Raw genomic sequence first — 72089 nt, 5'->3', positions numbered from 1 at the left:
CGATCGGGATGAGTGAGGAGATCTGGAGGTGTCAACGGCGAGTCCCCATTTCCAGCACAATTTATGCAGTAAGACACTAAGACATGAGAGGGTGTGGGTGCGATTACATATAGCAATGTCCCCCTACATCTAACGACCCGTATTTATATATGTAGGAATCTATAGGAGCCATGTCACAACAGAGCCCCAATAATAACATGCTGCAATACATAGCACTCCCCCTGCTGATGCCTGGTTTCCAGGACTCCCTGATGCTGACTGTTTCCATATCCCTGTAAACTCATCCTGCCAGTAATACCATGTGGTTCCCCCAGATATTTAAATTCCCAGCATGCACTGGATTCCGCGCTGATTATTTCCGCTATACATGGATGGGTTTCTGGAATATGTGAACACGGCTTTATGGGATTGTTATTTGAGCAATCCCACAATATTAGATAACAGATCCGTGGCTTTGCGGGCCGTAAAATCACCGCTGAAGCTCAGGTGAGGCTACGCTCGCTTTAATGGCATTTCGCAAACATCCTCTTCACACAAAGCTCCGGAAAATCGTGCGATTTTTGGGGCACGCGGCGTGTTATTTTCCGCATGCAATAAAAAATATATATATTAAAATATACGTAAAAACCTAAAAGCTGTTCTAGGGTTAACACGACTGCAGTAGAGGCGCGTGGCTCCGGGGCGGCACAGGCGTCCACTAAATGCAGTGGCCGTGAATTGATTTCAATGGTCAGAAAAACCCACCAAGACGACCCCGTAATGGATTCAAGATGCAAATGGGATCGACTCTCATTTAGAAAAAAAACGTATAGGTGAAATCTAGTGACCCCGGACAAAGAAGAGGAATACGTTTAAAGGGACGGCGATCCGAGAGCAATATACACCCCATACATAAGAGCCATAAATGACGCCGATCCCATATAGGGTTATGCAGGGAGCGATGAATCTATAGGGTTGGACACATAGATGTACTTACAGTGTAGGTGAAGATCTGCCGGCATGGATAGGGTCCCCCCCCCCTGGCTGATCACTGTTCAGTGTTTTGGATGAGAGGGAAAGGTCAGAGGCAGCCAATGATCGGAGGGTCGGTGGTGGTGTGATGGGCCGGGCTGCTGGTCACTCCATGGGAGGGGGATGGGACAGATCTCCACAGCCCCTATGGCTTGTCAGGAGGTCGGAGGAGGAGGATGGGCACAATCTGATCAATGCAGGGACAGATGGGGGAGCCATAAATATTTACTGATCTAATATCACGAAGCACAAAATATCAAATATTACATACAATTCCTTTAATCTGGAATCGAGAATTTCTGATAATCCGGCAAAATCGCAAGATAATACGGAAACCAGAAAACATCTTCTATTAGGATCCTATATTGGGCCGCTTCTATCCATGCAAGAAGATTTCTGTACTTTTCTATGACCGTCCGATAGTCCAGAACATTTAATAATCCGGCACCTATCTGGTCCTATTAATACGGGATTAAAGGAATTGTACTGGATTATGGGATAATCTGCAGGTCTCTCAAAGTACAACTCCACCCACTAGGACTACTCTGCACAATCTCCTCCTGACCTCATATAGATCTGACAGCATGGAAGTGTGGGGGGGGGGGGGGCACTGCACCCCGATCGCTGCCTAAAACCTCCCGGGGGAGGGGGACACTGCATCCCCATCACTACATGAGACCTCCCGGGGTGAGGGAATATAGCACCCCAATCGCTGCTTGAAAACCAGGGGTGTGATGATCGGAGGTTTCCTATAATGACACTTTTTTTTTTCTTAAAGTGGTAAAGCCCTTTTAAAAAACACAAAGCAAAATTCCACACAGTTAGGAACGGGTTAATAAAGAAGTAATAGTAAAATCAGGCAACAAATTCCTTCACTCCGTGTTAGACGAGAGCCCCCAGACCCGTCCGCTGCCGGCTGCTCCAGTGCCAACATCTCTCTATTCCTTGTTAATACATTGGGGGGCAAGAAGTCTGGCGACCGGCGTTTCAGATCAAGGAGCGCCTGATTTATTAGGATATCCGCACTTCTTAATAAATTCTGTGCACCTCTTGCCGTCCGTGCGCCAGAAAGTCAAATCTATTTCAGTTCTGAGCTGGATAAGATTTGCGCTATAACGGACTCCAGTTTCGGGCTGGTATCAAGCTCTTCCCTTGCGCTCAGCCCCGTCCACTAGTAAGACGCTGTAGTCGGCGCAAATGACTTAAAGTTTGCAACTGTTTTGCGAAAATTGCGACTTTTGAGGCATTTGCGACTTTCCTGTGCCAGAAAACTGGCGTAGAAAGGACAATGAACTCCCCAACATCCCTAAAAATCCCCCGCACGTTATTTACCATCATGAACGTCCATGTCCGAAACGCGTCTCCTGCTCCTCGATGGCTTCTCCTCAGAAAAGCCTTATCAATAATGTATAGAGAGCTGGAACTCAAGACCGCAGATCCGGTGACTGCGGCCGTTACACTAAACCTGCTCCTCTGCGGGGAACCGGAGACCCCACATCCTGGTACCTGCTCACATTGTGCCAGCCGATGCCGGTTACTGGTACTAGACGTGGAGGACACTCGCTCAGATCAGGGTGGTCGTCAGGACCTCAGGCACATATGATGGATCCCGGCTATACAGATCCAGAACATGGCGCCGTAGTCCTCGGTACCTCGGATATTATCCGCAGGCATACAGAGGTTTTTCTCACAAATTCCTATGGAATCTGTGAGAAAAATAATTGTGGGACGTTCCGCTAAACGTCTTATTCCTGAGCCGTTTTGTCCTACAAGAATTGCGGGAATACATTAAGACGGCCGTGTCAAACGCCAGTTTAAACTAATTTACATTGGCGGTAAATGCGCCAAATATATTAAGAGGTGCACCGGCTATGAGCCGGATGTCGGAGAGTTACGAGGAAAGTAAAAAGTCGCAAATTTTAGCACAACTGTGGCGCGCACCAAAATTTGCAACATTTTTACGCCAGAAAACAGTCATAAGCCTTTTGCTATAATGCCCCTATTGTGTCTACAAGGGGGAAGGGTGCCTCGCGGAAGCCCCCCACGGCGGCACGCAGACCATCTCCAGCTCCATGTGCCGCCGTACCGGCTCTGGCTCATGGCTTCGCCCTTAAAAATGCAACTTTTGAAACGTCATATTGACATGTCAGAATTTTGATCGGTGGGGGTCCGAGCACTCAGACCCGGTGGGTTCGCTAAAACAAAGTTGCGGAAACGCTCAGGTGACCAATGAACTGCTTTGTTTCTGATCATCTTTCCTCTGAACCCGAGCGAGCGGTGTGCTGACTCATAGACTTTGTATTGAACCCGTACACCGCTCCGAGGAAAGCCGATCAGAAACAAAGCGGCACATCGAGCGCTACTGCCGCTTCGTTTCAGCAAATCGGTCTCAGTGCTCGGACCCCCATCGATCAGAACTTCTGACAAGTCACTATGAAATGTCCCCAGTATAGTTATCCCTTAAAGTTGTTGTCTGGTTCAGAAAGCCCATTTTCAAATACCGTATTAGTGAAATCTAAGTTATTAGGGTGTGTTCACACTGAGTTTTTTGGAGCCGTCTTTGACGCGGAATCCAAGGTCAAACGAACAGCCGAAACACCCCCTATTGATTTAAAAAAAAGGAAGCGTCATGCCCTTTCTTCAGGCGTATCCGTCTCTGACCACCGATTGACATCAATGGGAGGCAGAGAAAGCGGGGTTCCTTGTCCGCGGCCAAAAAACGCGGCAAGTTTTCTGGCGACAAGTCAAAATCTGCCTCAAAATTCCTGAAGAAATTTGGAGGCAAATTTTTCCGCCTGCAAAAGACTCAGTGTGAACTAGGACTTAGAGGGGAGTCCCCGGTTCAGAACCCTCATCTATTAGTCAGAGTGGAGAGTAACTATAAAGAGCGTCTCTCGCTCTGGAGGACCCGACACGTCGCTGCATGACACAGACAGCACATTGATTTAAAAGGGAACCTTGTAATACTTCATTTCCCCTGTGGTGGCGCTGGCATGGCATGACGTGATGTGAACAAAGCCCCAAAACTACGAGGTGTCCCATACACAAAACAGTATGGCCCGGCATGGCTTCCCCCATTTGCACTTTCCAGCTATTATGTATATATAGATTTTATATAAATGTAAAAAGCGACGTCTTCATCTCTATTCTGCATTGTAAGGATTTGTATTTCTATGTCGTGATTTCACAGCGTCCTCTCGCGTGCTACATAACAGAGCCGGCTGTCAGCAGCATCCCGATGTACTGGTAGACAATATATACATATGCACTACCACTCTACCGCTCTAGGGGGCGCTATAACGAAAATCTCTTATTAGATGTCCTCGACCAGATATTCCTGTTAAATTCTTGTTAATTATAAAGACATAATGAGATGTGATCATACGTACGGGTGTGGGTCTATATACAGTCACGTTGTATCTCCCCTATATATATAGTTCTGACATTACTGTGCACATACTGTATATACTGTGTGTCCATCACAGGACCCTGTAACGAGCCGTGCACCGGTGTGTCCATCACAGGACCCTGTAATGAGCCGTGCACCTGTGTGTCCATCACATGACCGTGTAACGAGCCGTGCACCTGTGTCCATCACATGACCCTGTAACGAACCGAGCACCTGTGTGTCCATCATATGACCCTGTAACGAGCCGTGCACCTGTGTGCCCATCACAGGACCCTGTAACGAGCCGAGCACCTGTGTGTCCATCACATGACCCTGTAACGAGCCGTGCACCGGTGTGTCCATCACAGGAACCTGTAATGAGCCGTGCACCTGTGTGTCCATCACATGACCGTGTAACGAGCCGTGCACCTGTGTCCATCATATGACCCTGTAACGAGCCGTGCACCTGTGTGCCCATCACGACCATGTAACGAGCCGTGCACCTGTGTGCCCATCACATGACCCTGTAACGAGCCGTGCACCTGTGTGCCCATCACATGACCCTGTAACAAGCCGTGCACCTGTGTGTCCATCACATGACCCTGTAACAAGCCGTGCACCTGTGTGTCCATCATATGACCCTGTAACGAGCCGTGCACCTGTGTGTCCATCACCTGACCCTGTAACGAGCCGTGCACCTGTGTGTCCATCACATGACCATGGAAAAAATTGTATTCACTGGCAGTTAAAAATGAACGTTTCTACTGAATAACAACAAGCAGAGATCTTGAAAACCGTGAGGAATTAATACAGAAAGTATATTGGGAAATTGTACAACTTTTAATTTTACAAAAAAATAAACCGGACATTTCCTTTAATCTTCTATCCATTATTCGCCCGCGCGCATTACTTTCCTGTGCCATAATAACATTTAGCTAAAAGGAGCAATTGCGTCCACCCAAAATTCTCATCGGGGGCTTGCCGCTTATGCCTCATCTTTTTGAGTCCCTCATCCAATCAGCATAACAGGGAGGGATCACATGACCTGCAGCCCTTCTAAAACAGAATTAGTCGGGGAGAACGTCCGGCTTCTACTGCCCCCGACATTCCCATTTTCTGGGTACAGCCGTGCCATCCAGTTTTGACAGAACAGGTGCCCTCCTCTATCCTAATGATAAATAGACAGGGCACGGGTCCGGTATCCCAGCAACACGATCCCATGACAAACCTTATCCTCCATATCCCGCAGAACAGTCAAAGTCCAAGGAGAAGCCTGACACTTCCCAGAAGGATATCTGGGCTGTTGTGAAACTAGAAGGTCCGGCCTTGTGGGAGTGCAGGACCCGACACGACCCCCGGAGAGGACCGGCGTCTGATCAGGGACTTACGTCTGGCCGCGGTGTACATGGCGCCGTTATTTCCCAGCTCTCCCGGACGATCTCCTGTCTAGTCTTGTTTCTAGATCTGAACAAGTCTCAGCCAAAACATCTGACGGCTGCCGCATACCTTCCCATAGCGGTCATACACGGAGGTGACCCGTCATCCGGTGTCTAGATCACATATCATATCCACGCGTCTATTCCGAAATACTGTGTGAACCTGAATACAGGCAGGATCGGAGGAAACTCCGACCTCAGCGGTTCAACCCCTTGATCGCCACGGTCCATGACTCCCCTTTATGATCGCATGACTGGAAACCCAGTAACGGGATCGGAGACTGGGGGAACGCTCTGTAGTCAGGACCCTAGGGCTGTCTGTTCAGTATGCCCGCTGTTAGCAAGCTGCGTCACAGTGTAATATATTCGTATAGAGTGTGCGAATACATAAGAAGTAATAAATACAAGTTGTAAATAAAGTTATTCCTTCATTGGGTTAAGAAAAATATCCCAAAAAATAAGTCATTATTTAGCATAAAATTTATTTTATTCCCCATAAATCACAAAGACAAAAAACCTACACGACCGTAATAAGCTGAAGAATTAATTCAACCGGTCAGGCTTCGTTCACATCTGGGTCGGGACTCTGTTCATGGGCTCCGTCGGACCTTTCCGTCAGGGGAACCCATGAACGGAATCCAAACTGAAACAAACGGAAACCACAGCTTTCCGTTTGCATCACCATTGATTTCAATGGTGACGGATCCAGTGCAAATGGTTTCCGTTTGTCACCGTAGTTTAAGGCTATGTTCACACGCCCCGTCGGAACAGAACGCCGTTTTTCCATTAAAATCAATGGGCAGATGTTTGGAGGCGTTCGGGCCGAAAATAAGCCGTGTGCATATACCCTCAGGGTTCCGTCGTTTTGACGGAATGAATAGCGCGGTCTACTACGATATTGATTCTGTCAAAATGACGGAACTCTTACACGACGGTGACAAACGGGAACCATTTTAACCAGATCCGTCACCATTGAAGTCAAAGGTGATGCAAACGGAAACCTATGGTTTCAGTTTGGGTTCCGTTCATGGGTTCCCCTGACGGAAAGGTCTGGCGGAACCCACGAACGGAGCCCCGACGCAGATGTGAACGGAGCCTAATTAAGCGTGAAATGTGAACGGTATAAAAAACGAAAAAAAAAAAAACGCTTTTTCTATCTTCACGCTGCAAAAATCAACTCTATAACTTACACCATATATATATGATACTATCTGTAAAGAAATCTTGCGGAGTAGATTTCAATTGACTACAAGCACTTATGAAATGTACCTAGTAAAGCCAGTGTGAATCCGCTCCAGTATGTCATCGCCATCTAGTGGACAAAATGCAAAACTGCACAAAATACAAAGCTGCCCGCATTCTCTACCAGATTTATAGTCTGATCCATACCCAATCCTGCTGACTGTCATCCCCCATCACAGACACACGGCAGCAAAGCCGACCCAGACACTAATCTGTTTATGTCCGACAACAGCCACGTAACAAAGCCCTAAATATTAAATATTTATTTGCGGTGGTCACTGTTGTGGAGGCACTATAGAATTCACGGTTATGGGATACTAGTCTAGAATTGTGGAGGCACTGTTGGGGAGGCACTGTGGTGTTCACTGTTATGGGATACTAGTGTAGAATTGTGGGGGCACTTGTGGTGGCCACTGTTGTGGAGGCACTGTGGTAGTCACTGTTATGGGATACTAGTCTAGAATTGTGGGGGCACTGTTGTGGTGGTCACTGTTATGGGATACTAGTGTAGAATTGTGGGGGCACTTGTGGTGGTCACTGTTGTGGAGGCACTGTGACGGTCACTGTTATGAGATACTAGTCTAGAATTGTAAGGGCACTGTTGTGGAGGCACTGTGGCGGTCACTATTATGGGATACTAGTATAGAATTGTGGGGGCACTGTGGCAGTCACTGTTATGGGATACTAGTGTAGAATTGTGGAGGCACTGTGGCGGTCACTGTTGTGGAGGCACTATAGCAGTCACTTATGGGATACTACTCTAGAATTGTGGGGGCACTGTTGTGGTGGTCACTGTTGTGGAGGCACTGTGGCGGTCACTGTTGTGGAGGCACTGTGGCGGTCACTGTTGTGGAGGCACTGTGGCGGTCACTGTTGTGGAGGCACTGTGGCGGTCACTGTTGTGGAGGCACTGTGGTGGTCACTGTTGTGGAGGCACTGTGGTGGTCACTTATGGGATACTACTCTAGAATTGTGGGGGCACTGTTGTGGTGGTCACTGTTGTGAAGGCACTGTGGTGGTCACTGTTGTGGAGGCACTATAGAATTCACGGTTATGGGATACTAGTCTAGAATTGTGGAAGCACTGTTGGGGAGGCACTGTGGTGGTCACTGTTATGGGATACTAGTGTAGAATTGTGGGGGCACTTGTGGTGGCCACTGTTGTGGAGGCACTGTGGTGGTCACTATTATGGGATACTAGTCTAGAATTGTGGGGGCACTGCTGTGGTGGTCACTGTTATGGGATACTAGTGTAGAATTGTGGGGGCACTTGTGGTGGTCACTGTTGTGGAGGCACTGTGGCGGTCACTGTTATGGGATACTAGTGTAGAATTGTGGGGGCACTTGTGGTGGTCACTGTTGTGGAGGCACTGTGGCGGTCACTGTTGTGGGATACTAGTGTAGAATTGTGGGGGCACGGTTGTGGAGGCACTGTGGCGGTCACTGTTATGGGATACTAGTGTAGAATTGTGGGGGCACTGTGGCAGTCACTGTTATGGGATACCAGTGTAGAATTGTGGGGGCACTGTGGCAGTCACTGTTATGGGATACTAGTGTGGCACTGTGGCGGTCACTGTTGTGGAGGCACTGTGGCGGTCACTGTTGTGGAGGCACTGTGGCGGTCACTGTTGTGGAGGCACTGTGGCGGTCACTGTTGTGGGATACTAGTGTAGAATTGTGGGGGCACTGTGGCAGTCACTGTTATGGGATACTAGTGTAGAATTGTGGGGGCACTGTGGCAGTCACTGTTATGGGATACTAGTGTAGAATTGTGGTGGTCACTGTTGTGGAGGCACTGTGGCGGTCACTGTTGTGGAGGCACTGTGGCGGTCACTGTTGTGGAGGCACTGTGGCGGTCACTGTTGTGGAGGCACTGTGGCGGTCACTGTTGTGGAGGCACTGTGGCGGTCACTGTTGTGGAGGCACTGTGGCGGTCACTGTTGTGGAGGCACTGTGGCGGTCACTGTTGTGGAGGCACTGTGGCGGTCACTGTTATGGGATACTAGTATAGAATTGTGGGGGCACTGTGGCGGTCACTGTTATGGGATACTAGTGTAGAATTGTCGGGAGCACTGTTGTGGAGGCACTGGGGCGGTCACGATTATGGGATACTAGTCTAGAATTGTGGGGGCACTTGTGGTGGTCACTGTTGTGGAGGCACTATGGTGGTCACTGTTATGAGATACTAGTCTAGAATTGTAAGGGCACTGTTGTGGAGGCACTGTGGCGGTCACTGTTATGGGATACTAGTGTAGAATTGTGGGGGCACTTATGGTGGTCACTGTTGTGGAGGCACTATGGTGGTCACTTATGAGATACTAGTCTAGAATTGTAAGGGCACTGTTGTGGAGGCACTGTGGCGGTCACTGTTATGGGATACTAGTATAGAATTGTGGGGGCACTGGCAGTCACTGATATGGGATACTAGTGTAGAATTGTGGGGGCACTGTTGTGGAGGCACTGTGGCGGTCACTGTTATGGGATACTAGTGTAGAATTGTCGGGAGCACTGTTGTGGAGGCACTGGGGCGGTCACGATTATGGGATACTAGTCTAGAATTGTGGGGGCACTTGTGGTGGTCACTGTTGTGGAGGCACTATGGTGGTCACTGTTATGAGATACTAGTCTAGAATTGTAAGGGCACTGTTGTGGAGGCACTGTGGCGGTCACTGTTATGGGATACTAGTGTAGAATTGTGGGGGCACTGTCACATCATTTGGGATGGGGTTTATTTATGAACTCGTCTCCCTGCAGTCAGGACCACTGTAATGTTATGTGGCTGCACAGGATGTGACAGGGTCAGGGACATCAGCAGGGACTATGTCAGGACTCGCAGCTGGATTATTCCACACACAGCAGCACAGAGGACACAGACCCCACTGCTCTACATAACACATGACAGCGCTCCACTGTACACACTGCCGGACTGCATGCCAGTAATTACACGGAGCGCACATTATACAAGCCGCTGCCTGTGAACATTACACACTACTCCCATTATACTCACTTGCATATCCGTTTCTCTCCGCTCCTTCCTCCTCCTCCCCGGCCAACGCCATCTTGCAGTGACGTCATCGAACCACTGACAGGACGACCACTCCCCGTTCCCAGGTCCCGCCTAGCGTCGGGGCGGTCACGTGAGGACAGGTGTCACGGAGCGTCCAGCTGTGTGCAGTGTCATATCTAGCTCGTGCGCGCTGCAGGTGGAGCAGGTTTAGTGAACAGACTCGAGACTATGACTGATAGTTTTGGGACTGTTCAGAACTGTTCCATAAAAATGTTGTCCTTGCTGCCTATTAACAACCAATAGAAGCTTAGCTTTCATTTTCACAGAGCAGTTTTGAAAATGAAAGCTGAAGTATGATTGGTTGCTATTGGCAACAAGCACAATGTTCCTGTTTTGATACTTAAAGGGGATGTCTCATTAAGTCAAGACCTTTCTAAAAATTAGTCGTAGCGTTACTTTATCCCTTGACCACAGGAATGTTTTCCTTTTATAAAAACTTGTTACCTGCTGGAAAAATTTAGATTTTTTTTTTTTATGCACCAATATGGGCTACGTATAATTTACGGGTTCATGTCCAGCACTGTTCAGCCATTTTTAACACGCGTTAGTTATACGGCTATAACGTCTTTATTTGTTGGGCTTGCGACGTGATTTTTGCAATGTTTTTCCCGAAGCAAATGCAGGTTTCTTTTTTTTAGCATTTTTACACACATGTTTTTTGTTTTTTTGTAGCATTTTTAGGGTATGTTCACACGGCGGGGGTCCGTAACGGCTGAAATTACGGCGATGTTTCAGCCTGAAAACATCCCCGTAATTTCAGCCGTACCGGCATGTGCAGGCGCTTGAACGCCGCGTCAATTACGGCCGTAATTAGCGCTGCTATTCATTGGAGTCAATGAATAGCGGCTCCAATTACGGCCAAAGAAGTGACAGGTCACTTCTTCTACGCGGGCGTCTATTTACGCGCCGTCATTTGACAGCGGCGCGTAAATATACGCCTCGTGTGAACAGACAAACGTCTGCCCATTGCTTTCAATGGGCAGATGTTTGTCAGCGCTATTGAGGCGCTATTTTCAGACGTAATCCGGGGCAAAAACGCCCGAATTACGTCCGTAAATAGGCCGTGTGAACATACCCTTAGGCTTAGGCTGGATTCACACGAGCATGTTACGTCCGTAAAGGACGGAACGTATTTCGGCCGCAAGTCCCGGACGGAACACAGTGCAGGGAGCCGGGCTCCTAGCATCATAGTTATGTTCGACGCTAGGAGTCCCTGCCTCGCTGCAGGACAACTGTCCCGTGCTGTAATCATGTTTAAAAAACGGCGTTCTGTTTCCGACAGGCCGTTTTTTTACAAGGCCGTTTAGAAAAACGCCTGCGTAAAAAAACGGCCGCCAAAAAAGAAGTGCAGGTCACTTCTTGGGACGTTTTTGGGGCCGTTTTTCATAGACTATAGAAAACCAGCTCCAAAAACGGCCGTAAAAAAACGCCACGAAAATCAGTGTGGACGGACCTCTGTGTATTTTCCGCACAGAAAATCTGCAGTATTTCCGACCCATGTGCCTCGGGGTGCACTCTCGGGGTTTTGACACTTCCAGTACTGAGAGTCGGAAGCCGAGCAGCTCCGCAACCCAACAATCCCATATCTTTAGCGACAGACAGGCCTTCCCTCAACGTCTGCCATCATGGGAAACAGGGATTGAACGGATTGATTTTCAACCCATCTGATCCCATTGTTTTCCTCAAGACAAGCGGCGCCCAATGTCTTTGGCAGCTGCTTATCCCCCCTCGTCATAAAAATAACAGATCAGGGGAGGCAGCTGTCAGCAGAACAACCGCTTAGCTTATGTGGGTGTAACATTGAGAATTTGTCCCCGACCCGTGTGATTTTCTGGCGGTACGTAGAATGATGAGTCAGGAGGTGAATAGCTGCGCAGGAAGCTGGACAATGATCTGCCTCCAGAGATAATACAGTTTACACATCGCTCATCTATGAAAGCACCGGCAGCCGCTCATTATCTTCACATTCCTCGAGGCGCGTATCAGTAATAAAGGAATCTCACGAGTCACGTAAGGGCACGGCGCACACACAGGTGTACCGGACTGCTTCATCGTCTCCACGTGTCATCAGGGCGCCTCTGTAACAATCAGAACGAATTAGGTCGGGTTCCCACGTAGCGTAAAAACACTTCGGAATTTCCGCAGCGGAATTATGTGCGAAAATTCCGCAGCGTTTACAGTAGCCACAAAGTGGGTGAGATCCAGAAAATCTCATGCCCTCGTTGCGGGAAAAAAAAACAGCGGCGCAAACGTTAATAAATTGAGCTGCGGTGCGGAAGGGGATGCAAAACCCGCAACACAAAGCCAAGTGTTGCGAGTTTTGCGTTGTATTACCAGCGATTACCCCGCAAAAATTACGGAAAATAAAATAAAAATTATACTTACCCAGAACGCCTTCCTCCTTCTTCCTGTAGTCCGGCCTCCTGGGATCCCGAGTGACCGCTGCAGCCAATCACATGCTTCCGCGATATCCAGGGAGGCCAGACCGGACCGCGGTAGAGGGATGCGTCGCCATAACAACGACCTATGTAAGTATGGGTGGTTTTTACCGCTGCTTTCCGCAGCGGATATTCCGTCCGTACAAACGCACCACCAATGTGGTGCGGTTTTTGGACAGGATGTACTGCAGGTTCCAGGTCGGATATGCTGCCTGGTTTTTACGCAGCGTACCACAGTGCCACACCTGTCTACAGGTTGTGTGTGGTATTGCAGCTCTTCCTCAATCACTTCAGTGGAGCTGAGCTGCAATACCAGACACAACCCATAGACAGGTGTGGCGCTGTTTCTTCAACGAAAGCAGCAATGTTTTTCTAATCCTGGACAAGTGCTTTAACGGTACCTTGAAATTCCCCATAGCCCCGCAGATTATTATTGGTAAGGGCGCAATGCTGATTATAACATTAGGTTATGGAATCTGTATTTCTGCTATACCAAACTATACCAGATCTGGCGTAGTGGCTGGTTATATTTTAGGCTCTGTTCACATCACGCTTGATTTACAATAGGCGTATACGCCCCCAAAAAATCTCCCGATATTTGCCAAACTTAAATCCCAACGTATGCAACTGTATATCATAGGCTCGCATGTTAAAGAGAGGGATATCGCGCGATATATACGCTACTCGCGGGATGCCTCTATGTTGAAAAGAGTAGTCGATTATGGTTTTCAATACAGCAGAAATGCCGGCGCGTATCTCCCGAATGTATGCTAAGCCACACGGGACGGAAATGCTGCGGAATTTCCGTGCGCCAATTCCGTAACGTATTACAGTAGCAGCAAAGTGGATGAGATTTGAAACCTCGTCCGCATGCTGCAGAAAAAAAAAATGCAGAAAACTAGCGTAAAAATAGACCTGCGGTGCGGATTCTCGATCTGTATCAGGTGAGCGCTCCGCACCTCCAGCTATGATCCTGTGATCGGCGCTCCTCATCAGTCTGAAGACGGTTCACGTACATGTTCTATGTAAACTGTCTTTAGCGCCGATCACAGCTGAAGATGCCGTGTGCTTGGCTGAGCGATTCTGCTCCTTCGCTTCAGCAACAGTAGGAGTCTCAGCACCTGGACCCACACCGATCCAAACTTTTGATATGCCTTTGATATGACATATCAAAAGTTTGATAAAATTGCAGTCACTCTTTACACTCATCCATGCAGACTATCTGGTCACATGACAATCAATTTTCTTTTTATCATATTGCTTTTAATATGATATTAATATAAATTTTATTTATTTGTGTTCTCATGTTCTACTTTTAACTTTTTTCTTACTTTTACTTCTCTATGGGGGCTGCCATTTTTTTTTCATCTCTGTATGTGTCCATTAACGACACATACAGAGATGGAATACGGCACATACATCCCCATAGAGAATGCGAACGGGAGCCGTTCCATTCTCTGCAGCGTACGCCGTCTGTGTGGGAACGGCGCATGCGCCGCTCCCACACAGACCAAAACGAAGCTCGTTCGCAGAGCGAAATCCGGCGCCATTTTCATGTGGACCGGAAGCCGCGGCCGGACAGTAAGATGACGACTTCCAGCCGCGGCTTCCGGCCATATGTTCAAGGAAGCGAAGGCGCAAGGAATAGGAGCGGAGGCAGCGGCGGCAGCAGGAGAAGGCAATTCATGTTCGTCTATGTTCGTGTATGTTCGTGTGATACTGTCTGCTGAGCACTGTATCTAATCCTCCTACACTGTGCAGTCGCTCAGAAAATGGCGGCACACAGTGTAGGAGGTTTGAAGATTCAACCCCCTCCTTTCTCCTGGCACTAGCCAGAATAAGGGGGGGGGGATTGTGTGAGGACACTAGAGCGAGTGTGTCCACCCCAAATTTGCAGCATAAATCAATGAGGTTGCTTTACCACATTGACCATGCTGCAATTTAGGGAACTGCTCCCTCTAGTGACCAGCACATGGAAATGTTATAAATTAGAATCTAATTTATAATATTTCCAGACTTGTGAAAAAATTAAAACAATGTGTAATCACTTATATAATAATTGTTTAACTAAAAAAAAAATAATAAATTCTAGCGACACATTCCCTTTAAGGACGCAGCCTTGTTTTGGCCTTAAGGCTCAGAGCCCATTTTTCAAATCTGACATGTTTCACTTTATGTGGTAATAACTTCGAAATGCTTAAACCTATCCAAGAGATTATGAGATTGTTTTCTCGTGACACATTGGGCTTTATGTTAGTGGTAAAATTTGGTCGACATATTCAGTGTTTATTTGTGTAAAAAATAAATAGAATTTTTCTGAATTTAAATGCATCTGCTTATAAGACAGAGGGTTATACCACCCAAAATAGTGACTAGTTCACATTTCCCATATGTCTACTATATGTTGGCATCATTTTTTGAACATTCTTTTACACGGCTTAGAACATAACCAGCAATTTCTCAAATTTTGAATAACATTTCAAAAGCCTCTTTTTTTTAGGTTCCAGTTCAGTTCTGAAGTGGCTTTGAGGGGCCTATGTATTAGAAACCCCCATAAAACACCCCATTTTAGAAACTGGACCCTCAAAGTATTCAAAACAGCATTTAGAAAGTTGATTAACCCTTTAGGTGTTTCACAAGAATTTAAAGTGAAGTAGAAGTGAAATTTACAAATTTAATTTTTTTGTCAGAAAATCCTTTTTATTCCATGTTTTTCTGTAAAACAGAAGGTTTCACCAGAGAAACGCAACTCAATATTTATTGCCCAAATTCTGCAGTTTTGAGAAATATCCCACATGTGGCTCTAGTGCGGTAATGGACTGAAGCACCGGCCTCTGAAGCAAAGGAGCCCCTAGAGGATTTTGAGGCCTCCTTTTTATTAGGCACCATGTCCGGTTTGAAGAGGTCTTGTGGTGCCAAAACAGTGGAAACCCTGCAAAAGTGACCCTATTTGGTAAACTACACCCCTCAAGGAACTTATAGTGGGCATTTAGATTCCACAGGTTTTTTTGCTGCATTTTGTGGAATTAGGCTGTGCAATTGAAAAAAAATTTTTTTCTGATTAAAGGTACAAATTTTTAATTTTGACAAGGAATAAAGGAGAAAAAACACCACAACATTTGTAAAGCAATTTATGCCGATTACGCCAATTCCCCCGTATGTGGTCATAAAATGCTGGTTGGACAAACGGCAGAGCTCAGAAAGGCAGGAGCGCTATTTGGCATGTAGATTTTGCTGGATTGGTTTCTGGGCGCCATGTCGCATTTGCAGAGCTTCTGAGGAACCAGTATAGGGGAAATCCCTTAAATGAGACCCCATTTTGGAAACTAGACCCCTTGAGGAATTCATTGTAGTTTTCATGGGGTGCATGCGACTTTTTGATCAGTTTTTATTCTATTTTTAGGTGGTGTGATGACTAAAAAACAGCAATTCTACTATTGTTTTTTTATTCAATTTTTTTACAGCGTTCACCGTGCGCTATAAATGACATTCACTTTATTCTGCGGGGCGATACGATTACGGCGATACCAGATGTTTATAGGTTTTTTATGTCTTATGGCGTTAGCACAATAAAATACATTTTATAAAAAATCATTTACTTTTGGTGTTACCTTATTCTAAGAGCCAGAACTTTTTTATTTTTCTATCAAGAAAGCCGAGCGAGGACTTGTTTTTTGCGTAACGAACTGTAGTTTCGATCCGTATCATTTTTAGGTACATGCGACTTCTTAAACACGTCCTATACTCTATTCACAATCAATAATAAACATTCAGAGTTCTGCTGGCTTCCACGTGGAATCTGACAGCACTGTGCTGACAGACACACCCCTTGCTGACCTCACAAATTCACTATTCGGATGCTCTGTCATGTTTATTATATAGTGGGTGATTTATACATTGGCTGCAATGCAGACCGCGAGCGTGTATTGTCTAGACACTAACTCTGACGGGGAGTGGGGCTTCTTTTGAGATCATGGGGCTACAAGAACTAACCATGAATCAGTAAAAATGTGACTGTAGCTCTGGTTGTGACTGGAGTATAAAATGTCATATCAACAATTAAAGTAAAGTTTATGTAGTATAATAAAATAATCATCAAAAATGAAGCTATACAATGCAGAATATATCTTACCAGCACATTATTTTTTACATGAAAACCTTTGTCTAAAATAAGGGGAACCCCCCCTAAATATGCCCTTAAAGGGGATTTTACAACCCCTTTTGGATTAAAGGATTTGTCCAAACAAGGTGCCCACTGCAAGGGAAATTTGGTGTTACATGCCGGCCATTTAAATGATGGGATGGGGGCGCCAAAGCAAGAGCCGCTCTATGTTAGTAGCTCTCTACTAATGTGGGACCCCCCCCCCCTCTATGATACCTATATGCCTCGAAAAAGATGGAATAAGAAATCCCCTTTAAACTTTATCAGCCGCTGTTATTGCCCAACATTTCTGCAGAGCCAAGAGATTTTACGATTTACATTTACAATATTTGGGTATCGCACTGTAGTAGTGTAACTATATGGAGCGTGTAATACGTAAGGTATGTAAACAACGACAGTAAATGTAAATTATCCATCCAATCATTGAGACCGGAAGGGCTTGTAGCTTGTCTTCTTGTATCCACATTAATGACGAGTCTACGGTCTGCGTGCGGGACCTGTAAGATGTGAGATAAAGACCTTTAATTCCATGCATGTGCGACCAATCTGCAAGAGAGAACTCGAACAATGATCTATAAAATACAAATAAAATAAAATCTAAAAATGACAGCACTGAGGCTTCGTTCACATCTGCGTCGGACGCTCCGTTAGGGGTCTCTGTTGCAGATCCGGCAGGGTTTGCCGGACACAATAGCACCGCGTGCTGCGCTATTGTGTCCGGTAAAATAACGGACACCCCGACGGAAAGGCGACGGAACCTATTAAAGTCAATGGGTTCAGTTGTCCGTTGGTTCCATTATTCCCTAGTTCTCCTCCGCTGACGGAGGAGTACAACGGAATGGTACAATGCGGGTGTGAACTAAGCCTAAGGGCCTTAAGAGCTGCACACCTTAATAAATCTGTCGCAACTTCCTGCATGTTCGGCACCGCAATTGTGGGGCAACAACCGCGGCTGTGCGCCGTCCATTTACCCTCCCTATTGGACATAAAATGTAATACAAGTATACTCACCCTACTGCTCCTCTTCTGCCCTCCGTGTCCCCTCAGGCTTCCGCAGCATGCCGCGACTCATACAAGGTCCTGATGCTGAGGGGACCCGGAGGGGAGAAGAGTAGTGGTGAGGTGAGCATAATATTATTAATTTTTTTATTAATTTAATTGTCCGAACGGGAGGGTTAAAGGGGTAGTCGGATAGGGGGGGGGGCAAGGTACGTGGCCCGGCACTGGCCTCTACCTTACTACGCCCCACTGAGTTAAATCTATGCCCGCTAGGAGCTGCTGTAGATTTCCATTATCATTTTACCGTTTTGTGGCATAAATTATATTAAATTTGCCACTCCTTTTGCCAAGCCACGACCCTTCCCCCAAAAGTGGCGAGGGCGACGTTAAAAGGCCAAAAATGCAAATTTTGGGCCCTTTTGCGACTTTTCTACACCAGAATGCTGGAGTACAAAGGTTTATAAATGCCCCCTAAATATTTTTACCACTAAGTGGCGGTATTGTTTTATTGCTAGTAATTTGGGTTCTATAGTATATAATATATACAGTTAGGTACAGAATTATTTGAATATACAGTTATATAAAGAGAACCTTTCACCTGCCCATACATGTGGAGCTGAGCGCAGAATGTAATAGGGAGGGCTGCACAAACCCTGTCTCACTATAAATGTTTTTCCTATCTTTCTCCGTTATTTAGATATCGGTGCCGTTATATTTGGCGCCCGATATTTAAATAAACCCCTGAACTGTCAATGGGGCGGGTAATTGGCAAGGGGACGTGTTACATCGCTGTGATACTGTCCAATCAGCTACGGTCAGTGCCACAGCAGCAGCTGGACAGAGGAGAGCGTGTGCGCGCGCGCATCTCCGCTACTACCATGGAACAGAAGAGGAGAAGAAGAATGTGAATTCTTTTTCTTCTGTTCCATGAGGACGGGAATATCTTCAGCAGCGGCATCAGAGCTGTGCGGGCGCACGTGCTGTCTCTCCCTCACATTTCAGCTCTCTTGGCAGACAACCTGAACAAGACTGTGATCTTTCGTGAGTGATCACACAGTGTTGTTGTCCTTGTCTGCCGAGAGCTGAACAATGAGTGAGAGCGTGCGCGTGCGCCCGCCCACACGCACGCGTGCAGAGCTCCAATACCGCTGCTGAAGATACTCCCGCCGCCATGGAACAGAAGAAGAAGAATTCACATTCATATTCTCCACTTCTGTTCCATTGTGACGGCGGAGCTGCGCGTGCGCACACACTGTCGCTCTCCTCTTTCCAGCTCTTGCTGTGACACTGTCCGTAGCTGATTGGACAATGTAACAGCGATGTTACATGCCTCCTTGCCAATTACATGCACGATTGACAGTTCAGGGGGTTATTCAAATATTGGGCGCCAAATATAGAGGAATCGATATCTAAATAACGGAGAAAGATAGGAAAATAAATGATAGTGAGACAGGGTTTGTGCAGCCCTCCCCATCACATGCTGCACTCAGCTGCACAAGTATGGGAAGGTGAAAGGTTCTCTTTAACTGTGTAGACTCAGCGCAAATTATGTTGTTAATTAAGATAAAAAGATCTTACTGTTAGTACCTCCTGGCATTATTCTCTCATACCATCTCACAGAATGAAGATCATCTGGCATCTGAGGGTTAAATACAATATGAGCGACATGGTAGGATACAAGTATGAAGCCAGTCATCAATAAAAACTCTAGGATAGTGCATAGTAAGGGTATGTGCACACTGAAAATAAAAAATGTCTCAAAATACAGAGCTGTTTTCAAGGGAAAACAGCTCCTGATTTTCAGATGTTTTTTAATCAAAGTCACGTTTTTCGCGCCGTTTTTAACAGCCGTTTTTGGAGCTATTTTTCTATAGAATCTATGAAACATGGCTACAAAAACAGCTGAAGAAGTAACATGCACTTCTTTTCGTGGCCATTTTTTTACGTAAAAAACGCCCCGTCAGAACAGACTGCCGTTTTTCCCATTGAAATCAATGGGCAGATGTTTGGAGGCGTTCTGCTTCCGATTTTTCAGCCATTTTTCAGGACTCTTATGGCCCGAAAAACGTCTGAAAACACTCCGTGTGAACATACCCTCATAGTAGTTACACAACTAGTACAGTTAAAAAAATACATATGCCCATCAAGTTCAACCAAGGGATAGGAGAAAAGGAGGGGATATATTATTTTGCATAGGGGGCAGTATTATAATAGTTATATTCTTGTATATAGGGGGCAGTATTATAGTAGTTATATTCTTGTATATAGGGGCAGTATTATAGTAGTTATATTCTTGTATATAGGGGGCAGTGTTATAGTAGTTATATTCTTGTATATAGGGGCAGTATTATAGTAGTTATATTCTTGTATATAGGAGCAGTATTATCGTAGTTATATTCTTGTATATAGGGGAGGTATTATAGTAGTTATATTCTTGTATATAGGGGCAGTATTATAGTAGTTATATTCTTGTAGATAGGGGGCAGTATTATAATAGTTATATTCTTGTACATAAGGGGCAGTATTATAGTAGTAATATTCTTATACATAGGGAGCAGCATTATAGGAGTTATATTCTTGTATATAGGGGGCAGTGTTATAGTAGTTATATTCTTGTACATAGGAGGCAGTATTATAGTAGTTATATTCTTGTACATAGGCGGCAGTATTATAGTAGTTATATTCTTGTATATAGGAGGCAGTATTATAGTAGTTATATTCCTGTATATAGGAGCAGTATTATAGTAGTTATATTCTTGTATATAGGGGCAGTATTATAGTAGTTATATTCTTGTATATAGGAGCAGTATTATAGTAGTTATATTCTTGTATATAGGAGCAGTATTATAGTAGTTATATTCTTGTATATAGGGGGCAGTATTATAGTAGTTATATTCTTGTATATACGGGCAGTATTATAGTAGTTATATTCTTCTATATAGAGGGCAGTATTATAGTAGTTATATTCTTGTATATAGGGGCAGTATTATAGTAGTTATATTCTTGTATATAGGGGGCAGTGTTATAGTAGTTATATTCTTGTATATAGGGGCAGTATTATAGTAGTTATATTCTTGTAGATAGGGGGCAGTATTATAATAGTTATATTCTTGTACATAAGGGGCAGTATTATAGTAGTAATATTCTTATACATAGGGGGCAGTATTATAGTAGTTATATTCTTGTATATAGGAGCAGTATTATAGTAGTTATATTCTTGTATATAGGAGCAGTATTATAGTAGTTATACTCTTGTACATTGGGGGCATTATTATAGTAGTTATATTCTTGTACATAGGCGGCAGTATTATAGTAGTTATATTCCTGTATATAGGAGCAGTATTATAGTAGTTATATTCTTGTATATAGGGGGCAGTATTATAGTAGTTATATTCTTGTATATAGGAGCAGTATTATAGTAGTTATATTCTTGTATATATGAGCAGTATTATAGTAGTTATATTCTTGTATATAAGAGGCAGTATTATAGTAGTTATATTCTTGTATATAGGGGGCAGTATTATAGTAGTTATATTCTTGTATATAGAGAGCAGTATTATAGTAGTTATATTCTTGTATATAGGGGCAGTATTATAGTAGTTATATTTTTGTATATAGGGGCAGTATTACAGTAGTTATATTCTTGTATATAGGATGCAGTATTATAGTAGTTATATTCTTGTATATAGGGGCAGTATTATAGTAGTTATATTCTTGTATATAGGGGAGCAGTGTTATAGTAGTTATATTCTTGTATATAGGGGCAGTATTATAGTAGTTATATTCTTGTACATAGGGGGCAGTATTACAGTAGTTATATTCTTGTATATAGGGGCAGTATTATAGTAGTTGTATTCTTGTACATAGGGAGGCAGTATTATAGTAGTTATATTCTTGTACACAGGGGGCAGTATTATAGTAGTTATATTCTTGTATATAGGAGCAGTATTATAGTAGTTATATTCTTGTATATAGGGGGCAGTATTATAGTAGTTATATTCTTGTATATGGGAGCAGTATTATAGTAGTTATATTCTTGTATATAGGGGCAGTATTATAGTAGTTATATTCTTGTATATAGGAGCAGTATTATAGTAGTTATATTCTTGTATATGGGAGCAGTATTATAGTAGTTATATTCTTGTATATAGGGGCAGTATTATAGTAGTTATATTCTTGTATATAGGGGCAGTATTATAGTAGTTATATTTTTGTATATAGGGGGCAGTATTATACTAGTTAGATTCTTGTATATAGGGGCAGTATTACAGTAGTTATATTCTTGTATATAGGATGCAGTATTATAGTAGTTATATTCTTGTATATAGGGGGCAGTATTATAGTAGTTATATTCTTGTATATAGGAGCAGTATTATAGTAGTTATATTCTTGTATATAGGGGCAGTATTATAGTATTTATATTATTGTATATAGCAGCAGTGTTATAGTAGTTATATTCTTGTATATAGGGGGCAGTATTATAGTAGTTATATTCTTGTATATAGGAGCAGTATTATAGTAGTTATATTCTTGTATATAGGGGCAGTACTATAGTAGTTATATTGTACATAGGGGACAGTATTATAGTAGTTCTTTCTTGTACATAGGGGGCAGTATTATAGTAGTTATATTCTTGTATATAGGAGGCAGTATTATAGTAGTTATATTCTTGTATATAGGAGGCAGTATTATAGTAGTTATATTCTTGTACATAGTAGACAGTATTATAGCAGTTATATTCTTGTACATAGGGGGCAGTGTTATAGTAGTTCTATTCCTGTACATAGGGGCAGTATTATAGTAGATCTATTCCTGTACATAGGGGGCAGTATTATAGTAGTTCTATTCTTGTACATAGTAGGCAGTATTATAGTAATTACATAACTAGTACGGTTGAAAAAATAAATATGCCCATCAAGTTCAACCAAGGTATAGGAGAAAAGGAGGGGATATATTCTTCTGCACAGGGGACTGTATTATAGTAGTTATATTATTGTATATAGGGGCAGTGTTATAGTAGTTATATTCTTGTATATAGGGGCAGTATTATAGTAGTTATATTCTTCTATATAGAGGGCAGTATTATAGTAGTTATATTCTTGTATATAGGGGGCGGTATTATAGTAGTTATACTCTTGTATATAGGGGGCAGTATTATAGTAGTTATATTCTTGTATATAGGGGCAGTATTATAGTAGTTATATTCTTGTATATAGGGGCAGTATTATAGTAGTTATATTCTTGTATATAGGAGGCAGTATTATAGTAGTTATATTCTTGTATATAGGGAGCAGTTTTATATTAGTTATATTCTTGTATATAGGAGGAGTATTATAGTAGTTATAGTCTTGTATATAGGTGCAGTATTATAGTAGTTATATTCTTGTATATAGGAGCAGTATTATAGTAGTTATATTCTTCTATATAGGTGCAGTATTATAGTAGTTATATTCTTGTATATAGGGGGCAGTATTATAGTAGTTATATTCTTGTATATAGGAGCAGTTTTATATTAGTTATATTCTTGTATATAGGAGGAGTATTATAGTAGTTATAGTCTTGTATATAGGTGCAGTATTATAGTAGTTATATTCTTGTATATAGGAGCAGTATTATAGTAGTTATATTCTTCTATATAGGTGCAGTATTATAGTAGTTATATTCTTGTATATAGGAGCAGTATTATAGTAGTTATATTCTTGTACATAGGGGGCAGTATTATAGTAGTTATATTCTTGTATATAGGAGGCAGTATTATAGTAGTTATATTCTTGTATATAGGAGGCAGTATTATAGTAGTTATATTCTTGTATATAGGAGAAGTATTATAGTAGTTATATTCTTGTATATAGGGGGCAGTATTATAGTAGTTATATTCTTGTATATAGGGAGCAGTATTATACTAGTTATATTCTTGTATATAGGGGCAGTATTATAGTAGTTATATTCTTGTATATAGGGGTAGTATTATAGTAGTTATATTCTTGTATATAGGGGGCAGTATTATAGCAGTTATATTCTTGTATATAGGGGGCAGTATTATAGTAGTTATATTCTTGTATATAGGGGGCAGTATTATAGTAGTTATATTCTTTTATATAGAGGGCAGTATTATAGTAGATATATTCTTGTATATAGGGAGCAGTATTATAGTAGTTATATTCTTGTATATAGGGGTAGTATTATAGTAGTTATATTCTTGTATATAGGGGGCAGTATTATAGTAGTTATATTCTTGTATATAGGGGGCAGTATTATAGTAGTTATATTCTTGTATATAGGGGCAGTATTATAGTAGTTATATTCTTGTAGATAGGGGGCAGTATTATAATAGTTATATTCTTGTACATAAGGGGCAGTATTATAGTAGTAATATTCTTATACATAGGGAGCAGCATTATAGGAGTTATATTCTTGTATATAGGGGGCGGTGTTATAGTAGTTATATTCTTGTACATAGGAGGCAGTATTATAGTAGTTATATTCTTGTACATAGGGGGCAGTATTATAGTAGTTATATTCCTGTATATAGGGGCAGTATTATAGTAGTTATATTCTTGTATGTAGGGAGCAGTATTATAGTAGTTCTATTCTTGTCCGTAGGAGCAGTATTATACTAGTTATATTCTTGTATATAGGGGCAGTATTATAGTAGTTATATTCTTGTATATAGGGAGCAGTATTATAGTAGTTATATTCTTGTACATAGGGGGGCAGTATTATAGTAGTTATATTCTTGTATATAGGGGCAGTATTATAGTAGTTATATTCTTATATATAGGGGGCAGTATTATAGTAGTTATATTCTTGTATATAGGGGGCTGTATTATAGTAGTTATATTCTTGTATATAGGGGCAGTATTATAGTAGTTATATTCTTGTATATAGGGGGCAGTATTATAGTAGTTATATTCTTGTATATAGGGGCAGTATTATAGTAGTTATATTCTTGTATATAGGGGGCAGTATTATAGTAGTTATATTCTTGTATATAGGGGCAGTATTATAGTAGTTATAGTCTTGTATATAGGGGCAGTATTATAGTAGTTATATTCTTGTATATAGGAGGCAGTATTATAGTAGTTATATTCTTGTATATAGGGGCAGTATTATAGTAGTTGTATTCTTGTGCATAGGGGGCAGTATTACAGTAGTTATATTATTGTATATAGGGGGCAGTATTATAGTAGTTGTATTCTTGTACATAGGGGGCAGTATTACAGTAGTTATATTCTGGTACATAGGGGGCAGTATTATATTAGCTATGATGAACGACACATGAACAAATAAATATTGTACTTACATTTCATGAACATTATTAGGAGCAGATTCATCACAGTTGTTGCAAAGGAAATGTGGAACAGTTGCCCAAAGCGACCAATTAGCTCTGAATTTTCTTATGAAAGCAGCAACCAGATTGGCTGCTATCATGGGCAACTACTGTATTTTTCCTGTGAACCAGATTTAAAGGGGTTATCTGGGAAGTACATTTTTTTTCTTAGTGGCTACAAATGAAATAAATAAAAGTAGCATGTAACCACTGCAGCCAATCAGAGGGCTCCGTGGGGCTCTCTGGTGACAAATCATATTTCTGGCATAATGCCAGAAATACAACATATGACCACTGAGCCTCACTAAGCCCTCTGATAGGCATTGCTTTTTGTTACATTTATTCAATTTGCAGTCTCTAATAAAAAAATATTTCACTTCCCGGATAACCCCTTTATTTCCCAGTTAGAATGCGCTCACGCGTGTCGTACTTGCATTGTATTTTCGCAGCTAAAATACGCTGAGATAAACTAAAATGTATTCCTATGGGAAAAAGATTGTGCAACGTAGACAAATATCTCTCTAGTTCTCGCGTTTAAGAATATTTTTCCCATAGTCATACTTTGACGTTTTCCAAAGCATATTTTCACGCTACGGTAATACAATGCAAGTACGCCACGTGTGCGCACACACTTATATAGCTGGATCAAAACATAGGATGATTGTTATTTTTTCCTGAAGTACTTGTAAGGCTATGTTCACATCTGGACTCGCTTTTCCATTTTTCTATTCTGTCGTAGGAATAGAACAATGAGAGAAACTAAAATAACGGCGCCCAATGGAACCCATTGATTTTAACAGAGCCTCCGACACATATGAACAGAGGCTAAAAGGTACAAATAATATAACATAACTGCTCACCACATATTCATGGGGTGGATTGAGCCCTTGACTCTGCAAATAAAGAAGAATTGACCATTAAGATGATATCACTTTAAGTAACCATGCGTGTGTTGATCAATGTTTACAGGAATTTAATAATTCTTCTTGTCTAGGTCTAGCTACTATGTGAAGATTGTGGAAAAATATGACATGAATTTGGCCAGAGAAACCGTAGCAGAAATCCAAGATTGACTCTCGGATTTCTGCCGCAGCTTTGCAAATAAACAACCGCGTTTCTTCACGGAGATTAGCCCCATTTACTGGGGTTAATGTGCACGTGGCTACCTGGCTCCAGTGGCATAACTACTGCTGTCGTAGCCGTAGCGACTTCTACGGGGCCCGCGGCATGAGGGGGCCCATGATGCCAGGCAAAACACCCCCCCCCCGTGCCCGTTGGCGCCGCTAGCAGCCGTTATAGCTGCTACAGCGGCAGCGACGCCACTACGGGGCCCATCACATGTGATCAGAGACACACAGCACCCGCTAGCACTGAACCCGTCAGCCCCGCTGACCTGACAGTTACAGGATTCAGCGCAAGATACAGCTGCTCTGTATGCAGGATACAAAGCAGCTGTATCTCAAAAAGTTACAATTATTTTTAATAAAATGTATTTAGGAAGTTGCACCAATCACACTGATGCACAATTTTATTAAAAAACAAACAAAGGATGTCAAAGGTTTACATAGCCTTTAATTGTCTATATTCTCCGGGTGCTGGGTGCCAGGGAGAGAGCCAACAAGCCACTCTGCCAAAGGCAGGGTAATTAGATACAGGGCTAGGGCAGCAAAATTAACATTTCCCCCGGGTGAATGAAAGCCTAGCTACATCTCTGTATAACACAGCAGTTAGATATGTTCACTCAAAGATGCAGGGATGATCTCCTTCAGTGACAATGACACCATGTGTGACTATTATACATTTTCGGTTATCTTAGTATTTTGACTCGACAATAACCAAATTCTTAAAGTTTATTTTAAGATTTAAGATTGGTTCTGAGTGCAGTTAGTTGACCCTCTATAGCTACTAATCTCATTTAATGGTGCTGTGTTACTTGTGATCACAACTTACCGGGTCTTGTGTTCTGGTGTTGATGTTGTTCGGGTTTACTGCTATATGATTATCGGAAAAAGACAGTAGATGTGTTAGTGACCTTGAAATGTAACCACTTACAAGCACATTTCATGGAAAAAATTGTTTTTAAAATGTCGCCATAACTTTTTTACTTTTCCACAATGATTTTGGGATACACCTATATTACTGATTAACATTTCCTATTTTTGTGGGTGTAAAAAAAATCAATTCCAGCATTGTTTTTTTCTTTTTTTTCTTTTTGCGTCGTTTACTGTGTGATATAAATAATGTGTTCAATTTATTATACGGGTCGATACAATGGCGGCGATACAATATATGTATAGGTTTTTTTTCCACTTTTGCACAATAAACCCACTTTTTATGGAAAAACTTAAGGACCAAGGGAAGGAAACTTGAACGATAAGACGGATGGCACTGTGGCACAAGAGCACTGGTTAAAACCAGAGGAAGAACAATTCTAGTATATGACATAACATGGTTATCACTAATAGTACTTGACGATAATGTAACTAAATACATTCAACATAGTATTAATAAAGAGGATAATCAATACAAAGCATGGAATACGAGGGACGATAAAAAAGGATCATTAATGCAGTTTGCCAAGGTTCCCTCCCTTAAAGCCAATAAATTACCTTCAATTCACAATAAAAAAAACAACTACTGGACATCGAAATACTCTTACAATGTTATAATGGCATAATACTATATTCTTGGAAATTTCAGTGATCATGTTATATCTTTATTTTGTACTTATCATATTTCTGTATCACATTCACAGCGATTATGATAAAGGCCTAGGATAGGCCGAAACGTCTATGTAAAGTCACAAAAAATAGCTCAGTATATTCCAACTACATGAACAAATGTAGGAATAAAAGAACACATCTTGAAAAATCAAAAATACACAGTGGAATCTATTCAGAGTAACCGCCGTGTGCAGCACGGACAGCAGCTAGACGGGCGGGGAGTGACTCAATAAGGTGGTGGTCGGTGGTCTCCGGTATCTGGAGTCTTGCTGACTGCAGTGCACCCCACATTTACTGGTGGGTGCGTGGGGGGAGGATCCATAGGGCGAACAAGACGATCGAGTTGGTCCCACAGATGCTCAATTGGCTTCCAGTCTCACAAATTAGGGGGCCGGGAAGTACTTGGAAGTCTTGGTGTTTCTCTTCCAACCACTGCCGGACATTTCTAGCCGTGTGACATGTCGCATTGTATTGCTGGAAGATCCATCTGCCCGCGGGAAGACAATCAGCATGTATGGGGGGACGTGATCTGCAGCGATGGATTCATACCCAAATCGGTTAAGAGCCTTCCACATGGATGAGTGGCCCAGAGAATGCCATGAAAACATTCCCCATAACGCTGCTGCCACCGGCTTGTGTTCCTCCAGCAATGGTTTCAGGGTATTTGTGCTCTGATGTTTCTCGCCTGACAGCAACGTCCATCCGTTCTATGTAGCAGAAAACGTGACTCATCGGAGAAGACGACCCTTTGCCAATCATCGGTGGTCCAATTCTGATAATGCCGGCAAATTGAAGCCTTTTTTCCTTTTTTTTTTCCGATGCACCTTTGTTACATAGGAGCAGTGACCGTCCGTCGGGTTCAGAGCCCCATACACAGTAGGGTGCGCTGAACTGTTATTTCAAACACACGTCCGGTAGCCCCCTGGTTGATTTTCACACTGAGCTGCTCCACTGTAGCGTGTCGTTTGGCCCTCACGCACCTTCGTAGCCGATGTTCACCTCCCACATCAATGGCACGTGGTGCTCTGTAGTTTCCACGTCGGTTATTCCCAATGGTACCATTTACATTTTCATCACAGCAGCACGCGAACAGGTCACAGACTGCGCTGTTTGAGAAACACCGCCACCCTGGGCCCCGAATGCCAATAATCATCCCTTTTTTGCAACTCTGATAAATCGCCCTTTTTACCGATGACAACAATGAGTGAGATGTGATCAGACAGCCTATCGCACACCTTACATACCCACCAAGCCAGCCTACCACACGTCACTTCCTTCATGGGCTACGTGCTGCAGACATCGAAAGTAGGAGGTGGTCATAATAATGTGACTCGACTGTGTATATCTACATCTGTTATCCTTTATATTGAGTGCCCTGATTTCTTCATTACTTGTAAGTGATAAACTGGCAGTCAATGTCATGGCCTAATAGGCAAATAGCCATGGCAGGCCTGGGGGCCGTTGTTAGGCTCCTGGCTGCTATGACAAACCATCAGCGATTTGGGATCTCATTGCCGGGCGCTGATGAGCTGTCAGAGTGTAGATAGCAGTAGCTATTGGGTGCAGCATCTAAGGGGTTAAACATCCGGGATCAGAGTTATCTCAGATCCCGGCCATAAAAGCTCTCATTCACTGCTGGGCTCTCGCGGTGATCGCCATACATCATTTTGCCTTAAAGGGGTTGTCCACTGGATAGGTCATCAGTATATCATCGGTGCGGGTCCGAGCACCGGATGTTATTGCACAGTATGCAGTGTATGGAGCGGGAAGCAGATGGCTCCGTACACTGCATAGCGGCCGTGCTGCGGAACTGAAACTCTGCTCCTATTGACTTGATAGGTGCAGTACTGCAGCTCGGCCTCTATTTCGTGACCAGAGCCACCTGCTCTCGGCATGGACGTCCGATATTGTGGACAATACCTTTAAGTAGGGGCAATCAATTAATGAAATGTAAATTAAGTAAATTTGCTTTAAGGGGTCAGTAGTAAAAACGTTGGCAGTCTATAATAATGAAAAGGTTAATGCCAATTTCCCTTGTGGTCTAGCATATTAAAGGAGATAAAGGAGTTTTCAAACTTAAAAAAAAAAATCTGTCATCTGCTTATGCTTTGAGACTGTTAGGCGGAGTTCCTGGGTGAAGTTAGAGTGGGCTTAAAATGTCCTGCGATTTTGGATAAAATTTTTGGGAGTTTAGAGGTTAATGCCTGCTTCCGTGGAGGTCTCTAGTAGCTGTGGGAGTGTGACCCACTGTGGGATGGGTAATGTCTTCACTGAGGTCGCAGTATCCGGGTCTGTTAGCAGTGGGGGTGGCACAATGTTTAGGAGTGCTGGAGTAGCAGAGGAGACCTGAAGAGAAAGTGGTGCGCACCGTTAATTCTGGTAAGTAGGCGGGAGTTCAGTTCAGGAGCCGTGCAAAAAAGTCAGGATCTTGCTACAGAGATCAGAAAGAGAGCTATTGCTGAGTTCTTCAATAGTCTATCTGTCGGGAGGATTGCAGTGCAACGAAGTAACCGGCTTGGGATAGACACAGCAACACAGAAAAGGAAGCCGGACTGCCTGAGCGGTGTTCCCAAGGGAAAAAAAACAAATTACTCAAATACTGCTTGGAAAAAGAATCAGAGTAAAAGTCCAAGGAGGGAATATAAGGATGTGTGGAACATTAGAGGAGTCACAAGGGGGTTGATTATCATTATCATAAGACTGACGTACAGTGGAGCGTCATAACGGGACTGATATCGTAGCAATCTCCACAGTTCCGGGAAAGTCCAAAGAAAGTTGTAGACTGTTTGAATTCTACTCAAGACCGCATGTTTATCGTTCTAATGCTGCTATTCCAAGTTGTCTGCAATTTTAGCCTAAGTAAAAGGAGACTGTTATAGGAGGCCAATATATCAGTATCTGCCTCAATTTTTACTTATATTACAAGCGTCATGTCTGCTTTTCTGGTAATATATGGTTGGGGTTAAGACCTACTTGCCTGGTGGTCTAAGCTAGTAGAGGGATTAATGGCTGCTTCCCTGGTGGTATAGACTGGATGGAACAAGCCCATGTGGTGCCCAAGGCAGGGTTTTCAGAATGTGTGTCCCACCCACAGGTCTCTAAAGTCTAGCTCGATAGCTGTTGGATGTATAATCCAATAGCTCTTAGATATCAGCCCCAACAGCTCCTAGATATCAGCCCTAATACATCAAGCAACAGGCATGTTTGGCCCTGATGAGCATGTACGTTATATCTGTGCATGTGACATACATACACTATATGGACAAAATTATTGGGAGCTTTTATGACATCCCATTCTAACTCCATAGGTATTAATAGAGTTGCCCTCCCCTTTGCAGTAAAACATCTCCCACTTTTCTGGGAAGGTTTCTACAAGATTTTGGGTTGTCTGTGGGAATTTTTGCCCTTTCATCCAGAAGAGCATTTGTGAGGTCAGACACTGGTGTTGGGGGGTGGGGGGCTGGGCTCGCAATCTCCATTTGCGTTCATCCCAAAGACGTTGGATGGGGTTGAGGTCAGGGCTCTGTGCGGCCAGTTAAGTTCTTCCACACCAAACTCCCCCAACCAACCAACCAACCATGTCTTTATGGACTTTGTGCACTAGGGCACAGACATGCTGGAACAGAAAAGGTCCGAACCCCAAACTGTTCCCACAAAGTTGGAAGCAGCAATTGTCCAAAATGTCTTCTGTGCTGAAGCATTAAGGTTCTCTTCAATGGAACTAAGGGGCCTAATCCGACCCCTAAAAAACAACCCCATAGCATTATCCCTCCTCCACCAAACCTTACAGTTGGCACAATGTAGTCGGGTAAGTAACATTCTCCTGGCATTCACCAAACCCAGACTCCTCCATCAGACTCCAGATAGAGAAGCGTGATCCATCACTCCACAGAACACGTTTCCCCTGCTCCATAGTCCAGTGGCGGCTTTACACCACTCCATCCGACGCTTGGCATTGTGATTAGTGATGTAACACTGGCATGCAGCTGCTCGGCCCCCATGCCATGAAGCCCCGGGGCACAGATTTGTGCGGATCTTAATACCAGAGGAGGTTTATACTCTGCAGTTATTGAGTCAGCAGAGCGTTGGCGACTTTTATGTACTATGCGTCTTCGCACTTGGCGCCCCCTGCTCTGTAACTGTACGTGGACTGCACTTCGTGGCTGAGTTGCTGCAGTTCCTAAACGCTGCCACTTTACAATAATATCACTCACAGATGATGGTGGAATATCTAGGAGGGAAGACATTTCATGAACTGACTTGTCACAATGGTTACGTCCTATTACAGGACCGCGCTGGAAGTCACTGATCTCTTTACAATGACCCATTCTATCACTAATGTTTGTAAAGGCGACTGCATGGCGAGTGCTGGATTTTATACACCTGTGGAAGTGGGACTGAATGAAACACCTGAATTCAATGAAGTTAATGCCTTTTTACCTGGTGATCTAAGGTAGTGGAGGGGTTAGTGCCCATTTCCCTAGTGATCTAGGTTAGTATAGGATTTAATTGCTGGTGTCCAGCAGTGGGTGACTCACTTCTTCAGGCTCCAGTGATGTGTGTGGTGTCCTGTCTCTCCAGCAGGAATCTGCATCATATTAAGCGTCCCCTGTATTCCCTGCATTGATTTCATAGATCAGTGCAGGGCAGAGATACAGGGAATGGTGCTGAGGTGAGTAAAGAGAATATCAGGCATGAGCGCTACTTACAATCGCAAAGAAAACCTCCGGCTTGGGCACCCCCATCCAGTTAAAGGGCCTGCGTTCTGGCTGTTTGCACCTATTGTCGATCCCTATATTATCTATAGATCCAACACTTGGTATATTAAAATTCTAGCAAATCCCATTTCAAGATCATTAAATTATCGTATGTCATTCTCTCCAATTTATCTTACCAATATTTTGTCTATCACTTTTACTGCGGTTCCGGAAGATAAGGACAAGAACGAGCGCGACCAGAGCCACAGCCGCGACAGAGCCAATTACTATACCCGCTATAGCACCCTCGGAGAGAATTTCTGTAGAAATGAAATAACACAAGAGGAGAAGCTGTTAACTACCTGCCGGACTGAAAACTGTGAAAAAACAAAACAAAAACAACTCATGTATTAGTTTTCTCTCTCTATATACCATTATACAGTAGGAAAATCCTGTACTAGCTGTGGATATACCATATATACATTTGTCTATTATCCCATGTTAAGGATCTTAAGATTTTTTTGATTTTTCGTTTGCATTCCAGCAATCCTAACTTATTATTTTAAGTGTTTTTATGCTGATATTGTTTGTTTTGGGAGGACAATTTGTGTTTTCACCTTTAATTGCTACATACAAGGGGTTAAATAATAGACATCAGAGGTGTCAATGATCTCTGCCCTGTATGTATTACAACCGTTTCCCCCGATCCTTATTGGGCTCGCACAGTAGTGGTACTATTATGGCATGGGTCGCCCACTGGTTGTACTCTAACTGACCTTATTGATGTCAATTGGGCGCTCCGCTCTCAAGGTGTTTACTAAGAGCAATGGCTGCCCAATGGGCTCTGCTGCAAGGAAAACGCTGACGCTTGGGTGTCTGCCTGCAATTAGCTTCTGACAGGTAAACCCACAATATAAACCGCGGTTGTCCAAAACAGATAACCCTATAAAGGGGTTCTCCAGGACTTAAGTATTTATGACCTATCTTTAGGTTAGGCTATCAATGTTTGATCGGTAAGGGTCCAACTTGCGACCTGCTGCGATCACTGTGTCCCGTTCATTGTTTACATTGGAACAGTAGCTCGTCCATATGGACTGTGCCTGATACTACATCTCAATCACCTCAGCCTTAGCCCCATTGTTCCTGGAGGTTAGATTCCCACCCGTAAAACAATAATGACCTATCTTAAGGATAGGCCATACATGTTTAAGTCCTTGAGGACCCCTTTAAAGTTTTTTTTCCCAACGAAATAAATTTATTGAAAAATATGCTCTGATTACTCCAAATTTGAACTGATTACCCTTTCACTTGCAATACCAGGCTTGTCCACATGGTGCGCTGTAAATGAAAAACTTAAATAACAATAGATCGCAGTGATCGCAGGAGGTAGTTGGACCCTTACCGATCAAACATTGATAGACTAACCTAAAGATAAGTCATAAATATTTAAGTCCTGGAGAACACCTTCATAGAGTTATCTGTTTTGGACAACCTGTGGCTCTAGATCTATTGCAAAACTACAACTCCCAGCATGCCCTGACATCCCCCGGCTAACAGGGCATGCTGGGAGTTGTAGATTTGCAACAGCTGGAGAGCCATAGGCTGGAGATTACTGTGTTGCAACATGTGAAATAATAACACCGAGGCAGATTTACTATTATTGTTGCGGCAAAATTCTGGCCTACGCTGCACTTTTTAGGCCGCAATTCAATTGAAACAAATTATTAATTTGCGCCAAAAAGAACAGCTGTTTTGCGCTTCGCAAAAAAAGTGTTGTTACATAGTTACATAGTTACATAGTTAGTACGGCTGAAAAAAGACACATGTCCATCAACTAAGCCAAACAAGACGTGGTATAAGAAAGAGAAACGTGTCTAGCAAGATGTGCCAAACTTATCATAAAGGCGTGCGCCACTGATACATCTGGCGCATCTAAATATTACACCGCATTAGTTAATATGCCCCCATGTGATGGATGACAATTTGATTCATGCTACATCTAGAGGTTTTTTTGTTCCCTTACCTTCTTCCTTCACATTGAGAATGAATGTAAAAGAATTGCTCCCCATGCGATTCTCAGCTTTGCACACGTACTGCCCATTAAACTCGTTACTCATGTAAGGTACGATCAAAATCGATGAGTAGTCATTAGAGATCATGTAGATATTTTTTTCGGTGATTTCAGATGCAGATGGGTCAAGATGGGACCAGGAGAACTTTGCAGGGAAGATTTCAGCGGCCCCAGCTCTAGTACCGTTTAGAGTAATGGATAGAAAGGCGCTGCTCCCCGTTTTCGCTGTTTTCAGGCTGTCATTGATGAAACCAGCAGATTGTGGAGTATCTGAGAAAATAGTTATGAAAAGGTAGATGAAGATTATGCGGACCTAAAGGGTAACTAAACTTTAAAAATATTTTGACATGTTATAAGTTTTGATCAGTGGGGGTCCGAGCACTGATCGTAAAAACGAAGCGGCAGATGCACTCGGGTGTGCGTTGTGATGCTTAGTTTCGGATCAGCTTTCCTCGGACCAGTGTACGTGTTCATTAGAAAGTCTATGAGCCCATACACCGCTCACTCGGCTTTCCGAAGAAAGCAGATCAGGAACAATGCTGCACAACGCCCACCCGGGCGCTTCTGCCGCTTTGTTTTAGCGATCGGTGGGGGTCTCAGTGCTCGGACCCCCACTGATCAAAACTTCTGACATGTCAATATGACATGTCAAAAGTTTTTTAAAAGTTTAATTACCATTTAAATATGTTAGAATTAAAGGAGTTTTCCGGTTTTAGCAAATTGACATTATATTTTGTATAATTAAATGTTATACAATTTTCCCATATACTCTATATCTTTATTTATTCTTCCCGGTTTTCAAGATCTCTGCTTGTTATTCAGTAGGAACATTCATTGTTTCCTCCCAGTGGATAAAATTCTGTCCTTAGTTATGTGATGGATACACAGGTGCCCGGCTCGTTTCAGGGTCATGTGATGGACACACATGTACACGGCTCGTTACAGGTTCATGTGATGGACACACAGGTGCTCGGCTCGTTACCGGCTCATGTGATGAATACACAGGTGCCTGGCTCGTTACAGGCTCATGTGATGAATACACAGGTGCCCTGCTCGTTACAGGCTCATGTGATGGATACACAGGTGCCCGGCTCTTTACAGGGTCATGTGACAGACACACAGGTGTTCAGATCATTAGAAGACACAGCTCTGATACACATACTTTAACGAGCCGTGCACTTGTGTTTCCGTCACATGACCCTGTAATGAGCCGTGCACCTGTGTGTCCATCACATGACCATGGACAGAATTTTATCCACTGGAAGTAAGCAACTAATGTAATGACGGGGTAGGGAGACAGACAGGGGAACCCTAATCTACCCGCCACTCAGTCCCTGCCTACTTGCACGGCCCGTCCTAGGCGACGGTATATAAACTGGGCGATGGTCCCTACGCTCAATAAGTGAACGCCAGACAAACAGACAAGGGTACACAGAATCTAAAGAGTAGTGAACGAGCCGAGTCAAACCAGGAGTGAACGAGGTACCAAACGCAGAGCAGGAGAGTAGTCAGTAAAGCCAGGGTCAATTTGAAGCAGAGGTCAATAGTACTAGTAGGAGCAGCAAAGCCAGGAAACAAGACAGAATCACAGGCAAAGGAAGAGCAGGAAATGCAGGTATAAATAGACAGAGGGCGGGAGCTAGCTCCGTCTGGCCAGGCTGTGATAGGTTCTCCCACTCCTCAGCCTACCAGCCTGAGTGGTAGCAGATCGAGTCACTCTATCAGGAGCAGGTGCAGACTGATTAACCACGGGCGTCGACACAGAAGCTGTGTCTGGCAGATCCTTTACAACGAATGTTCCTACTGAATAACATCAAGCAGATATCTTGAAAACCGTGAGGAATTAATATAGAATATATATTGAAAAATGTTAGAACTTTTAATTATACAAAAAATAACAATTATGTGCTGAAACGGGACGACCCGTTTGACTTTTATGAGCTTTATGTAGGGCAACTATGTGTCGCTAGTGAATTCCAATAACCTGAATGATTTCCAGAACGAATCAGAACGTACTGTATGTCCATGTGATACACAGAAGGCCCATGACCGCCAGTTTGAGACGCTGCTAGTTTTCATCTCTTTGCTCTGGCTCATAGAGGGGGGGTCCCATGCAGGGAACCCCCTCTGTGAGGTCTATATGGCGTCATAGGTCATATGGACAGATGTCATCCTTATCAGACAACCCCTTACAATCTTCCTATGTTCTTACCAATTGCTAGTGAGCACGTTTCACTTGATCCAGCGTGAGTTCCAGTGCAAGACAGCAGCTTTCCGAGGGAGAACCGGTAGGATGGCACTGCTGCGGTGGTCCCATCCAGCCCACTTTGAATAATATTTTCATACACTAGGTGTACAACAGCAGGTGGGTAACCTCCGGGCCATAAACAGTAAAGCTCTACACTTTGAGCTAAACGCTCTGCCCCACATTCGATATGTCCATCTGGAGACCCTGTTGGTAGAAACATTCAGGTTAAAGGGGTCCTACAGATTTCAAAAATGGTGCCCTGAGGCAGAAATTCAGACAGGGTGCAGTTGTCTAATATACATCTCGTCCGGATGCTGCCTCCCTGCATTACTAGTCATGGAGTTTGCTAGTACATGGGGGCAGTGAAGGTCTGTATAAGTACATGTCCTAAGTTCTCTCTCATGTGCAGAACTGCTTATTGTATTACATATGACAATACTTTCATGTCGAGATGTCCAGGACCCCCAACTGCAACACGAAATTAGTTAATCTAATTCGGGATGGTGTATATAAGAAGTTGTGGCCCATCCGATTCCTAACTCCGCCAACATCTTAAAGGCTAACCATATTTCTGAGCCAGTAATATGTGCAATATCATTGTCACTTTCCTTTGTCAACAGAAGGTGGCGATAGTGAGCAGAGAAGAAAGCAACTTTAAGCCCGGGTTCACGCGTAGCGTAAATACTGCGGATTTTCCACAAAGGATTTAGTTGTGGAAAATCTGCAGCATAATACAGTAGCAGCGGAGTGGATGAGATTTGAATGAATCTCATCCACACGCTGCGTAAATGATAAGTGGAAAAAACGCCCAGAAATTGACCTGCGGTGCGTTTTTTTAAAATTCGCTGCATGTCAATTGTACTTGCGTTATCGCTGCTTTTTTTTTGCAGGTTTTCCCCATTGAATTCAATGTGGAGGTAAACAGATGTTGCGATTTTTGCAGTGGAAAAGCTGCGATTCCGCAAAAAAAAAAAATCGCAAGTAGGAAAAAAACGAATCGTATACTTACCCAGAATTCGGTGATTCTTCAGCCAGGCCGGCCTCCTGGGATGACGTTTCATCCCATGTGACCGCTGCAGCCAATCACAGGTAGTCAGAGAGATGCCTCACCATGGTAAGTATAGCCAGTTTTTTCTTCATTGTAGAATTTCCGGATCGGATATCCCAGGCGAAAAACTGCACCACATTTTGGGGCAGTTTTTCGTCTGGAATTCCCTGCGGGCAACAGGGTGGATATGCTGTGTACCTTTAACAGCGTATTCGCCTTGTCTGAACTTAATCTTAGAGTAAAGAGCCTGAAGTTGGTGGTCCATGCTAAGTCATGATAGGAGTAAATTTCAGAATGAAAAACATTTAAAAAAAAATTGCAATGCCTCTTTTTACCAGACAGTTACCTCTATGTTTCTTACTTCATGAAAAATTATTATTTTATTTGCAGTTCCCCAGTTCTGATCAGCTGCTTAGTGGTAACCTGCAGTATGCCATAGGTCCATTATATGTTTCTATTACTAGAATGGTGTCTCATGGTTAATTTACCTTCCCCCAGGTAATCTGGCCCTTGTATGACTGCTGCTTCTGCACCCTCTTTAGCTGTGCCATTTGTTGGACCTCTATGAGTCACGGAGACAAAGGGCACAATGCAAAAAAATTGGGTTCTAGTGGTGGACAATGCCTTTAAAGTTTTTTGTAATTTGAAGATGTACTTACATGTTAGATTGAAGGGGTTACTGATTTCACTATTCAAATAGTTGGAGACTCTGCAAGTGAAGGCTCCCTGATCGCTCCTCGAGACAGGACTGATTACAAGAATTGAGTTATTATTAATCAGGCTATATCGGGGGTTTTGAGGCAATGGGGACCCCATTAACATCCAGTTGTTGCTGACGTCTGTGCCATAGGAGGAACAAATTAGAGAGACTGTCTCCTTCTCCGCAATAACAGGTTGGGTGGAATTACTGTATAGATTAACCCTGGAAACATTAACTGAAAAGAAAAAATAACAAAATAAAGACAAGCGATAAACTGTGGACTTCGTGCGTTTATAATTGAAAGTTATAGTAGATGAAAACTTATGCATAGAATTAATTAAAATGTAGTAACTTTGTAAATACATTACATTACTTATATTGTACTGATCCTGAGTTACATCCTGTATTATACTCCAGAGCTGCACTCACTATTCTGCTGGTGGAGTCAATATGTACATACATTACATTACTTATCCTGTACTGATCCTGTGTTACATCCTGTATTATACTCCAGAGCTGAACTAACTATTCTGCTGGTGGAGTCAATATGTACATACATTACATTACTTATCCTGTACTGATCCTGAGTTACATCATGTATTATACTCCAGAGCTGCACTCACTATTCTGCTGGTGGAGTCACTGTGTGCATACATTACATTACTTATCTTGTACTGATCCTGAGTTACATCCTGTATTATACTCCAGAGCTGCACTCACTATTCTGCTGGTGGAGTCACTGTATACATACATTACATTACTTATCCTGTACTGATCCTGAGTTACATCCGGTATTATACTCCAGAGCTGCACTCACTATTCTGCTGGTGGAGTCACTGTGTACATACATTACATTACTTATCCTGTACTGATCCTGTGTTACATCCTGTATTATTCTCCAGAGCTGCACTCAATATTCTGCTGGTGTAGTCACGGTGTATATACATTACATTACTTATCCTATACTGATCTTGAGTTACAGCCTGTATTATACTCCAGAGCTGCACTCACTATTCTGCTGGTGGAGTCAATATGTACATACATTACATTACTTATCCTGTACTGATCCTGAGTTACATCCTGTATTATACTCCAGAGCTGCACTCACTATTCTGCTGGTGGAGTCACTGTGTGCATACATTACATTACTTATCTTGTACTGATCCTGAGTTACATCCTGTATTATACTCCAGAGCTGCACTCACTATTCTGCTGGTGGAGTCACTGTGTACATACATTCCATTACTTATCCTGTACTGATCCTGTGTTACATCCTGTATTATTCTCCAGAGCTGCACTCAATATTCTGCTGGTGGAGTCACGGTGTATATACATTACATTACTTATCCTATACTGATCTTGAGTTACAGCCTGTATTATACTCCAGAGCTGAACTAACTATTCTGCTGGTGGAGTCAATATGTACATACATTACATTACTTATCTTGTACTGTATTATACTTCAGAGATGTAGTCCCAAGTCTAAGGCTTCTAGCCCACTTCCGTTTTTTCCTGGCATCCGTGTGCCGTCCGTGTGTGACGGAGCCATTGCCTAGCAACGGCCGTGCGGGCAGAGGTACACGTAGAGACAGATATTACACTGCAGTAATCAGCATCCCCTTCTCTATATGCAGCACTGATAGAGAGAAGAGGCTGCTGATCAGTGCTGGAACGCAGTGATAGAAAAGAAAATACGTTCATATGTCCCCCGGCCATTGTCTCGGTGACGTGCCCCTCTTTTGACATCATGTCCGACCTCCCTGGATGACGCAGCAGTCCATGGGACCACTGCAGCCTGTGATTGGCTGCAGCGGTCACATGGTCTGAAACGTCATCTCAGGAGGCCGGACTGGAGGAAGAAGCAGGGAGTCCTGGGTAAGTATTAACTTGTTTTTGTTGCGTTTTTTTTAATGAAACACTAATCTATATTGTGAGCGCCACACATGGTACTCACTGTCCAGCGGTCATCTCTGTCCAGGGTGCTGAAAGGGACTGCACTGATTGGCAGCAACTCTTTCAGCACCCTGGACAGTGACTACCGCTGGACAGTGAATAGCATGTGCGGAGCTCACAATATCATGTACATAGTGTGAATGGGAACAGTTTCCTCTCGGAAACTGAAACACGGAAGTATACACGGAGTACACACGGGAAGCACACTGTTCCAATCACTGACACACGGATCTGTGAAAATGGCCGTGAAAACGGTGATGGAAGTGTGCATGAGGCCTAATGGTTGCCTTTGATAACAGTTGATAAGATTGTTGACAAATACACCCCTACCAACTTTGCTGAGCTTTTTTAATGCAGTAGGAGTTTGTTTTTCCTACATTAGATTACCATACAGTGCCTAGTGTAATAATGACACTTCACAGAATGTAAATCACAAGAGCAAGCTCGGTGCAGACACTGAACCAGCAAGGAAAGCTGAGAGATCTTAAGCCTGTAGAAATATAAATGCAGCTCTGAAGTATAGTACAGGTGGTATCTCAGGATCATTATGCAACGTGCTTATTGCGCATAGACGTTGTGTTAGATCACAGCACTTGACTACAGACCGGTGTTGATATGCCATACATCTGTACTTCTGCAATTAGACTGTATTGTACTTATTTTTGGCCCATGGCCCTTACCTGCAACATTCAAGTTGATACTTGTGCTCCTGTTGCTGCTTACAGGATTTTGAATGCCACAACTGTAATCTCCACTATCACTGGCCAGGATGGGACTGAAGTAGAGGTAGGAATTAGATTGGCTACATGACAGATGAGGAGAACTGCAAGACACTAACTCTTGATTTCGATAGAAGTAGATACTGTGGACAGTCTGGGTTCCTGCATTACACCTCAAATTCAGGTTGGTGCCATTCACTGGGCGAATGGTGGAGGAAAGGATCAGAGATGGGGGAGTAAGAAGATCTAAGGATTAATAAAAGAAAAATAATTATATGCGTAATAAATGTGAAAATACAAGTTGAGTAAATTGTAGCAACTAGTGCCAGGCAGCTGCTGCCAAGGCAAATAATATTGTAGGATTCATCACATGATGGCAACATAATTTCACCTAAAAACAAATTGCTAGTTAGACCGTACATGGAATATTATATAGTTTTGGACAACAGTGTCTAATGGGAATCTGTCAACAGTTCTGATGCCACATGTTGGTTTTTTTTATACAGATGGATATTCTTTGACATTACTATGTCTGTATATACTATATATTTCAAAGATGTTGAGTCTAAGTGTGCAACTCCAAGTGTCAAGATTTTTTTATTTATTGGAAAATATCTAACAGTGAAGTGCTTGGAAATATTGAGGCACCTTTTGAACCTAAAGCTTTTTGTTCAGTTTATAGTAATTGAAGTTTATTAGATTACAATAATAAAGATAAAATACTTGCTGATGTCTTCCTTTGCCCCTCTCCCTTTTTACATGTATTTACCATGTTACTGTCTAAAAGAGCACTGCAAATAATCATACACACTATCTACATACCAATCAATCTTAAAAAAAACATCTTTTGACATGTCTAGGAATCATGCCAGAAGTTTTGATCGGTGGGGTTCGAGCACTGAGACCCCCACCGATTGTTAAAACAAAGTGGCAGAAGCACTTGTGTGAGTGCTGTGCTTCCTCGAAAAGCCGAGCGAGCGGTGTAAATACTCATAGACTTTTTATTGCACCCATGCAATGCTTTCTCGGCTCTCCAAGAAAAGCTGATCAGAAACTACTCGGCACAGCACTCACCCAAGTGCTTCTGCCGCTTCATTTTAGTCAAAGGCATGTGGTCTGAGTGCTCAAACCCTCCACGGATTAAAACTTTTGACATGTCACTTTGACATGTCAAACGTTTTTTAAATGTTTAGTGTGAAAGTGAGTAAAGTGTATTTATGTGATTCCATTTTGTAAGTGTGTTTATATGACTCCATTTTGTAAGTGTGTTTATGTGACTCCATTTTGGGTGAAGATGTGAAGAATCCATTTTATAGTTTGAAGTATCTGTTTCTCTGTAAAACGAAACTCATGCTGGAGCTTTCTGAGAAATCATGTGTTGACCTTGCATATCTGTAAGTTTCTCATGAGAACCTTGTATTACTTATGATTGGCCCAGCTCGAGCCAACTCCCTACTTGTGAGATATAATTGTAACCGCGTACTAACAATAAACGAGAAAAGGATTGTGGTTATTGAAATCGCGTCTCTGTGTCTTTTACTTCTCTCCGATATAAATCGATATAACTAATAGAGATCTGGATAAGTGACTGAAGGGTGTCCATTGACACTCCCATCTAAACCTTTAGTCTAATATATTTGCACCTGATTGTGTCAACCATCTTTGGTGCCAAAACCCGGGAGATTAATCGTCTAATAGCTGTCATTGGGAGGTCGATCATTGATGCATCAGTGAAACAACAAAATCGCTGTAAGACACTTTTTCTTACAAAAAACATTTCACTCATGTTGAGACCTTCTATTAGCTTTTGTGACGTGACAATTTCCAGAACACTTGTCCAGAGGTATGTTGAAAACTAGACTGATTGAAGATGTGTAAATCTATCTTGAGCTAATGGTATGACTGGCATGAGAGGATGTTGTGTCCATTGAGTGTGGTCCCTCAAGGTGTGTTGGAAGTTGAATATGAAGGCTTTGTAGAATGAAACTGCAATGAACTGGTGGCTGTTGGACTTGTGTTGTGTCGCTATAGGTCTGTCGTTGTTGAATTTATTGATTACTTGGCTGTTGTGTAAAATTCTTAGGGATCACAGGAAAGGTTCATCCTGTTCATCCCTTAATCTGAGAGAGCTGAGTGTCAGAGACGTTTGACTCAGCAGTACTACAATTGTCCGTAGGTGACACAAGTGTCCGTAGGTGACACGACTGTCCGTAGGTGACAGAAAAGTTGGATATTGGTAGGTAATAGCCAGTTGCATGACAAGGACTTCTGCGGTTAAGTCCTGACTATGGGAAACTCAGAGAGCAGAGCGACAGGGGGAACCCCGTGGTATACAGCCAAAGAAATCATGACAAACAGGGCAGGCAAGGACGCTACAACAAACTGTGATAAAATGTTTAAAAAGGCATGTTGAAAAATGGCTGTTTGGATCTGAAAATGAACAAGGGATGGTTGAATGATCATGAGTGGTAAAGAAAGTGAGTACTGGTGGGTGCAAGGAAGATAATATGAATAGTATGTGTATACAGGTATAGATTTTGACAAGAAGACTGACTATACTAGTGATGATGAAGACTAATACAGCTAGGCACATTGCAGTGAGTAATATGGATTATGATGAGAAGTATGATGTAGACATGTATACAGTGTGTGTGTTGAAGACGAGTCTGAGGAGCAAACTGGTGCAAATGAGAATGGACTGACAAATGTGGGAACTCTCTTCCCAATGTTAGGAAAACAAAAAGAAAGAAAACAAAGGAAAAGGATAGCAAAGCTTACAAATTGAGCAGGTATTGCATGGCTGCCGGGCTGGGAGACCAGGTGGCCACAGTATAAAATTGATTTTAGATCTATACTGCATTCTCTCCCACTCCTAAAACCAGCTGTATTCTGTACTGTTTGATGTGAGATGTTTTTCTCAATCCAGATTGAGAACATTTTGTGTATCTACTGAACAAATTGAACTGTTAGTCATTTTAGAGTGTGTAGAAAGCCCTAGAAAACTGAATTTAAGTAAAAGGTTGTGTAAATAGTCTGACTTTTTAATGTACCTTATGTATAAGATTTAAATAACTAAAGTTAGTTGTGTAAAGTTAGGTTTTAGAATTATAGATACAGCAGAGTCTTAGTTTCTTTCAGCATTTTGTCTTGCTGAGACTCATAGTTCTACAAGAATGGGTCTGAGAGGAGGGGGGTTGTGAGAAACATGAGGCAGCTGAGTGTCAGAAGAAATGTGAAATGTATTTTACAACTCGCTGCGTGGGGAAACCCCACTGCTGTTCTTAGTATCGCCCTCAGTAACATACTATGCGGAGAGGTGCTCTCTCACGCTAATAGTGAAATATTACAACAAGCTCAGACCAAGTATTTGTCTGCATAAAAGATAGACTACAAAATGTGGACTGCTGGAAATGTATGGCTAAGGTGTCTTCACCAGCGGTGGCGCTAGACTAGACTCCCTAAGTATGAAGTCTCACTCCTTGCATTTTCACATGTTATTATCTAACATTGTAGTGTTAGATAATAAGCTACTTAATAGCTACATTGCTTCCGCTGGGTCCAAATGTATGGGAGGTAGAGAATTAAAATACAGATAATTAAAATTCTGACCCACTCCATGATTGCTTAAAGATTAACAAAAGAGTGAGATACAGGGTTTTAAAAATGTATGTACAGACCCAATTTCTAATGCTGTCACTGAGGTACAGACCCCCTACTGTTCCCAACCTCCACACTTTCCTTAGTCAGATCCCACATACAGCTTGTTGCTTTACAGTAATTGACTTAGCAGGCGTTGTTTTCCTCTGTTCCACTAGATGAGGAATTACAGTTGTTACTTGCTTTTACACATGCAGGCAAGCAATACTGTTGGGTGGTGCTACCCAAGGCGCGGCCAACAGCCCCACCTAATTCAGTAGGTCTTTGCTGCAGTGCTGCAAGGCTGGGCTCCGTCCACTGTTGGAACCCAGTTGTTGCAGTATGTTGACGACCTACTTCTGACCTGTGAGTCAGAACAAGACTGGCTAGATGTCACCCTGAGTCTCCTGATGTTTTTTGCAGCGATCTTGATGCAAGACATCTAAAGATAAGATGCAATTTTGTCAGGAGAAAGTCACTTTTCTAGGCCATTGCATATCCCAGGAGGCCAAACATTTGTCCCCAGAGAGAGTTGTAGCAATACGTGACACTCCTGTCCAAGCCATTCTCAGACAACTCTGTGCTTTTTGGGACTGGTGGGATACTGTAGGGAGTGGATACCAGAGGTGTCCAGCCTCCTACAGCCCCTGTCACGAGGTCCACACCAAATACCTGTCTGCAGCTCGCCTCACCAAGTATGAGGTTGCTTTGCTCACCCCATCCAACCTCACTATACTGGGATGTTCAGTTTTAAACCCTGGTACATTACTTCCACAGGGTCCAAAAGAGGGTAGATATGGGGTCCCTGGCACCATAGGAAGTGACTGGGGAAACAATTTTACTGGAGAAAATTATGAAGGAGGTCATGGGATCAGTGGTGATAGGCAGGCTTTCCAGACTCCTTACCATACCCAGAGCAGTGTTAGGGTAGAAATAATGAATGGTACCCTGAGTTAAGAATACAAAAGGCAATGGAAGAGACAAGGAAGCCCTTCACTGAATGCCTTCCGCTTGCTTTGTACTCAGTCTGGGTAATGCCTAATCGTAAGTTAAGCCTTAGCCCATATGAAATCTTGTTTGGAGCGTCTCCAAGACAGGCTTGTACTTCCCTCAGCAGTTACGGGCAATGCATTGGGACCTTACCCAGTATGTCGTGGCCTTACAGAAGCATTTACAACAAGTGCATAAACGTGTATTTTCTTCCATTCCAGATCCTATCTCCACAGACGGTACTCACACAATACAACCCGGAGATTGGGTCGTACTCAAAAGACATGTAAGGAAAAGCCTCAAGCCAAGGTTTGACGGGCCACACTGTGGCCATTTCAGTAGAGCTTGAGGAAAAACCGACATAGGTCCACGCCAGCTACTGCAAGCAAGTGTAGGAGCCTGGATCGTCGTCCTCATCTGCCAGATGACACCCTGTGCCTCAACCATAAATAAACATTTGAAAGATGAGATGGGACAATAAGTGAACAAATATTAGTGTCCCTCTTCCAATAGTGAAGCATGTTTTTGATCATTGATGGGTCATTGGAAAATGGTCAATGTGATGGCACTTAAGTTAAGGGATTTCACTAGTTGTAAATTGAAAATTAGCTACTGTTTGGGCCGGTATGATTTTCATTTAACACTTGTAGGCTTATCAGTAAAGAATGTGCATAATATAGAAAAATTAGGTGAAATATTTGACAATGTTACAGATTATGTGTTTGATGCTTTGAATGTAACCTCTGCATTTACTAGACAATTAATATCAGTAACTAATCAACATACAATAGTACTAGATTATTTAATAGTCTCCCAAGGGGGCATGTGCCAAATAGTTGGACCAGCACATTGCCATTATATAGACCCTTCTGGCATTATGCAGGTCAAGCATGATATAGATCAAGAAAGTAAAGGAAGTGTTCAGGAAAGCCAATTTCAAAGATAATTGGAACCTGGAGTAACCAGACTGGTTGTCATGATTTAATCCCTCTAACTGGTTTAAGGGTATTGGGGGATGGATAATGGGGTTGCTCCAGGGTCTTCTGCAGGTTGTTTTATTTATTGCACTATATTTGCTTCTGTGCCTCATATTATGGGGTCTGCCAAATCTTTTTCAATGCTTCGCAGCAAGGGCTAAAATGATTCCCCACCACCCTAGATCCTTTGATCAGGCGTACCCCATGAGTGAAATAGGTATGGGGAGGAATTTTGTTGACATGATTGGGGAATGAGGTGAAAAGGTTAGGTAAGTCCTCAAGGGGGAATAAGCCCCTCTTAAGTCTCTGGTTTGGATGCAAAATGTCTTCAAATAAACAGGTGGGAAATGTGAAAGTTAGTAAAGTGTATTTATGTGACTCCATTTTGTGTGTTTATGTGACTCCATTTTGTGTGAGGAATCCATTTTAGAGTTTGAAGTATCTGTTTTTTTATTTGTAAAATGAAAGTCATGCTGGGGCTTTCCTGAGAAATCATGTGTTGACCTTGCATATCTGTAAGTTTCTCATGAGAACCTTGTCTTAATCATGATTGACCCAGCTCGAGCCAACTCCCTATGTTAGGGATCTGCCAGGTACTACGTCTAGGTATACTCCTGGGATTAATCAATCCACACCTGAGGCCAGACCTGTTAGACTGACACCGTCTCCCACCAACCAGGGTGGCAGGCTCAGGAGTGGGAGAGCCTATCGCGGCCTGGTCAGTCGGAGTTAGCTCCGCCCCCTGTCCTTTATCACCTGCCGTGTTCTCTTCCTCAGTGCTTGTAATTCTTCTGGATTCCTGGCCCCACTGCTGCTTGCTCCAGCCTGCTTCTGCCGTGCTTCTGCCTTGCTGCAGTTCCGCCTTACCTGCTTCGCTTTGCCCCTGGCTTGCTTCCTTCTCCGTGCTCACGTTGGTATACTCCACTTCATCCTGGTCCTGACTATTCGTTCACCGCTCCCTTTCCTTGCGGCGTTCCGTTGGCTACTGCCCCTTCCCTTGCGTGTTCCCTGTTTGTTCTCCCGTGTACTTAGACAGCGTAGGGACCGCCGCCGAGTTGTACCCCGTCGCCTAGGGCGGGTCGTTGCAAGTAGGCAGGGACAGGGCGGTGGGTAGATTAGGGCTCACTTTCCCTTCACCTCCTTCCTGCCATTACACCCTACTTGTGAGATATGATTGTAACTGTGTACTAACAATAAACTAGAGAAGGATTTTGGATATACAAAGCATGTCTCTGTGTCTCTTACTTCTCTCCGATATATATCGATATAACTAATTGGGAACTGGATAAGGGTTTGAAGGGTGCCCGTTGACACACCCATCTATACCTTCAGTCTAATATATTTGCACCTGATTGCTTCAACATTTAGTTACACTTTAAATAATATCCTTCATAAGATGTCCATATAGGGTCAAAATATTGTGAGCAGAGCATTCACAAAACAGCCCCAGGAACCAACGTTTGGGGTTCTGAATACTACAGACCTTCCTAAGCTGGCCATACACTTGAGAAAGATGTCAGCCAAACGCTAGTTCGGCAGACAGCTTTTTGTCCCAACTCTCCCATGCAGCCTCGACTCGGCCAAGCGGGCATGTGTTCTCAATAGGGAGAAATCTGCTGCCAGACACCTCTTGTGAACAAAATGATCCTGCATGTTGAAATTCAACATGCCCGACTCCACTTTCCTCCGACATCTGCCGTCAGTGGAAAGTCGAGACACTGGCATACACATTAGTTGGTCGGTCAGTTGGGCGGTTTGGCCGACATTCATCTAATGCAGGGGTCTCAAACTCGGCCGGGTAAGTGGGCCGCATATAGAAAAAATGGGAAGTTGACGGGCCGCATTACTTTCAAATTTGATACAATACAAAATTATTGTTAATCAATTAGTTATTTGAAGTACTATAACACTATATTACTATAATAATAATAATAATAATAATAATAATAATACTACATTACTATAATAATACCGCTAGGTTTAAAATTTGAGATATTTCTCCACGTGCTTATTTCAACACCCCTAGATATTGCCACAGTGTCCTGTACATACTGCCACAGTGCCCTCTGTGGATGCTGCCGCAGAGTCCTCTGTGGATGCTGCTGCAGTGCCCTCTGTAGAAGCTGCCGCAGTGCCCTCTGTAGATGCTGCCGCAGTGCCCTCTGTAGATGCTGCCACAGTGCCCTCTGTAGATGCTGCCACAGTGCCCTCTGTAGATGCTGCCACAGTGCCCTCTGTAGATGCTGCCACAGTGCCCTCTGTAGATGCTGCCACAGTGCCCTCTGTAGATGCTGCCACAGTGCCCTCTGTAGATGCTGCCACAGTGCCCTCTGTAGATGCCGCCACAGTGCCCTCCGCAGATGCTACCATAGTGATGCCAGGGGCTTGCCCAGAGCTGGAGTCCCGGGCAGAGCGCTAGTAGGCTCTACCTGGGACTCCAGCTGTGCTCCTGACATCACTGGGACTTCTGCTCTGGGAAAGCCCCTGACATCATTGTCGATGTATGGACAGAGATGTCAGAGGCTTCCCCAGAGTCCCGGAGCAGAGCCAATAATAGCGCTCTGCCCGGGACTCCGCTCTGGGGAAGACCCTGACACACTGTCCATATATGGGCAGCGATGTCAGGGAATTCCACAGAGTCCCGGAGCAGAGCCTATACTAGCGCTCTGCCCGGGACTCCGGCTCTGGGGAAGCGCCAGACATCGCTGTTTATATATGGACAGCGATGTCAGGGAATTCCACAGAGTCCCGGAGCAGAGCCTGTACTAGCGCTCTGCCCGGGACTCCTCTCTGGGGAAGACCCTGACACACTGCCCATATGTTGACAGCGATGTCAGGGAATTCCACAGAGTCCCGGAGCAGAGCCGATACAAGCGCTCTGCCCGGGACTCCGCTCTGGGCAAGACCCTGACACACTGTCCATATATGGGCAGCGATGTCAGGGAATTCCACAGAGTCCCGGAGCAGAGCCGATACCAGCGCTCTGCCCGGGACTCCGCTCTGGGGAAGACCCTGACACACTGTCCATATATGGGCAGCGATGTCAGGGAATTCCACAGAGTCCCGGAGCAGAGCCTGTACTAGCGCTCTGCCCGGGACTCCGGCTCTGGGGAAGCCCCAGACATCGCTGTTCATATGTGGACAGCGATGTCAGGGAATTCCAGAGTCTCGGAGCAGAGCCGATACTAGCGGCTCTGTGTCCCGCAGGCCGCAGCTGACAGCCCCAGGGGCCGCATGCGGCCAGTGGGCCGCGTGCTTGAGACCCCTGATCTAATGTGTATGGCCATCTTTATAGCAATATGTTAATGGCTCTTTAGGAGGACAGTTCTGTCAGTCATCAGTGCTCCTCTTATGGCAAGGCTACATGGCTACTGACTGACAGGGCATCCTAAAGACTGGCTGCTAGGGGCATGCTGTAGCTGTGGCTATGGCTGTTAGGCAATATATTCCTAGCAACCAGACTGTCTAGATTTTTTTGTCAACTAAATTAAAAGTGGAAAAATCCCTTAAGATTATCTTTTTTTTTCTTTGGTGAGTTTTGGTCAGCCTGGACAAAGATATTTTCATGAGATTCCAAAAAATCCAAAGTTCAAATTCCAAATGTAATCAGGAAGCTTATTAAATATAAAGTTATCTAATGAGGAAGCGCATACAAAATATGTGATCACCTTGTGAACTTTAAGCAGTGTCGTCTTCCTGATAATTATTGGGAGTCCTGTTATGTTGTAAGGTTCAAAAAAGTCCATCAGGTTCAGTCAATCCGGACAAAGGCAGAAGGAACGGAAACAGCGAACTAGGGCACAGGGAACTCACTGGGAACTTGGTTGAACAAGCAGGGATGGAAGGGAGGAGGAAACTTAAATAGGAAGTTCAGGGAATTAAGGCGCGCGCTGGCCCTTTAAGGCAGGACGAGTCAGCGCGCGCGCCCTCTAGTAACAGCAGCCGCACATCGAGGATGCCGACCGTGGAAGAAGGTGATGGCTGCACTCACCTGACGCCGTCCAGGCCCAGGAGAGCGTCCGGACCAGGTAATTGGAGCTGGGGGCGAGCAGCTGATGAGGGAGGGTGCCGGAACCGGAGCGGAGGCCGTGGGAACGGCGGGGAACGGCGTGGCAGCCATTACAAATTCCCGGCCAGGGCATCAGCAAAGCTTTGGCCAGGGATTCTGGCACTCCAGTAGCCCATGACTGCACAGTCCATATAAGGGCAGTGACGTCAGGCGCACCGCCTGCAGCGGAATCCCAGGCCAAAGCATTGCCGATGCCTGGGGGCCTGTGTGGAATCTACAGGGGGGCTGCGTGGCACTATCTACAGAGGGCATTGTGGTATTATCTACAGAGGGCACTATGGCACTATCTGCAGGGGCAATATGGAATTATCTACAGGCGGCACTGTGCTATCATTTACAGGGAACAGTGAGTGGCAATCTCTACAGGGAGAAGTGTGTGGCAATATCTACTGGGGGCAGTGTGTTGAGCACCATCTACAAGGTGCATTGAGTGTGGCACTATCTGCGCTGGTTTTTACACTACCGGTAGTGGTCAGCACATATTGCCTAGCCCTAGTGATAAAGTGAGACATCACCTGCCTGTAAACAAACAAATAACCAGAGAGACATCCCGGCCACCATAGTAGTTGTCAGCCAAACTAGTGAAGAAAATTTGTTCGTATTTTTGAATGCAGAAATTCTGGAAAGCCACGCCCCACTCGCCACACCCATCAGATAAACCACGCCCATGATACACACCCACCAAAGACGCCACACCCTAAGAGTCCCTGCAAAAAAAACCTCACATTTTGGCAACTATGTTGCAAGGTCATGTTTTGATAAATTAACAGGAAATATTTTTTCTACTGGAGTGCTGCAGTTTCTCTCTTTTGTAGGGATCGTTATAGGGTCATGTGATGGACACACAGGTGCATGGCTCATTATATGTGTATCAGAGCTGAGTCTTCTAACGATCCTAGTACCTGTGTGTCCATCACATGACCCTGTAAAAAGCCGTGCACCTGTGTGTCCATCACATGACCTTGTAACGAGCCATGCACCTGTGTGTCCATCACATGACCATGTAACGGGCCGTGCACCTGTGTGTCCATCAGATGACTATGTAACGAGCTGTGCACCTATGTGTCCATCAGATGACTATGTAACGAGCCGTGCACCTGTGTGTCCACCAGATAACTTTGTAACAGCCATGCACCTGTGTGTCCATCACATGACCATGTAACGAGCCGTGCACCTGTGTGTCCATCATATGACTATGTAACAAGCTGTGCACCTTTGTGTCCATCAGATGACTATGTAACGAGCCGTGCACCTGTGTGTCCACCAGATGACTTGGTAACGAGCCGTGCACCTGTGTGTCCATAACATCGACCATGGACAGAATTTTATCCACTGGAAGTAAACAATGAAGGTTCCTACTGAATAATAACAAGCAGAGATCTTGAAAACCATGAGGAATTAATGCAGAAAATATATTGGAAAATTGTATAACTTTAAATTCTACAATAACATTATTTGTTGAAACCGGACAACACTTTTAATTCTTATCTCCCTTCTCTCCCTGCCAGACACTTTAAAGGGCAGGGTGAGGAGATCAGTGTGGCTGGTTTTAGAAACCGACTGAAACAGTCTGTTGTAGAAATTCCCAATGCACTGAGACTTTGTGCGCATCGGGTTTCGGGAGAAGGTAGCATGAAGTGTGTACGGATTCTCCATTACAACGGCCAGTAGCAGAGGATAGGGGCAGCAGTTTAGGAACAGTTTTACAGTAAAAGGAGGCTGAATTGGTTAAAAAAGTATATTGCAATGTTTCTTAAAATCGCTTGCCCTATACATTATTTAAAACAAAATGAAATGATAGTTTTCCTTTAAATTTAACACATTCATACCTGAATTATCCCTGTTCGTGTTTCTTCTTTAAAAATGTAATGCAGAACTTACTGTATACGTTAAGCTGGACTTGTTCTTTAAACTGCACCCCTCCAGTCCGTAGTGTCACTGTGTAAGATCTGTTGTCAGAGACTAGGAGCTGGTCCATTCTGAGAGTCCCATTTGCAAAAAGTGTACATTTGCCTCCGACGCATCTCCCAGCGTAGGTTGAATCAATGCCAGGGCGACGAGTAGCAATGACACTTCCTGAAGCATCTAAGTTCCAGTCTATCTGCTGGTCTGGAGAGGCGGGTGAAGTACTAGACAGGAACGTTGTTCCCCCTACAAGGGCATTGAAGTGAGTGATGGCGGAGACTGTGCCTAAAGAGAACAGAATCAAATTGTACGGTTGGTAAGTAAAATTTAATTCAACGAAACAAATAGGTGAATCAGTCACTGACCAAGGCATGTAATAAATGAAAGTAAAGAAATTGATCCAGCGCTGTCAGAGTGTTTTAAAAAGGAAGAGGTTCCTAAGTTTATTCAATATCAAAAAAATTTACAAAATTGGATGTACAGGCAGACTTGGTGACAAGGCAGCAGCAAGTAGGTATTCTGAGCCTACGCGTTTCAAGCACCTCAAGTGCTCTTAGTCATGGCTTTCATTTGCTATCTACCGTGGACCGTTGCGGGGATCCGAGCGAGGCTGGAGTGCCAGGCGTTGGACCGGTGAGCTGGAGGTTTCCTCCCCTTGTTTCAAGGTATGTAGCGTCAGAGGAAACACAGAGGAAAGCAGCAGCACTGCGGTCAAGGTGAATGGCAGCACTCAATTCAATGATCCGATTATTTCATCCTTTGCAATGTTTCTGCTCGGACATTGAGTTAAAACGTTATAAAGAGTGAAATAAATGGATCGTTGAATTGTTGCCTCACCCTTTCTTTATTCTTACAGGATAAGTTGTCCATTTCCCATTCTAAGTTGTATCTTTTTCAGGGAAAGCTGGTTTAAAACCTTTACCGTTCCGCAGAGGAAGTGCTCCTGTGACAACACTACTACTGTGGCAGCAGGAAAGTTGCCGGCTGATAGGGAAGCTGTGCAGGAACTGTAAGCAGCACCCCCAAACAGTGGTATACATTGTGGTCGCCATAGCAAAAATCAAACTTGGCTCCCCATTACTATCCTGGGTTTTGCCACTCAGGACATAAGGGCTCATGCAAATGACCGTTTCCGTTTTGCATTCCGTGTGCTGTCCATTTTTTTGTGGACCCATACACTAGAATGGGTGAGAAGGACTTCAAATTTAGACAAGAATAGGACCTGTTCTATAATTTGCGGAACGGACACACGGATCCGCCCAAAAAATGGATGTGTGCATGGCCGCATAGAAATGAATGGCTCAGTGTGCTATCCGCAAAAAATAATGGTTAGGACGCTGAAGGAAACAATGGTATGTGCATGAGCCCTAACCCTTAGGCTGACTCTCCACCCCCCTGGTTTGCCAACAATGCAGATCCCCTGTAGATCGGAGTCTAACACAGGTGCTCGCTACACAATGGCAAAGGAAATGGGACCAACCAACACTGGCCACCTCTGTCCAAGGGCCCCATTGTAACTGCATCTATGGTACATAAGCCCTTGCCCCCAAACTCTGGTTTGGTACCGGAAAGGGTGACACAACATTCCCCCTGTACCCACTGTTTTAATCCCTATTGACCATTTTACAGATGCCCCTATTTAAAGTGACACTGCACCTTAATTTTCTTTTTAAACATGGCCGTACTATTAACTACAATAAATTCTTACTTATTCTTATATAGCTACCTATCCTTATTAAATGGTCTGTAGATACATATATAAGTTATGAGATGTGACCAAGGTCATATTTGTTTGCCACTGCATCATTTACACAGATAATAAAGATTTCTGAATGAAGATAATCTCCTGCAGGCAACTTGCATTGCTCTATAGTTAAAGGGTTTTTTCAATAATCATTATTTATCACCTATCCACAGGTTAGGGGATAAATATCTCACCAGTGGGGGTCTAACCGCTGGGCCCCCCTCCGATCACAAGAACGGGCTTACTTGCCATTCCTAGGAGCCCTATAGGAATGGAGTGGTATTGCGCATGCTCAACCACTTCTCCATTCATTTCTATGGGGCTAGCGAGCGCTATCTTCAGCAGCCCCATAGAATTGAATGGAGTGGTGGCCGAGCATGCGCACTAACACTCCATTGCTATGAGGCTTCCAGGAACGGCAAGGTAAGCCCATTTCTCGTGATCTGTGGGGGTACCAGCGGTTGGACCCCCACCGATCAAGTATTTATCATCTATCCTGTGATTTATTATGGGAAAACCCCTTTAAAGGAACACTCCAGTCAAAAGTTAAAAATTAGCCAGAACATGGTGTTTATATGTGTTCTTTACTTTTACATTGTATAGTCGTTGTGCTTCCTGTTATTTTCTTTTATTCCATATTTTCTAGCATAAAGTGGCTGCTATCTCCATGACAATTGAGTCAGCTGCATGTTAATTATCTCTCCTTATATAGATATCAGGGGGCGGGTCACACACCTAAGCCCCTCCCAGGCTGGGCAAATACAAAAATATCCAGTTAGAGACGAGAGGTCATGGAGCCTGACTGACCGAAAAATGAGGGATTAATACATGCTAACTTTATCCAAACTCAATCCTCCTAATCGTCCTATTATTGTCCTGCAGGGGAGTAGTCATCATTGTAAAGTTATGACATTCTGTTTGGGTATATTTCCTATATTGACTCCGAAAGGGGCTTAGGACAACACTGCTCCATTGTTATGGCCGGCTCAGGTTTTAGCTTCTGACTAGTACATGGCACCATTCAGGTAAATGATACTTTGGCGACTTGTAGAGCTCCTCTGACCAAATGCGGAATTATGAGTTTTGGACTGGAGTGACCCTTTAAGATAAGTGAAATGTGCCTTCAAGTAGTCATATGTTACATACTTAAATTTGATTAAAATACTATAAATGTATATTGTTTCATATTTGTATTATATATTACTAGAATATTTGACATTATACTACATACTTGTAGCCAGTGCTCTGTCTACATGTAGCGTTGGCCTTCATAATGTGAGTTCAATTAGAGGAGTTTTCCAGGACTAGGTAAATAAGTCTTATTTAAAGCATAACTTTGAAAATACTTTACTGATTTTGCATTGATTTGGCAGTTATTTAATGTTATTTTCTCAATTGATATACAAACTGCACTCCAAATGATGCTGGTACTATCAGGAAACAGGAAACTAGGTGAAAAAGAGAAGCAAAGTTTTCATAAAGTAACTCAACATTTTTATAGATTGTAACTGTGAACTTGTTTGTTGTAAATTGTAAAGTTTAGCAGGTCACAGGGTGTGCTCAAACAGTACAGCGTTGTCACTAAGCTCGGATTTTGGGGACGCAGCTGCAGGGGCTGCAATGTTTGTTCATATGCAGTGCAGCCTTAGACGATATGTAGACCTCGTTTCTCCTTGTAGGTGCAGAACCAAAGCTCAGCTATCAAGGACTGAATTTGAAATTACACAGTATATTTCATTATTCCGAATAAAGTGTTCTCTCTTAAAGTGTACCTAAACTTTTTAAAAACTTTTGACATATCATAGTGACATGTCAGAAGTTTAGATCGGTGGGGATCCGAGCACTGATATGCCCACCGATCGCTAAAATAAAGCAACAGAAGCGCTCGGGTGAGCAATGTGCCGCTTCATTTCTGATCGACTTTCATGGAGCAGTGTACGGGCTCAATAGAGAGTCCGTACACCGCACGCTCGGCTTTCCGAGAAAAGCCGATCAGAAACGAAGAGGCACGGCACTCACCCGAGCGCTTCTGCTGCTTCGTTTTAGCAATCGGTGGGGGTCTCAGTGCTCGGACCCCAACCAATCAAAACTTCTGACATGTCAAAACGTTTTTAAAAGTTGAGTTACCCTTTAAGCCTTATTTGCTTATCTTGGAAAGCCCTTTCGCATGTGAGAATCCAATATCCATATGATAGATTATTCACAACGCCTTTACATTACTTTTATGAGCTTTTAAGCCGGATTCACACGAGCGTTGCGCATCTTGGACGTGAAAAACAGCATTTTTCACGTCCGAGGTGCATCCATGCTCTGCGCTGTGGGACATGATATCACGCATCCCCCATAAACTAGAGTCTATGGAGGGATTTGTGAAGCGAGAAAAAATAGGACATGTCCTATTTTCTCACGGACCCTTCACACGGTCCGTTGAAACAACGGCCGTGTGAACGGCCACATTGAATTACATAGGTCGTTCGTGGGAATAAGGCCTTAGGGCTCATTCAGACGAGCGTAAAACTCGTCCATGTGCTGTGCGTGAAAATCACGCACAGCACACAGACCCATTGATTTCAATGGGGCCACTCCCACCTGCAGGAGTTTTCACCCAGCGTATGTCCGTTGCAAGAAACTCACTGCATGTCCTATTTCGGTGCGTTTTTCACACACCTAACGTGCCCATTGTAGTCAATGGGTGCGTGCATCCGTGTGCTGTGCGTGATTTGCACATCAATTCCATTGAAAAAAAAATGCACACTGATGCATAACACAACACACACGGACCAGATTCACACGCGTTTCTCACGCGTGTGAATCTGATATGTTCGTGTGAATGTAGCCTAAGGGTTATGTATCTAATACAGTCCTCTTTCCAGATGCAACCTCCACAATCAGGTGATCACAGGATGATTGGGGGCTGGGAATGTCCTACAACCCACTTAACGGATCCACGACGGTTCAACGTTGACACTAACACCTTTCTTCAACAGCGATGCAACTAAATCAATAAGAGACTACGATGTAGTATTGTGTTCTAGTGGCACCAGGGATGGCATAGTATTACTAAAACTTGGTACTAGACAGTTAACACTAAGTTAAGAATCATATTATTCGGACATATCTGTAATAGACTTTTACCTTTTAATATTCCTGTCTTATCTAAAATGTCTTGTAGCGCTGGCTAAAAGTATGTAACAATGTCAAATAATATAATAATATATAATAATATAATACACATATAGAACAATAAAAGGTTGGGGACCTCTGATATAGGTTTTGGTGACATCAAGTTCCCCAGAAAGAGAGTGTATCTCTGCTCTGGTCAATAAAGGGGCACCCTCGTCCCTTATACCATCCTAATGCTCTAAGTGGACTGCGGCATTCCTGAGAGACAATCCCTTTAAATTGGGTGGTTGGTTCCAAAAAAATAATATATAAAAGAACACTATAAGAAAGAACATAAACCTCGTTAGAGAAAATAAATTCTCCATGACATCTATAGTTTTCAATGCATACCTTACCGCCTTCCACTGCCGAAATGTAGCTCTTGTCGTAAGCTAATGGCGGAAGGGTCCCAAGTAGGGATCCCAGTCTATATTCTACAGTGTCACATAGCCCCCAATAGTAAAAGTATATTTCATCTTACCAATGGTGGATAGAAAAATACTCCATAGCAAGAAGCCCATTAGGTTTCGGTACTTTCCAGGGGACTGATGTAGCTGAATTCCCTCTGGTCCCAGTGGCATAACCTTGTCTCCCGACTCTACAGGTACAGAAGGTATTTACAGATTGCTGTCAGGCATGTGTCTGTGTCTGTGTCACTCTATTAAGATAGCAATGAGGAAGGTGCTTTTATTTTTTTTTTGCCATAATTGTAACTTCACAAGAGGTTGGCTTAAAGGCTTTGTACACCTTTGAAATTTATTTATTTTTAATAAAATTTTTTAATAAAAAGGTCAATCGGTGTGTTTGGTGAAACTTTATAATTCGTTTTTATTCAAAATAATTTTTACTTTTTGAGATACAGCTGCTTTGTATTCTCGATACATAGATTTGGATTGAGGTTACGAAACAGCTCGGAGGCGGAACTTACCTAATGTGCTATCATTTTACCATGTCCCACCTTCATAAAGTTGGGGGGAGGGTCAGATTGTGATTGAGGGGCTTGTCTGAGATTAGAAAAAATAGTCTGTTTTTGTTTTTTTTCTCCCTGGAACAGCGCCACTCCTATTCATGGGCTGGGTCTGGTATTGCGGCTCAGCTCCAATCACTTGAATCTGCAATACCAAGTACAGCCCAGGAACTAGAGTAGCGCTGGTTTTGTGGGGGAAAATAATCCAGAACCTCTTTTCTAATTTCCGACAACCCCACTATTCACAACTAAAGTTCATAACACACCGTGGTACTAAAAGCCAATAGATTAACATATACAAACATGTGCAGATTAATTTTGTGTTTTCCTTCCTGTTTTCTGTGACTGAAGTAGATTATAAAACTAGACATATGCAGTTCACGGGTAAAAGTCCACAAAACTTGGTATTGTTGTAACCATCTGTTCATTTTTTTCCCCCATAAATCAGTAGTACAAGCCGTTGTTTTCTTCAGTGTCCTATCCAGTTTTGTTTTCGCGTCTAGCATGCTGAATAATTCATTTCTATGGGGCCATGCACACATAATTTTAATTTTTTTGCATATCTGTGTGTCTGTTCTGCAAGTTATAGAACAAGTTGTAACGTCTATGGCCACGGCCCATCGCTCTGACTTACCCCTCGACGGCCATGGACATCTGAGTTCCTTGCAGCGTCGTCCTCCTGTCAGGCGCCGGCACTCAATTCCTGGTTTCGAGACTGTCTCCCGGAAGGAGCGCGCGCGTGTGCACGGCCTTAAAGGGCAAGTGCGCATATTGCAGAAAGTCTTCAATCTAGCCCACAAGGCTACTGGGCTATAAAAGGACCCGCCCTCTTGTTCTTTGCCTGAGCGTTGTTCGTTTCCGAAAGTTTGTCTTGCTAATGGTCCCCTAGTGTCTTCCAGTTTCCAAGTGTTCCCTGTTCCTGTATCCTGTATGCTGTTTCCCGTGATATCCAGATCCAGTACCTTGCTGAGCTGTTGTCGTGTTGTGCTGCATACCACGCCGGTTCTGCTACGCCACGCATGATGTCTACCTGCCGCCTGGTCCCAGCCGAGCCTGCCTTGCTACTGTCCAAGTTGCTACAGGTACCCTCTCTGGACTATAGACTCTGATAGACTCTGTACTTACCTGTTTGATCAGCTGTCGTTCCGCTATGCGTTACGGTCCAGTGGGTCCACACCCCGCATCATGACACAGGTCCTATTCTTGTCTGTATTTTCGGTCTTTCTAACCCAGTCTAGTGTATGGTTCCACAAGAAAAACTGTACTGCACAAGGAAGCCACTAGGATCCGTGTTTTGCAGTCCGCAAAACGGCAATGGTCGTGTGCATGAGCTCTTCATTCACTGGTGAAATCCGTTTTCACAATTCCAAAAAGAACTGCAGCACACGTTCTTAGGGCACGTTCAGACGTGGCAGTAATTCAGACGTTGCAGATATCACAGCGGACTTGCCACAGATTTCAGTTTTTGCATTGCAAAGGCTGAAATACGCAGTGAAATTCCGCTTCTTCTCCGCAACAGACAGTGCATGCTGCGGAGGGGAAATTCTGCACCGCAGCCTAATTTCCGCACAGTTATTTTCTGCAATGTCTGAACTAACTGTCCAAAAAATGTATAGAAACAAATGTAAAAAACGGCTGCTGCAGAATTCCACTGCGGACTGTCCGCAGCGGAATTCCACAGCAATTCCGCCATGTGTGAATGTGCCCTTAGAGTATCAAAAACAAAAAAAAAAGCTTTTATTCCACCATAACAAAAGTGAAATTTTGACCCTAGTGTGGGTCTTTCTCAAGGAATTAAGCAAATTGCAATACATATAGGGGATATGACATCATCATACTGATTACATATGCAAATCCACATAAACATTAATAGGATCAATACAAATGATCCCATAAGTGAGTACAAACAAGTAACTCACTTAAAAAGATTCAACAGATAAAAATCCGGGCTCTTTATCCAATCAAAGATTAAAATTAAATACATAAAATCGGCATCCAGCTATTTCCAATACTCATGCGCGAACCACATTATACGTCATAAATGCATTGTAGTAACCTGGATACCACGCTCACGTGACCAGACGTTCCACGTCACAAAGCGAGTTAGCATCATAGAGGCATCCAGAGGCTACTGACCGTGTATCATGAATGGAAGATCCATATTCAGTGAGGCAGATATGAAGACAGATTATCAGCTCACTGAAAGATTAGGTTACTGCTGCCCATAGAAATTTATGGAGTGGGGTGGGTGCAAGAGGAAGCAGCTGCAGAGAGAGACAGGGACAGACACTGCTGCTGCTTCTAGTATGTGTTATATCTCACCCTAATTATGGATTCACAGGTACACTGCTTAATACTCCTTTATAATGTCCTCCATCCGAAAAGAGGTGCTTGGTAGACAACCATGTGATTATTTTAATCATGCCTCTAGTTACCATTGCAGCCTTGTCTTCCGCCAAGAGTTTCAAACTGACAGTGGGAAGGCAGGCAGGTTGGTTGAAAACCATACACACAAAATAGCTGTCGGCTCAAACGCTGATTTCTCCCGACTCCACCATACACATACATGCTAAGCTCGGCCGATCGTGCATGTCTATTTCAATGGGGATAGGGGAATAAGCTGATGTCAGACATCTCATAGCGATAGGGGTGCAGAGGTTGCAGTGGCACTGGGGCCTTGGTGCCTGAGGGGGCACAAAGGCCCCTTTGCCACATAAGAATGCACCAGTATTATAAATGGCACATGGTAGGTAGGCCTGTTACAGATTATGCATTGGAACCCAAGAGCTTCAAGTTACTCTTCTGGAGTCAGTTTCTATATCATCAGTTGATCCCGCCAAAATTGGTGGGTATCCATTTGACGTACATTTGGATACCTTCCTTTTTTACTGTATAGAAGGGCGTGGGCTGCTATATTTTTCAAAGCAGGAAAATACAAAAAAATTATTGCAGGAATGAATGAGTTTAGATTTACAATGTGTATGCATGCCATCCAACATTTGAATCCATATTTGCGGAACAGTTTTAAGCCCTGTCCCCAATCCACCAGAAATGCCCACAAAACTTCCCAGAAATGTCCACATTTGCTTAAGATACACCAATTTGAGGTCCATTTCACTTGACAATACAATCTTTGTTAACCCCCTTAGTGACTTGCCAATATGCCTTTCTAAAAGAGCCTTAGGGCATGGCCAGACGTGGCGGAATTGCTCTAGAATTCCGCTGCGGACAGTCCGCTGCGGAAATCCGCAGCGTACACGTTTCTCCATTGCTTTTCACAGCTTTTTGAAAAGGTTTGTTTACACGTTGCGGACAATTCCGCTGCGGAGCATAGGCTGCGGTGCGGAATTTGGTGTCCACAGCATACACTGGTTGTTGCGGACGTGTGGCGGACTTGTTGCAGACTCATTGCGGAATTTCTCCATTGAATTCAATGGAGAGTCAAAATTCTACAATGAAGTCCACACATGTTATGTAGATGTTACGTTGCGTATTGGTTTTACTAACATGACATTTCTTCATTCTGGCTGGACCTATGTATTTCTAGGTCTACAGCCAGACTGAGGCACCATGCACACTAACGCAAAAACGCCCGTAATCACGGGCCGTTATTACGGCATGGGCAGGCCCATAGAAGTTAATGGGGCTCCCGTAATTACAGGAGATAGTCACTGTCCAGGGTGCTGGAAGAGTTAAACGATCGGCAGTAACTGTTTCAGCACCCTGGACAGTGACTTCCGATCACAATATAGATCAACATGTAAAAACATAGAAGTTCATACTTACCCAGAACTCCCTGCTTCTTCCTCCAGTCCGGCTTCCCAGGATGACGTTTCAGTCTAAGTGACGGCTGCAGCCAATCACAGGCCAATCACAGGCTGTAGCGGTCACATGGACTGCCGCGTCATCCAGGGAGGTCGGGCTGGATGTCGAAAGGGGGACGCGTCACCAAGACAACGGCCAGGTAAGTATGAATCTCTTTGACTTTTACTAGGGAAAGGGCTGTCCCTTCTCTCTATACTGCACTGATAGAGAGAAGGGAAGCCCTCTTCACCTGAATACGCAACGGCTAGTCCGCATCAATTTAATGCCCATTTTAGGCAAAGCCATAACAGAATCTGCAACGTAGATTATGTGCGGCATTGATGCGGACAGTGTATGCAGAACTCTGTCACGTCTGGTCATGCCCTTACTCCGATGATTATGCCTTTATACGGCGCATCAGAATAAGCCCGGCACGGGACACCTTGATGACAGTCAAGCTCCTGATCTAAGCCCAAGATCGGAGTTGCATCCGATCCCGGGCCTTTAACCTCTTAGATCCCGCAGCCAATACCGATCCCCCGGCCTCTAAGTTGTTTAAAGAGAAAGGGGGCAGTAAAGAGACAGGCAGTAATGCTTTGGTATACTAAGTATACCAAATCATTATAGAAGAGATCAGTAGATCGCATAGTAATGTTCCCTTTTGGGGATTAAAAAAAATTATAATTAATGTGAAATAAAGTTTATAAAAAAAAAAAGGTGCACAGTAAAAGAAAATAAAAATCGTTTTCAATAAAAACTGTTTTTTTATTACGTGAAAGTGTAAAAAAATAAATAAAAGTACACATATATGGTATCGCTGTGATCGTCACGACCTGAACAATGAAGTTAACATGTTATTTAAACCACATGGTAAACAGTGTAATAGAAAAAACAAAAACAACGACAGCATTGCTTTTTATTCCATCCCCCGAAAAAAAACCTTAATAAAAGTTAATCAATGTCCCATGTACCCCAAAATGGTACCAATAAAAACGACACCTCTTTCTGCAAAAAAAGGCCCTCATATGGCCACATAAACAGAAAAATTAAAAAGTTATGACTCTTGGAATCCGGTGATGCAAAAGCAAATAATTTTTGTTTAAACGTGTTTCTAATGTGAAAAAGTAATAAAACATACAAAAATTATATAATTACACCGCACGGGGAACAGCGTAAATTTAAAACGTAAAAAAAACCAAATGCAGCATTGCTGTTTATTTTTTATTGCCCCATCAAAAAAAGTTAATAAACGTTAGTCAATAAATTATGTGTCATCCCTTAAAAAAAACAGCTCCCATACAGCGCATACATGTCGATGGAAAAATAAAAAAGTTATGGCTCCCTGAATGTGAAGATGAAAAAAGTAAACAATTGACCACAATAGGCAGGTTAAGGTCTTTATATTGGAAGTCAATGGGTATTCATTTGCACATGTTTGGATCTGTCTGAAGAACAAGAGAGACAAAAAAAAAAAAAAATGTGCTTCTCCTTTGAAAATAAAAAACAGATCAGTCGAATAAAAGGAAACCGTTGCATTCATTTTATACACTATACAATCATCAAAAAAATAAAAAAATAAAGAAGAGGTATACATGTGAAAAAGGGAACAAACCTGGTGTGAACCCTGCCTTATCTACACTAAAACGGAACAAACCATCAGGGACAGCAGAGGGATTTTTGTTTTAGATCTCAGAGGATTGCATAGACTTTATAAAATTGTAGAAAACTTTTTATTATTCAATGATTAAAGGGGTTCTCCTCTAAATGCAGACCCTCAGAGATCAGCTGTGGGTGTTTGTACTTTTAGCTTCGGGGGTAATGTACTAATACATGGCGCTCAGTCACACTGAGTCTTCCAGAGTGGGAGCTGATCTTTACAGCGGCTCTCTGTGCTGGCCGGTAGAGGGGGATCCCAATGTTGGGGATACCCTTTATATCCATATACACTAAAAGGAAATATCAAAGGGGTCTGTCCTGACAAGCCCTTAAAAGAGGCTCTGTCACCGGATTATAAGTGGCCTATCCCCTACATAATGTGATCGGCGCTGTAATGTAGATAACAGTGGTTCTTATTTAGAAAAACGATAAATTTTGACGAAGTTATGACCTATTTTATCTTTATGCTAATGACTTTCTTAATAGACAACTGGGCGTGTTTTTACCTTCTGACCAAGTGGGTGTTGTAAAGAGGAGTGTATGACGCTGACCAATTAGTGGCTGACCAATCAGCGTCATACACTTCTCTCCATTCATTTATTCAGCACATGTGCAGTCACATACTCACTCATTAACATTACTGAAGTGTCTTGAGAGTTAATAGACATCGCTTCCAGCCAGGACGTGATGTCTATTCACAATCCCGACACTTCGGTAACGTTTGTATGGATTTTACAGCACAGCAATTCATTCATTAACTTCTAGGAGGAATAACAGAAGAACGGCACAACGTAGAGTTATAAGAAAATATGCTGCAGAATTGTCTTTTCATGGGTAATACAAGTATTTACTATAACAGACATATCAGGAGAGGTGCCGGGTCCTCTTTAAAGAAAGAGGCAAATGTTCTTTATGTTAAACTACACTGATGGCTCCCTGCTAAACATTCAATTGAACTGTATCTGTGTCCTGAGGACAGCGGGGCGCATCCCAGACTCCCGGAATGACCAACTGAATCAGGGATGTTTGGAAGGCATGTAATGATGTCTTTGTACAGAGTGACATGTAACAGGACTGGCATACAGGTGGGGGGGGGGGGGGTGCAGTTGAATGTTTTGAATTGGGGCCCAGGAGTTTTAAACCACACTTTATTTTTTAGTAGACCAAGATTCCACATGTCTTCGAGCAGGTTTGTGGTGAGAGATTTATTTACAATTTCATTCCTGTGGTAGGATCTAGCACTATGAATCCTTTAATGTCTGTTTCCACCATGGAAAGTTCTGTCCGCAGAAAATGCTGAAAGATAAAAAAATTAATTCACTTGAAGCGATCAGGTATAAATGTTACATAAACTCTGTATATATAAAATACCTGATTGTGGGCCCAATATATGCAAATCAATTGTTTCAATTTTTAATTATCCAGACATGTCCGCAAGAAGGGAGAGGGTTAAATGGTTTTCCCTTTATTACATTTCCCTATTGTATTCAGTTGGAATCATATTAAGAAAATGCTCCTGTGTCCAAATGTTACTGTTACCTACTTATGGCGCCCCTTGGTATTCTTTTGAATCCCTCTCAGAACATCCATCTAATGTGTCCAGTGCTGGTGGATGCACGTGCTCAGCAGCTCAGTCCGACCACCCGGATCCTCTTGTAGACGGGCGGCAGAGTGATTCCTTTTGTGCTAGTCAGCCAATAAGAATCACTGCACCAGAAGTGGCTTCTTCCCACCGACACAAGACACATTAGGTGAACGAGAAGTAATCAAAACAAATGCAATATCTAGAGACAGGAGAATTTTTGAGAGATGTAATTTTTAAAGAAGTCCTCCAGTGGTGACACAACTTTCCAAGTCTGCACCCCCACCTGACTATATACCACACTCTGCACTTCTTGTATTCTGGACTTACTTATTGAACTGCTGCCTTGTCTGTGCTTTAAAAATGCCTCCATCTTCATTCTTAGATTCCCCCGACTTTCTCTTCCCCTCTGCTTTGCTATCAATCCCATGATGCTTCAGCACAGCATCACAATACCAGCTAAAGAATATACAATTTCTGCATGCTGGGGGACACTGTGATTATCATTCTCTCTATAGTCTCCTAAATAAGCTGAGAAACCATAAGTATACAGACAGGGAGGCTGCACTATATTCTTCTCCAGCTGTGTGACAGGAACCTGTGTAAGTATCAGTGGTGGCCGATGATAAGTTTCTGTCCCCCCCTGTGTAATACTAGCTTGGTACAGGAACTGCTGAAGCCTGTGATGGGTGACACATAGATCTCCATAGACTCAAGTAGAGAAAGTAGTCACCGAGCCTGAGTCACACTGCTGCTAAGCAACCGTCCCAGCCTGATATATAGAGATAAATAACAGGGGGGGGGGGAGACTGACACATGGAATACCATAATGGTGCTCATGGGAAAGTTTCGTTTTGGCCGGAGTGTCCCTATAGTAGTTGGAGAACTATAGGGGTCAATCCTTAAAGTGAATTGGGCAGAGCTGCAGTACTAGGCATGGTCGCATGTATGAACTGCTGTGCCTGGATAAACTATGAAGAGGCCACTGCGCCCTGATAATTGTCAGAGGTCCTGGGGATTGGACCCTGAACGATGAAATATTGACGGAGCACTTACTTTACGATTATATTTTTTTGGCAGGCCATGCACCTAAACTCTGACATTACTAACCAAGGAGCCATGTCTCTCTTCTGGTCGAGAACCCTCGGGCACTGTCCTAATAGAACCTCCCAATTTTCAACGCATTGTAAAGAGGGTAAATTGATGTGGTTCACAAGCCATGCCTCTAACCCTGCACAATCTCCGCCCATACACACCCAGTTTAGCCCACTAAGTAAAATGCTTCCATAGTGTCTCCCCACAGTATAATGCCCCAATAGAGCCCCCCACACAGTATAATGTCCTATAGCTGCCCCCACTCAGTATAATGCTCCCATAGCTGCCCCCACACAATATGTCCCATAGTGCCTCCCCACTCTGTATAATGCCCTCATAGCTGCCCCCACAGTATAATGCCCCCATAGCTGCCGCCCCACAGTATAATGCCCCCATAGCTGCCACCCACACAGTATAATGCACCCATAGTGGCTTCCACACAGTATAATGTCCCATAATGCCTCACACAGTATAATGCCCCCATAGCTGCCCCCATACAGTATAATGCTCCATAGCTGCCCTTGTGATGGATGGTTCATTTTCTTATATTCTTTGCCTTAAATTAGATTATGAATTATCAAGCAGGACGCCGGATTATGCAGAGATGTAATTTCTATTCCACGTGCCATGACCCTCTCCGCCTGTTTCTGTTTTATTTGCAAGAAATATATAATTACGTTCTTCCTTTATCTCTGTTTTCGAATATATATACATATATATATATATATATATATATATATATATATATATATATATATATATATATATATATATAAAAATATATACATATATATATATTTTCTTTTTCTTATACAAACTGTAACCTTGATAAGATAGAAACTAGCAGACTGGCTGAGCGCCTAGCCATGAGGTTATCATATTTATAATTATTTGTCTCTATCCCATCATTTGCATACATATTTGCAAATAACTCCCACACTCCTTCATTTAGAGGCCAGAATTTAAGTGTTAAGTCTGAAGTAAGCATCTAATGAATAATTATAATATTACATTTGAAATGTATTGTATGTCTGTGATTGGCTCAATATGAAATATTCTCATTGTATGCTATTGGCTGAATAAGAGTTATTAACTGAAATCAAGCCTACTCCCTTTTATGAAAGATATTATTGTAATTGCTAGATCAATAAAGGTCAGAGGAGCATTTTTCAGAACACAAGCAGTGTCTGTGTCTCTTAATTCTCTCCGATATATCGATATAACCTATGATTTGTAACCAGTTGATACACTCATCTAAAATTTCAGTCTAATATATTTTGCGCCATGATTGCTTCAACACCTTCCACACCCAGTATAATGCCCCCATAGAGCCCCCACACAGTATAATGTCCTCACACAGTATAATGCCCCCACACAGTATAATTCCCCCATAGCTGCCCCTACACAGTATAATATACCATAGTGCCTCCCCACTCTGTATAATACCCCAATAGCTGCCCCACAGTATAATGCCTCCATAGTGTCTCCCCACACTGTATAATGCCCCTATAGGTGCCGCCCACACTGTATAATGCCTCCATAGTGTCTCCCCACACTGTATAATGCCCCTATAGGTGCCGCCCACACTGTATAATGCCCCCATAGCTGCCGCCCACACCGTATAATAGCCCCATAGTGGATTCCACACGGTATAATGCCCCACTCTGTATAATGCCCCACAGCTGCGCCCCACAGTATAATGTCTCTATAGTGTCTCCCCCACACTGTATAATGCCCCTATAGCTGCTGCCCACACAGTATAATGCCCTCATAGCTGCCACCCACACATTATAATGCCTCCATTGCTGCCCCCACACAGTTCAATGCCCCATAGCTGTTCCCACACAGTATAATGCCCCCTATAATGGTCCCCACACAGTAAAAGGCCCCCATAGCTGCCTCTTCACAGAATAATGCACTTATAGCTGCCACCACACAGTATAATGCCCACATAATGGCCTTCACTCAGTATAATGCCCTATAATGACCCCACACTGTATAAAGCCCCCTCCACACCCAGTAAAATGCCCCCATACAGTATAATGCCCCATAGCTTCTCTCCACACCCAGTATAATGCCCCCATAGTGGCCTCCACACAGAATAATGCCCCATAGACCCCCACCACACAATAAAATGCCCCCATAGTATAATACCTCCATAGCTGCCCCACACAGTATAATGACCTCATAGCTGCCCCTTACACAGTATAATGCCCCCAAAGTGGCTTTCACACCCTATATAATGCTCCCACACAGTATAAAGCCCCCTCCAAACCCAATAGCCGCCACACGGTATAATGCCCCCATAGGGCCCCACCACACAATATAATGCCACCATAGTATAATGCCACCATAGCTGCCCCAACAGAGTATAATGCCCCATTGCTGCCCCCACACATTATAATGCCCAATTTCTGCCCCCACACAGTATAATGCCCCTCATAGTGCCTAATAAAAAAATAATAAAATAAATACACACTTAACCCCACTCCCACAACGAGTGTAGGAGATTCCTTTGCTCCCCTGAGCTGTGCTCTATGTGGCTCAGTGCAGGCAGGCACAATAACATCACTGCATCGCGCCAGTCTGCACCAAGCCACTCACAGCTGACTTTGTGCAGTGAATGGTGGAGAAGGGAGCTGACGGCTTCCTGCTTCACCATGGGATTCAAATGTATCTGCATCCTTAGGATGCAGATGCAGTTGTCTCCGGGGCGACCACCGGCCACCCGGGACAGCGGGTCACCACCCGGAATCCGGGACTGTCTTGATGGATTCAAGAACAGTTGGGAGGCATCCCTAATGCTGGAATTGTAAACTTGAAACCAGACTTTACCAGATTAGCCCGGAGCTGAGAAGGGGAAGGAGGCCCAGTTGTGCTCAAACTAAAAATGCCTCTATTTCTTACTGTCACCTTATCAAAATGTTGCATAAAAAACATAGGGATAGAACAATTATGTATAAAAATAACACAGTCCTCTTATTTATCTTTAGAAACGAATGTGTTGATCAGAAAAGGTCTGCTGTTCGTGACGCCATCATCGTCCTGCATTACCATTATTCAGTTGGCTGTATAGCGCTCCATCTGGATGGGTGAGGTTCTGAGGACAGAGAAATTGAGAATAGTGGATATTTAATAAGCGATAAATATAATGGCTTTTTTTTTTTACATTATTTTCTGTAAATAATGTTTAATCATTGTATAATGAAAATCTTTCTAATATACTTTGTGTTTCAATTCCCCACTATGATCAAACTTACTGCTTGCTGTGAACATTCATTCTTGTATACATCCTGACCTAATGCTTCTTACAACTGAGGGTTTGCAACAATTGTATCTAGTCTAGATGATCTTCTGTGAGCAGAGGCCTTAAGCGCTATTTACATGAGCGTGTAATACGTCCGTGTGATGGCCGTTGAAGCAACGCTCGTCTGAATCCGGCCTTACTTAAAGCTCCTGGGCCCTAATGCAAAGCCTGTAACAGGAACCCTCACCTAGAACGTAGCATTTATAAAACTGGAGTCTTCCTATGTAGCAGAGGGGCCTTGCTTTGGTTTTATTTTGTGTCACCATATTCTGAGAGCCATCAATTTTTAACTTGTAATATTTTTTTTGTACATAAAAAACTTTATTTTACTAGTCCCCCTAGGGGATTTGAACCATCGACCATTTTATCGATTGCATGATATACTTTAATACTAATATATTGCAGTATATCATGATTCTGACAGTCTCCTATTAAGTCCTGAAGGAGGTAGGGCTTGATGGGAGCACAAAGATGGCAGAGCTGGGGGCCATTAATAGGTCCCCAGTTTGCCATGCCAATCATCGGCACCCCGCAACCTTGTCGTGGGTTGGCCGATGCGCTGTCAAAAGGGGTCGGCCCCTGTTTCTTATGAGATCCCGCTCGTCACAGTGAAGTCTCGGCTGTATGATACAGCCGACACCCGCATTGTATGGAGCGGGTTTAGTCTGTGAGCGTGCTCCATACTTCCCCTACCCGGCTGTGACGTAACTATAATAATAAATGTAATACTTTATAATGACCAGCAAAACAATATACACCAAATTTGGTTAAATAATTACAGAAAATGATAATTGCAAAAATATATTTTTTTTTTTTTACAACGGCGTGTGCTGTACCTCATATTGGTGACTTTGAATGGAATCTGTTCTTTCCACCTGTACAAGAAAGAATGAAAAGCAAAAAAACTGACTTGCACTGAAATTGCACTGGAGTCCAGGATGTGGAATATAAGATGGTTGGGCTAGTGCGGCACAGCGACTTTTTGGTGTTGATAATGCGGCTAAACAAAAGTTGCACTAGTTGTATGTCTGATGTTTCATTGGTAGAAATTTCAGCCAATCAACTAACTTTCTATGCACGGTAGGACAAAGTCTCTCATTTCTCTCACCTTCAAATTCTTACAGGCCGCTACTTAAAGGGGAAATGCATTCAAAATAATCTTCTGATATGTTATAAATATATGCGAGAAGATCACACTGGGGAAATCTGTCATCTTAGGCTTCGTTCACATCTGCGTTGGAGGCTCCATTAGGGGCCTCCGTCGCAGATCCGGCAGGGATTACAGGACACAATAGCGCAGCATTCTGCGCTATTGTGTCCGGTAAAATCAGGGACACCCTTACAGAAAGCTGACGGAACATATTAAAGTCAACGGGTTCGGTCATACGCTGGAGATGTCCATTGCGCAACGGAACTGCTGCTTCCGATATTCACTTGTTCTGCTCCTCTGACGGAGCAGAACAACGAAATGTCACAACACAGGTGTGAACGAAGCCTTAGATGACAACATTTCCGGAATAAAAGAGCTCTATGGGGAGCTGAAAATCGTTGTCAATTTTCCGAGATTCCTGTTATATAAACTTTAGGCCGGGTTCCCACAAGAAAAAGTACGCAGCGTATTCGACCTAGAATCTGCAGGGAATTCCGGCCGAAAAAATCGCACCAAATTGTGGAGCAAATTTTCGGCCGGTACCTGCTGGAAAACAAACCCAGCCGGACTCTTGCTCCAACGACCGCGATCGAAGTTTACTTCGATCTTGATCGTTTAACCCGTTAGATGCTGCGGTCAATAGCAACCGCGGCATTTAACTTGTTTACAGAGGGAGGGAGCAAATGCAATCACTGTATCCTGGTTGTTTTTTTTTTTTTTTATGTAAAAATAAATCAGTCTGTTTAGCAATTTTCATGCTGTGTTTTTCTGTACATTAAAATAGATGAAGATCGGTTCCTTTTGTGACCCAAAA

At 43.3% G+C, this 72089-nt stretch overlaps 2 protein-coding genes and 1 long non-coding RNA gene across 4 annotated transcripts in view; all 3 read right to left on the bottom strand.

Annotated features, from left to right (window-relative positions):
* LIPE (lipase E, hormone sensitive type) overlaps nt 1–10281 on the bottom strand; it is a 33464-nt gene extending 23183 nt beyond the window's left edge. Inside the window, exon 1 of one of the 2 annotated variants that reach the window (XM_075840278.1) lies at nt 10084–10281. In XM_075840278.1, the coding sequence (XP_075696393.1) occupies nt 10084–10135 (52 nt within the window). In that variant the 5' untranslated portion in view covers nt 10136–10281. The remainder of the gene's footprint in view (nt 1–10083) is intronic. The other variant, XM_075840279.1, reaches the window with a different exon arrangement.
* A 19375-nt stretch (nt 10282–29656) lies between these two features.
* Nucleotides 29657–58235, bottom strand: LOC142662637 (pregnancy-specific beta-1-glycoprotein 9-like). The gene is made up of 8 exons (XM_075840849.1): nt 58196–58235; nt 52785–53093; nt 41193–41477; nt 38519–38794; nt 36776–37015; nt 34516–34833; nt 32690–32812; nt 29657–29715 (listed from the first exon to the last, which is right to left on the bottom strand). The coding sequence occupies exons 1-8, from the start codon at nt 58233–58235 to the stop codon at nt 29657–29659; spliced, it is 1650 nt and encodes a 549-aa protein (XP_075696964.1).
* A 7054-nt stretch (nt 58236–65289) lies between these two features.
* LOC142661571 (uncharacterized) overlaps nt 65290–72089 on the bottom strand; it is a 7004-nt gene continuing 204 nt past the window's right edge. Inside the window, exons 2-4 of the long non-coding RNA XR_012850763.1 lie at nt 70962–71000; nt 69873–69918; nt 65290–65437 (exon numbers count right to left, since the gene is read on the bottom strand). This is a non-coding gene — a long non-coding RNA (uncharacterized LOC142661571). The remainder of the gene's footprint in view (nt 65438–69872; nt 69919–70961; nt 71001–72089) is intronic.

Source organism: Rhinoderma darwinii, chromosome 10 (assembly GCF_050947455.1).
Source record: "Rhinoderma darwinii isolate aRhiDar2 chromosome 10, aRhiDar2.hap1, whole genome shotgun sequence".
Classification (NCBI taxonomy): domain Eukaryota; kingdom Metazoa; phylum Chordata; class Amphibia; order Anura; family Rhinodermatidae; genus Rhinoderma; species Rhinoderma darwinii.
This window is presented reverse-complemented; position numbering and strand designations above follow the sequence as displayed.

Excerpts from the sequence above, each read along its gene's own strand:
- LOC142662637 (XM_075840849.1), bottom strand. The coding sequence starts at position 58,235 with ATGGGCTTCTTGCTATGGAGTATTTTTCTATCCACCATTG. Across the intron at positions 53,094-58,195 it reads TATTTTTCTATCCACCATTG|GCACAGTCTCCGCCATCACT; the intron begins GTAAGATGAAAT and ends TGTTCTCTTTAG. Across the intron at positions 32,813-34,515 it reads TCTCAATGTGAAGGAAGAAG|AAATTCTCTCCGAGGGTGCT; the intron begins GTAAGGGAACAA and ends TCATTTCTACAG.